Here is a 72,089-nt window from a genome sequence, read left to right on the forward strand (position 1 = left end):
TTAGAGTCAAGCTTCCGATTGCTCTACCAAGGTTCTTTTCGGGGTTACTATTACATTTAAATGCTGCTATATTGACCTCCTCGAATGCACCTGGCCCTGATCCTAAGACTTTGTCACTGGGCTATAGACTATTTCAGGGCAGTCATGTGCCTGACATAGATCATGATATGCTTCTGACTCGCGAGCCTCGAGTGTTTGATACGACGGAATAGGATGAAGCTACTGATGGGTTATTTATTAATAAGGAATTGGCTTCCAGAATTCTAAATTCTCTTACAGCTGAGTCTCGTTCACTAGCTACTGCCATTAGTCGGATGTCTGAACGACGTTTGGAAATTGACTCTCTTATTTGACATCTGAAGACTTTTGCTCCTTCTTCAAGCCGTGGGAACACTAGTACTGATTAGTATATTTTTTTCTGGTTCAAAGGGGGAGTGGTGGCTGTTGGTGGTGCTTGGTTTTTGTTGCTATTTTTTTTTTCTGTTTGGTTGAAGACTGTGTACTGAAGCCTGTCTATTTCTTTTTAAAAAGTTTTTTTTTTCGTTTGATGACTGAAGAAATGGAAAACATGTTGTTCGTTTTTGTTGAGAAATGAATTCATCAGTACTAAAATCTATGGTTTATGACACATTGTTATCAGCAAATCAGTTGAACCAGAAAAGAAATTCTCTTTTAGACAAAAAGGGGGAGTTTGTTGGAGTTTTTGTCTAAAAGATTTAATGGACTATCTTTGACTAATTATCCTTGATTAATGAATTAAAAAATGAGATATTTAAGAGATAAAAAGATTTCCCACTATTCTAGGAATCTTGTTAAGATAAGAAGATCTAACATATATTATATATGTGACGTTACGCAGTGAAGATTTGTGTGGCGGAAAAGCAGAAAATACAGATTGAAGACGGTCATTTTGCTTTAAGGTCTTCTGAGAACCGGTGGAGTTAAAAAGGTACGATGATCTTATGTCAATGAGATCGTCATGTTAATCATAGTGACTATTAATGATGAGTAACAGAGAAAACAAGTGATTGGTATGATCACGAGGACCTTTAGAGGGATCTAAAAACATCGCTAAAGATATTCACTCATGTGTTCAGGGGGAGCCTAAAGCCAGACATCGTGAAGATTAGTAACTCAGGGGGAGCCTGGAGTCTGATGTCAAGACGCATGTTATAAAGTTATATTATTGAGCAGAGTACTATATGTTGTATGAATATATATTAACTCAAGTGAATATTAATAAAGATTACTCATCAGGGCTGTACGCAGCTCCCTAGACGTAGGCAATATTAGTCGAACTGGGTAACAAAGTTTCATGTGTTATTCTTCTCTGCTGCCTCTCTAGCTATTACAACTGTTATTTGCTTTAGTATTAACTGGAGTCCTAATAGATTATCTCACTGTTTTTTCACAAGTTATGGTAGCTTCTTTTATAAAATAACAAGACCAAAATGTAGAAGAAGTGTATTAAAACGTCTTAATTATGTTAAAAAAGCATAAGTATTTATAAACACACTTTACATAAGCATCTATGCCTGTTTTACCGTGTTTCAGTGTCTTAACGCAGGAATTAAAGCAAAGAAGAGATTAGTGAATTGTAGATGATATCAAGCAAGAGCTACGTGAGAAGAGCCCGCCTGGCAAAAACAAGTGTTAGGCGAGGAGCTCCACCACTTTGTGAGGACGATTCACATGAAGACAAGAATGGTAATTGTGGATGATGTGACTTGATAACACCGACTTTCGACACTGACATGACCAGAAGATAAAGGTTTTCCGCTGAAAGTTGTCTATATAAAGTACCCATCACCATCAAGAAAGAAGAGGCTCAGATAGGCCAAGGGAGCCGGCTGTGTGAAAAGTCATATGTTAATATTTGGCCAAAACCTAGAGAGTGGAAGAAAGGAGTCTTTCCACCATCTATAAAGAGATTCCTTCTTCTTCTCCGACCAAGCAGTGAGTAAGAACCTAGAGTTTGAAGGAAAGGAAGTCCATTTCCCACTTCTCGTAACTTGTAAACATTTTTCACTCTCTTTTCTTTCCATTTTTGTATTTTTTGTAATATATGCGTTCATAATGTACATTGGTCGAAGGCCTATACTCTTTTGAATATATATTACATATTTATATCCCTTCAACCCGTTCATCTCTTTACTATTCACCTGTCAATGTGTTATTCGTAGTTTAATCTCTTGATAAGTTGCTTTGATTATAACTCTTATTGCGTTAGCTGAGCTATTTTCATCACTTGGCCAGTGTATATCGCCAACTACTCAAGAAGGAAAGTAGCAAGGATATGGTTAATGCGCGCAAGGAGGAGTTTAAACTCCTCCTTGGCGAGATAACTTCCATCATTTGTAACTCGAGAGGAGGACAAGTGTGGGCAATAGGCGCCGAGAGGTTGCTGTCCTTAATTGCAAAGTTCTATATGTTTTATAAGTGAATTCTTCTAGATATATCTCGTCTAACTAGGTTGAGTCATTTGTACCTCGACAGGAGGACAAGTGTGGCTTTTAAAGACTCCGAGAGGATCTCACTTAATCATAGACTAGTTATGAGGGCTATATCGCATCAAAACTTTCACGGTCTAATCGCCTAATCATGCATAGACATTCTTTAGCCCATTCTTAATACAAGTTAGTTTGCATGTACATTTCACATCCATCCAACTCCCTTTTACAGAATCTTTATAGTACATAAGTAGTTTTAGTTTCACTTACATTTATTTATTCATTACTCATTATTCTTTTATACTGCCTAATTGATAAGTAAATTCTAGAATTAAGCTTTGATATCAATTCCCTATGTTTGACTCTGGATCATTCAGATAAACCTATTGTTTTTCTTATACTTGGGCAAGTAATAGGAAAACTTGTACACAACAAGGACTTCGCTTTAATGTGATGAATAGAGACATTGGGAGCATTTTGCATGTAATGATCATGTCTGAACGCATAATGAAGAGATTCACAAGGAGAATTTTGCATGCAATGATCTCAAATCAATGACACATTATGAAGAATGAAATATAGTTTACCACACTAAGTTTCCAAGAACAAACAAGCAAGTTGTTGCCCACAAGCAAGTTTTTGGCATTATTGAAATTTGGAAATTTTTTATTTGGAAATTTTTTTAATGACACAAAAAGAATTTGTTAATTAATGACGCAAAAATTGTGTCAAGAAAAATTAAATTGTGTCAATAGAATTGTATCAGAAAATAATCCGTATTTTTATTTTCCACGACACAATTTACCTCACCCCACCCTTTTTTAATTTTCAACGACACAATGTCTTGATTAGTAGTGTCATTAAAAGCCATTTTTTGCCGTAGTGTCAGGGTAAAAGCAGCTTAAACATGATTGGATTTCACCTATTTATAAGTCTCTCCAATGAAGTTTTCCATGTTGAAATGATTACTTCTGCCCGACAGTGAGAGTGGTCCAATATCAAAGTGTCACATGTCATTACCACTTCCTTATCCTGAATTTAGATTGGGCAACAAGGCCAAATCAATCATCGACTTTATTACACGAGGATGACATCACTATCTCCTAGTGAAGTAAGCTAAAAAAATCATAACAGTTTCTCGCGTAACCTTTATCGCATAGATGTCTCATCGTATAGGTTACTCTTGCCACGTGAAATCTTATCGGATGGGGTAGAACGCGACAAAGGCCTCACAAACGCATTGTCTCCACTAATTTAACTCCAAGTCTAATTTTGAGAATCTCTCAATGCCAAAACTCCTAAAGAAAATACATCTGGAACAACTCGAACAATTTATCATCCAACATATAACTTACCTTTATGAAACATGACCTCAAATTAATAAATTTGGTCAAGTGAAATTTCAAACATATACAACACATAAGTTGGCAAATAATATTGATTTGCTCGAAAAATGAACACAGAGTAAATGAGGCGTGAGAATCTTGGTTGCGGAAAAAACTCGAAGCTAACATGTTAACCAAAACCATATAAATAAATATTATAAACTCACATAACTTGAATCTTTGACTATGTATAATCATTTTAACTTATTTTAAAAGAGTGTAAAAAATCACCTACAAAGACGTTTATGTGAGGCCCTGACCCGGAGAAAGGAAGTTCTGCTGAAAAAAATCATTGTTGGAAAGTTAACCCATATAAGTATGATGTTTTACGAGAAAGGATATGAAAAGAGAAAGGCGACGCATCAAGAAATGCTTAAGTCTAAGTTCTATCACGAAAAGGCAAGTGACACGATAAGAGTGGTTGGCAAAGAAGAAGCATGCGTTGAATGCCAAGAATTAGGCATTTAGCATAGTAATGCAAGAAGAAGTACCTACGCCTAAGGAAGTAAGGCAAAGAAATGTCTTGTCAAGATGACTTGACAACTCGCTGAGAGAAGTAATTTTCTGTTGTTTCCTGAGAACATAAGAGGGTCGGCCGATTAAAGAGTTTGGCTTCCTAAGAATATAAGGTGTACGTCTCGAAAGAATGTCAAATTGCCAATGATGGTTAGCATACGTGTTGAGTTTGGGTTGGCTGCATGGCGCGACGAAGTAGTAAAGTGACACGTGTAAAGCATGGAAGTGACCCTTGAGTATAGGAATAATGTATTCTATTGTCGATCATCTGAAAGTGCCCTCTTATTAATACTTATTATATGTAATTGTTTCAACTGTGATTAGATGTAAGAGAAGTAGGTTGGGAGGCTAATTCTTCAGTTTTCCCTAATAGCTTGTAATGAGATCTATTACACGATGTTGGTCTAAATCCTATGTAACTCGCATAACGTTGGTTGAATGTGAATCCCAAGTCTAGGCGAGAGAAGAATCCCAGGTCCGGACGAGTCGTAACATGCTCTCGATGCTGGATGCTGGTTAAAACCCTAAGTAACTCGTAAAACGTGGTTGAACTTGATCCCAAGTCTTGGCAAGGACAGAATCTCAGGTCTAGGCAATATAGTGATGAGAGGATTATTGAATGTGACTCTCAGGTCAAAGAAAGATTGAATGTGACAAGATGCTAGTAGAAATCCCAGGTAATTTACGTCATGCTGATTGAATGTGAATCCAAGGTTTAGGTGAGGGGAGAATTCCAATATTTGTGATGAATTTCCTTGTGAGATGGTTTAAGCACGAGGTGTTTGTAGCACTTGTTTGGCGATTAATTCTTTTATGGTTTAATGCGATAAAATTTATCTGATGCAGTTTAATCTTGTCAATTATATGTATTTCCCAAAAAGGTTTTTCTCAAACCAATCACTCACTAAGTCTGTTTGACTTCCATTTTAGGTTTTTCCCTCTCCAAGTTGTTAAGCGTTGAAGCCAAGCGAAGGATGGCCCTCAACCGTTGTAACTTAGTTAATGAGGAAAGACAGAGTTACTCTATAGTCTTACATGGCATGCTAGCCATGGCTTCTCGCCATACGTCTAAGGAGCTCGTTGGTAAGCAGATTACTCCTTAGCATGGATGCCCTGGCTCTTAAGGCAGGTAAGTACACGACCGAGGTTGGTGAAGTCTAATTCAAGGAGCCAGAGAGCCAAGAACTACGTTAGGGAAGGTATAACCCTAAACAAGGTCCGCTAAGAGAGGTGGTTCGGTGACCAAGGCAAAGGGCGAAGTTGCACCTTTACACCTCTTGGTACCTGCCACAATAAGCAACATTTAGCAGTGAAGAAAGGAAAGCCTTAAAAGCTTGAGTTGGATTGTAGATGACAAAAAGGAAAAAGGACTAAGATCGGAGTCTTACACTCATGAACACCTTGGCGCAAAGAGAAGCACCTTGGTGGGAAGAGGAAGAACAATCAAATTAGGTTTTATTTTATGTAAAGTAAAGTTTAAGGGTTGTAATTTGTAAAGTACAAACTTTGTAAGTGTTAAGTTTATAAATAGAATGAGTTAAATTATTATGTTGTTTTTTCTATTGTCTCTTAGAGCTTGTTGCTTAGGAGTTAAAGTTAAGTTGTGTTATGTAAAAGTATTAGGCGACGGAGTAAAGTCAAAAGTTGTAAATTATTTTCTGGCGTGTTCATCCTTGTGCTTACTACCTATAAGTTGTTGAGTTAAGTAAAAAGAGCTAGCCAATTGAAGCTAAGTTGAAGAGTTATTTTTCACTGTAGATTCAGTGGAGGTTTCTAAGGCTCAATAGAAGAGCTTTGCAAAAAGAGACAAGGGAAGAAGTTGTTCCACTTACTAGGTGTCCAGCAGTTGTCTCACAGAGAGATACACGACAAATGTTTAGGCGACACCCCTTCATCTGGTCACATAGAGTGACATTTATGGTTGGACGTGACAAGTGGTATCAGAGCATAAGTTCATAGAAAAAATAACCAGAAGGTTAAGTAGTCTTATATCAGGTGATTTGGTATTTAGGCCTAAGTCCTTGAGGAAGGAAGAAGAGCAAGAGTTGGAATCAAGGTTAAGTTGTCTGGTGGAAGGTGAAAGTCAGTCTTGTTTGGTTCGTATAAAAGCGAAAGAGTTCTTAGAAGTTTAACCCAACTAGTATGGGAACGTGACTCAATGTTCAAGCTCTTCTACTAGGTTTAGTATTGGATACAAATGGCCACTACGACGAAGGCAGGATACGCAAGAGCTAAAACTTCTCACTTGACTCCTCAATGATGCAGGAACTGATTTTGGCCACATGCATTATCACTTGAGAGCTAACTTCGGTCATATGAATTCTCGTGCGATAGCTGACTTCGGTTGCATGGATGAACGTGCAAAAGCTGATTTCAGCTGGGTGACTCTAATGTGCGAGAGGTGATTTCGACCACCTGATTCTAACGTGCGAGAGTTAACTTTGGATGCATCATTCCCTGTGCATGGATAACCTAAATTCCGCCGCATAAATTAAATGCTTTATTATGATTAACTATGTTTTATGTACTACTAATCTCTTGGAGTAAAAGTCTTGTTAGTTCTTATGTGTTGGATTTGCAAGTGTTTTTTGGAAGAGTTGAACTAAATTCTTAAGTTGTCTTGTAGGAAGCAAGATATGCCATGCCGAGGGCAGGGAGAGGATAGGCTAGGTCGCATACTACTGCTGAGTGTCACATACATGCTTGTCCAGGGCGTGTTTGCCTATGGTCGCATGTCCAAATAACCCCGATTTAGCTTGTCTTTTGTTTTCTTTATTGCTTAGTCTATTACTTTCCTTTTAGTGTCATCGAGCTATAGTGTGACATTTCGACATTTTCATATTGAAGCATGCCAAGGCCAAAAATCTCAATATGTACTATAGGGGGTAGCATACTACTTGAACCTCCGCCCAAGCCTTGTCGCACTCTTTGCAATCTAAGCTATTTTCTTTGTAATTAACAATCTTCAATGTTGTCTTTTATGTTGTTTTCAACAATTTATTTTCTCTCTCATGTTTTATAAAACAATTTTCTCAAGAACGTGAAGGGAGGCTACATCATACCACGAGTTTGTCCGTGGATTTCGAATATTGAACGGTTGACTTGTTGACCGAGCAGAACAAGTGTTGCACAATCATGTTTGAAGGGTTACGATTGTGATAAGTGGTATTAGAGTTAAGATAGAAACAACTGGCTTATCGACAGTTGAGACAGAAACATGTCGATGACAAACCAAGCGGGCAAGGCCCAGAGAGACCAACTAGTAGAGCTAGAAGAGCAGATGCTCTACCTAGTCGAAGTTCCCGACTCCATTCGCTACTTGGAGTCCCGTCTCGAAGAAATTTCTGAGAAAGCTGATACAATCGATGCGATAGCTGGCCATGTCGAAGGATTACTGATACAAGAGTTATTGGCAAGAGTCGACACTCTAAAAGCGAGTGTTGGAAGAACTAGTAACTACGAATATGGGGACAATTCGTCGAGCTTTGTTGCCCACATGGAGGAACGTGTCAATGAGCTAGATAGCTCCCAGAAGACACTCTTAGAGATGATAAACGACATGTTGGAGGATTTTTTAGCTACCCTCGATGTCGTTAGGAATGAAATCACAGATGTGAATGCAAGACTGAATCTCACAATGCGAGCAACAGCAAACAAAGCTCCAGTTTGACGGGCAATTTTCGTTAGTAAGGTAAAGGTTTTTGAACCCAAGCCCTTTTGTGGGGTAAGGGATGCAAAGGCCTTAGAGAACTTCATATTTGATCTCGAGCAATACTTCAAGGCCATAAACACGGTCACTGAGAAAGCTAAAGTGACATTGGCAACGATGCATCTTTATGAGGATGCCAAATTGTGGTGGAGGTCTTGATATATTGACATACAGGAAGGGCGTTGCACAATAAATACTTGGGATGCTTTGAAGAAAGAACTTCGCTCGCAGTTCTTCCTCAAGAATGTGGAAATCCTGGCTTGGTAAATATTGTGTGAATTGAAACACATTGGCAACATTCGGGAGTACGTGAAACAGTTTGCGGGGTTGATGTTAGACATTCGCGATATGTCAGAGAAAGACAAAGTTTTCTGTTTTGTCGAAGGGCTAAAATCGTGGGCAAAGACCAAGTTTCAAGACCTCACGTCGGCATATGCAGCAGCCGAACGATTGTTTGCTCTGACTAGTGATTCTCAAGATGTGATGCGTCACCAAAGTTCCTCACCTGGAAGGAACAGGGATAGTCGCTCGATTTCTCCCAAAGATGCCGGGGAGGGAAACGTTTCAGTAGAGACCACAGGCCTTACCAATGAAACGCAAAGAACACATGACGAAGGACGAATAATTGAAGCTCACCCAAGCACCCTCTCAGTTGTTTCATATGTGAGGGGCCATATTTGGCAAGAGAATGCCCAAATAAAGCTGACTTCCATGCATTTCAGACCTCTTTAACCCTGGATTCAGATGATAATGTGAATTAAGCCGAGGGTGAAGTTGATCAGATAGAAGGAGGCGAGAAGACTGGAATAGGGGCCTTAAAATACTTGTCATCTCTCTAGAAAAAGTCAGGGGAGAGAAACGTACCAACAAAAAGGTGCTTATTGTATGTTGACACATGGATCAACCAAAACCAAACTAAGAGCACTATGGTTGATTTCAGTGTAACCCACAACTTTATAACAGAGGCAGAAGCCAGGCGTCTAAGATTCCGAAGGGAGAAGGATTCAGAAAGAATGAAGGCCGAAAATTCTGTTGTCCTACCTATCGTCGAACTAGTGAAACGGACGAAGATAAAGTTGGGAGGATGGAAAGGCCCTGTAGACTTTGTGGTTATAAAGATGGACAACTTCGATGTAGTACTGGGAATGGAGTTCCTCCTTAAACATCAAGTCATACCAATGCCTTCAGCCAAATGTCTAGTGATCACTGGATCTTTCCCCACAGTAGTGCAAGCAGATATTCGTCAGCCTAACGAATTTAAAATGATATCGGACATGCAACTAAATAAGAATCCCACCCAAGAGGAACCACCATCTGTGGCAACCCTGCTTGGGGCGTTGGGAAAATTGGGGGAGACAGTCCCTAAAGACACTATGTGTGTTCTAGAGAAGTGCCATGGTGTGATGCCTAAAAGTTGGCCCAAGTCCTTGTTGATACGAAGGATGACTGCCTTGGGATAGAATCGCCGCCAGAGGCAAACGCGCCTACGGAGAATGCTTATCGCACGACGCCACTGGAGTTAACTGAACTTCGAAAATAGTCGAAGAAATTGTTGGGTACAGGATTTAGTAGACCTGTACAATCTCCGTGGGGAGCCTCAGTCCTTTCCCTAAAGAAGACCGACAGAAGCCTACGATAGTGTATTGACCGCCGTATTCAGAATAAGCTCACAGTTCATCGCAAAATTCCACTCCTCGTACTCACCAGGCTGTTTTACTGCCCACGTGGGGTAAAGTATTTCCCAAAGTCAAACATCCGACCAAGGTACTATCAAGTAAGAGCAAGGGAGGCAGAGGGACTCAAGACAACTTGTGTCACAGGACTTAGAGCGTACGAGTTCTCTGTGGTTCCATTTAGTCTTACCGATTCCAAGGAAGGAAAGTGTTGTTTTGTTCAAAGATAGATAAACGTGCTGGGTCATGTGGTAGAGTTTCACCAAATTGAGGTGGGAAAGAGGAAGATTGCCACAACATGTGATGGGAGAATACCAAAATCAGTCGCGGAGTTACGCTTATGCTTCGGACTGGCCAATAGTAACGAGCAGTTCATGGAAGGATTCTTAAAAAGAGCAAGCTCACGGACTGAGTTGTTGAAATAAGAACTTATATGTTATGATGTATATAACCTCCCCCATGTATATAATAACCAAACTTTATCCATTTACTCACTAAAATGTCATTTTTATGTAGAATATGAAACTTCACCCCGATACAAGTCCAACGCCACTGAAATCACTTAAATCGGAGTTATAACGAAGAAGAACGATAAAAAACAAGTTCAAGGGCAAAACCGGAAAATTTGACGAACCAGATCGCGCCACGTGGCTGGCACTTTTTAAAACTAATTCCACTTTTTTGTCCCATTTTCCCTTCTATAAAATCCCACATATTTTTTGGGAGGGAGATAAGAAATTCCAATGTAAAAAAACCCTTTTTCTCATTCAATTCTTGTAGCAAATTCTTGAAACTCTATCAATAAAGATTACTTTTGTTAAAAAAAATGGATTCTTTCTTCAACATTTTTTCAAGAATTTCGTCAATCTTCATGGGCTAAGGTAATCTTTTGAGACTTTTTCTTGGGTTAAATTACCATGTTTTCTTTGAGAATTAAATTCCTTTCTACATCTTTTCAATTTTTTATTTGATTGTTTGTTTCCCTTTGCAATTTCTTTTGAAATTTCAATGAAAGAAATAAGTTTTCCCCATCAATTTTTCATTGAAATTTCTTTACAATCTCTTAAAGTGCTAAACTTAAATTTTGATTTGCAATGGTTTGTTATGTTGAATTAATTGTTGAGATTGTCTTTAATTTTCTACTAATTGATTCTTGCATAACAAGTTTGAAATGGGCATTAATTTTGCTAAGGATAGTGGCTATCCCCTCCTTAGCAAATCTTGAATAGGATAAATTTTGCCTCGGTTTGAACATGCTTTGGTCGCTGAGATTAATCATGTTTTAATAGAGATTTGGTTACTTTCTTTTTGTAAAAATTCTATTCTTGTAAATTCAAAAAAAGATTAATTAATCTTCTTTCTTTTTCAATGATAAGAAACATGGTAATTACCCAAGAAAAAGTCCATCTACTAAACTTGAAAAAAAAACTTTACTTGAATTACTTGTTGTCACTAATCATTCCTTAATGCTTGTTCTTTACTATAGCTCAAAAATTACTTCCACAAACCCCTCTTTTTTTGTGTTTCTAATTTTCTTTTAGATCTTGAAGCTACTAATCGACCTTGTTTGTGAATCTTGAAGTTTTGAATCTTAAGTGCTCTCTAGGGTTCGACACCCTTCTTCCCCATACTACTCTCTATTTCCAAAAGGTAAGAAGGGTTAAAAAGATAACTTTGAAAGGTAATTGAGGTAATCCTTAACCCTCATATTTCATCTAGTCTTTCTCTATTCTTGTATTTTTTTATTTTAGACTAGGAATAAATTCTTGTTTTGCACACTTACATCTATAACAACCTATCATTTTGATAACGACTTACCTCGAATAATATCCTTCCAGTCATGATGCTTAAACAGATTCGCTGATCAGGAGAAGTCAGTTTGAGATTGATGATAATAGGCATTTTGTATTGTCGTCGTTCACTAAGGGCCCTTACATAGGGGACAACCCTCAAGTTCACAGAGTTGAAAAGGAATGGAGACAGATGGCTGACATCGCTCGAGCATGCCAAGAAGAAGCTTCAAGGTCGATGAAGAAGAGGGTGGATCAAAATCGATGCCTCCTTGAGTTTCGAGCAGATGATCGGGTTTCCAATCAACAATGCAATCATGCCTTTCATCTATCTGCCGACCTAAAACAGGAAGAGGACAGAGAAGTCGGAGAAGCCCTTGCCAATAGAGTAAGGAAAAGTAGAAGACCCATGGGGGAGATCCATAAGTTCCTAATGAAGTGGAAGAACCTCCCCATGGAGGTAACGACCCAAGAATATATCAAAGACGTTGAAGCGTGGATGCAGAAGATCGCAGAGTTCCAGCTTCTCCAATAGACAAGGACGTCAACCGTTTAGGTGGGAGAATGTCACAGACATGCTTGTCCAAGGCGTATTTTCCTATGGCCGCATGTTCGAATAACCCCAATTTAGCTTGTCTTTATATTTTCTTTATTGCTTAGTCTATTATTTTCCTTTTAGTGTCATTGAGCTACAGTGTGACATTTCGGCATTTTCATATGTAAGCCTGCCAAGGCCAAAAATCTCAATATGTACTATAGGGAGTAGCATACTACTTGAACCCCCGCCCAAGCCTTGTCGCACTCTTTGCAATCTAAGCTATTTTCTTTGCAATTGACAGTTTTCAATGCTTTCTTTTATGATGTTATCAACAATTTATTTTCTCTTTCTCATTTTATAAAACAATTTTCTCAAGAACGTGGAGGGAGGCTACATCATACCGCGAGTTTGTCTGCGAATTTCGAATATTGAACGGTTGACTTGTTGACCGAGTAGAATACACGCACAATCCTTTGAAGGGTTACGATTGTGACACGGCATACCATGAGCACGAAAGCCCACTCGATCAATTAGGGTGCAAGGAAAGAAAGGGGAGAAGTGCTACTTGAGAAAATTGCGCAGACGTTAATCAAGTCAGGAAAACAGTTTAGTATTGAAAGGTTGAAGGTGTTAGGAGCTACATCCTTTGAAGGAACTACAAATCCAACAGATGCGGAAAAGTTGTAAAGTTGGGTTGGTAAATGTTTTAGAGTAATGGACTGTCTTGAAGAAAGAAAAGTGAAGTTGGCAACATTCTTGTTGCAAGGAGGCGCTGAGGATTAATGGATCCTATATGCTGCAAGAGTAGGAGGTGTAGACTTTGTCACATGGGAAGGATTTCAAAAAGGCTTCAAAGAAAAGTTCTACCCTTGTTCGTTTAATGATACGAAGAGAAAGGAATTCTTAAGTTTAAAATAAGGTGATATGCAATCGCGAAGTACGAGAGAAAATTCATGAAACTCGCAAAGTACACAATGTCCTTTATAATGGATGAAGAGAAGTGTAAGCTTTTCAAGGTAGATTTGAGGACAGTCATCCGAATGCCAGTGACGACAAGCATGGTTTGGTTGGACTTCTCTAAGTTAGTGGAAGCAGCCATGCGTGTCGAGAGTGCATTAGCTGAGGAAAAGAAGAGTTCCAAATAAAAGAGATTAACCACGAAAATGAGCGTAGACAAGAGAAGTAATGAAGGTTTTAGTAAGTAAGCTAAATTTGGTTTTAGTCATGGATCACATTGAAGTAGCGATAAAAACCCAAAGTGCTTCTGAGTGTCACAAGTGACACTTAGGAGTTTGCCATTATGGCAAAATTTGCATTAAGTCTGGATAAGCTTGATATATTCAAAAGAATTATCGAGAAAAGGCCAAAGTTGGCATGGAATCTATGCGAACAAGGGTAGCTTCTCACTCTGTTCACCAAGTTTCATGAGGTAGTCTTACGTTGGCTAAAGAAAAGAAAATGATAGAGTAGAACTTCGAGGACAAAATTCTAAAAAAAGAGGGACTAGTTATGAGGCCCTAATCTTGAGAAATGAAGTTCTGTTGGAAAAGATCCTTGCTGGAAAGTTAACCTAGATAAGTATGACTTTCTGCGAAAAAGGATGTGGAAAGAGAAAGGCGACGAGAAAAGAAATGCTTAAATCTACATTGTATCGCGAAAAGGAAAGTGATATGATAAGAGTGGTTGGCAAAGAAGAAGCATGCATTGAATGCCAAGAGTTAGGTGTTTAGCATAGTAATGCATAAGAAGTACCTACGCCTAAAGAAGTGAGGCGAGGAAGTGTCTTGTCAAGTTGACTTGACAACTCACTGAGAGAAGTAATTTTCTATTGTTTCCCTTGAATAAAAGATGATCAAGCGATTAAAGAGTTTGGCTTCCAAGAAGATAAGATATCCATCTTGAAGCAAAGTCAAATCGTCGCCGATGGTTAGCATGCGTGTCGAGTTTCGGTTAGCTGCATGATGCGATGAAATATTAAGGTCCACATGTAAAGCGTGGAAGTGACCCTTGAGTATAGAAATAATGTGTTCTATTCTTAATCATCTGAAAGTGCCCTGTTATTAATGCTTATTATATGATATTGTTGTTGATCGGATTGTATGTAAAGGAAGTAGGTTGGGAGGCTAACCCTTCTGTTTGCCCTAATAGCTTATAATGAGATCTATCACACGATGTTGGTCAAAATCCCAAGTAACTCACGTGACACTGGTTGAATGTGAATTTCAAGTCTAGGCGAGGGGAGAATCTGAGGTCGGGCCAAGTCATGACTAGCTCTTGATGCTGGACACTGGTTGAAATCCTAGGTAACTCATAAGACGCTGGTTGAATGTGAATCCCAGGATTTGGCGAGGGAAGAATTCCAGGTCTAGGCGATATAGTGATGAGACACTAGTCGCATGCGAATCTCAAGTCTGAGAAAGATTGAATTTGACGAGGTGCTGGTAGAAATTTCAGGTAACTTACATGACGCTGGTTCAATGTAAATAGCAAGTCTAGAAGAGGGGAGAATCCTAGGGCTCGGTGTTTAATTTCCTTGTGATGGTTTAAGCATGGGGGGCTTGAGCACTTGTTTGGCGATTAAGCTGTTTATGATTTAATGCGATGAAATTTATCTGATACAGTTTAATTTTATCAATTCTATGTGTTTTCCTAAAAAGGTTTATCTCAAACCTATCACTCACTAAGTCCATTACTTCTATTTTAAGTTTTTTCCTCTTAGGTTCTCAGGCATTAAAGCCAAGCGAAGGATGGTCCTCAGGCGTTGTAGCATAGTTAAAGAGGGAAAGCAGAGTTACTCTGTAGTCTTATATGGCATGCTAGCCATGGCTTCTCGCCATACCTTTAAGGAGCCCGTTAGTCTTACATGGCAGAGTTACTCTGTAGTCTTATATGGAGGATTGGTTAGCACGGATGCCCCTGCTCTGAAGGTAGGCAAATGCACTACCTAGAGTGGTGAAGCCTAACCCGAGGAGCCAGAAAGCCAAGGAGCTGAGTCAGGGAAGGGATAGCCCTAAACGCGGTCCTCTAAGAGAGGTGGTTGGCGAACGAGGTGAAGGACGAAGTTTCACCTTTACACCTCTAGGTACCCGCCCACAAAGAAAGCGTTTAGCAGGAAAGAAAAGAAAAGAGACCTCGAAGGATATCCTTGAGTTGGACTGTAGATGACATAAAGGAAAAAGGACTTGGATTGGAATCTTATACTCATGAACACCTTGGCGCAAAGAGAAGCACCTTGGTGGAAAGAGGAAGGACGACGAAAAGATCATATTAGGTTTTATTTTATGTAATTGTTAAGTTAATAAAGAGGAGTTAAGTTATTCTGTTGTTTTGTTATTATCTCTTTGCGCTTATTGCCTAGGAGTTAAAGTTAAGTGGTGCTATGTAAAAGTATTAGGGGACAGAGTATAAACAAAAGTTGTAAATCATTTTCCACTATGTTCATCCTTATGCTTATCGCCTATAAGCTATTGAGTTTAGTAATAAGAGTTAGGCAATTGAAGCTAAGTTGAAGGATTGTTTTCTGCTATAGAGTTAATGAAGATCTCTAAGGCTAATTGGAAGAGCTTTGTGAAAAGAAACAAGGGAAGAAGTTGTTCCACTTACTAGGTGTTTAGTGCTTCGTCTTGCGGAAAGATACACGATGGATGTCTCGGTGGTACACCCTAATCTAATCGTATCGAGTGACATTTGAGGCGGGGCATGACAAGTGGTATCAAAGCATAAGTTCCTTAGGAAGAAGAGCAAGAGTTGGAATCAAGGTTAAGTAGTCTAGTGACAGGTGAAAGTCAGTCTTGTTTGGTTCGTACAAAAGGGAAAGAGTTCTTAGAAGTTTAACCCAAGTGGTCTGGCCGCATGACCCAATGTACAAGCTCTTCTACTGGGTGTAGTATTGTGTACAAGTTGCCACTACGATGAAGGCAGGATACGCAAGAGCTGAAACTTATCATATAACTCCTCAATTATGCAAGAACTAACTTCGGTCGCATGATTTGTCAAGGGATATGTTATGCTAAGATTAAGGAGAGGACGGACTAGGTCGCAGACTACTACCAAGCCCATAATAAATGTGGAAAGCTCACCTCATCAATCGAGATGTGAGAAGGGGAAGAGATGAGGTACCATTTGAGATAGTCACACAAACAATAAGTAAGGTAGGAAATACACGATCCCCAAGTTAGTCAAATTTCTTAAGTTTTCTTTGTTTTCTTCTATCCTTATACAATAAGAGTTTATCATTTTACATAAAAAGAGCCACAATAACTTGTACTTCTACAAGTTATCAGTGGGTAAGTGGTTTAGCGTGGAAAGCTTGAAGGCGTTGGGACCTAGGTAACTATGATTATGGGTGGTTTCTATTACAAGCTATTTCTAAATTTCAAAGGTCTCTAAAATGCAATGTTAGAATTTACTGTACGCTAGGATGATGTGTTTGAAGAAGGTATGAGAACTTAATAAGTGGCTAATTGAATATAATCTCTAAACCTTGTGGAATAAAATGCCTTATTCATGTTGTGTGATCTTAAATGGGATTTCTCCTTCTTGCTGTGTGATCTGGGATGAGATGCTCAATTCATGTTGTGTGATCTTGAATAGGATACCCCGTACTTGTTGTGTGACCTAGTATGGGATGCCCTTTGCCTGCTGTGTGATCTGGCATTGGAAGAGTTGTTATGCAGAGTGAAATTGATGGAACTCGCCAAATACATTGAGACTACTCCGCATGGCTACAATTCAGTAAAAGAGTGGTAAATGCTTGAGCCAAGGGAGAGGAATACAAAGACATAATATAACATGGGAAATGGCCTTGCAAGTTGATAATGCAAATTACTAGGGGCATACAACGCCATAAGGCCTATAGTGAGGAAAGAAGAGAATTTCCTTTATGTTGCACTAATTGTCGAGAAAAAACCAAATTTGCAACGACTCCATGAAAATAGGAGTATCTTCTCGCTATGTTCACCAAGTTTCGCGAGGAGGGCGTCAAACAAAGGAAAGAAAACGATCAAGTAGAATTTCGAGGACGAAATTCAAAAAAGGCGAGACTAGTTGTGAGGCACTGATCTAGAGGAAGGAAGTTCCGCCAAATTAAAAGGATCCATGCTAGTAAGTTATCCTGGATAAGTGAGACATCCCACGAGGAAAAGATGTGAAAAGAGAAATACAACTTGAAAAGAAATGCTTAAATTTAAGTTCTATCGTGAGAAGGCAAGTGACGCGATAAAAGTGATCGGTGAAGAAGAAGCACGCGTTGAATGCCAAGAGTTAGGCATTTAGCATAGTAATGCGAGAAGTAACTACACCTAAGGGAGTAAGGCAATAAAGTAAATATTTGTTGCTTCTCGAGAAGATAGAAGAGTTAGTTGATTAAAGTGTTTGGCTTCTCAAGGAGATAAGGTGTGTGTCTCAAGGAAATGCCCAATCGCTGTTGACGATCAATTAACGTGTCGAGCTTGGGTTAACTGCATGACGCGTCGAATTAATTAAGATGACATGTGTAAAGCATGGAAGTGACCCTTGGAAGTCGAAGATCACTATAAATAGGACCCAAGTCCAAAAGAAAATGATTATTCGAAAGTGTTAGATTTCTTAAACAAAAGATGTCAAGGAGAAACCCCAAATGATGAACATCCAATCGAAAGAATTGCTTGGTGAAAAGAGAAATCCAATAGCAGAGAAGAAGTGAAGACCAAGTAATTTTGTGGGCGATCCCTTATGAATGCATGAATGTGGTGAGTGACAAATAAGTTTTCAATCTATATATGTTTGAGATTTCTACGTGATTTCAAAGTTGTTATTTATGGTTAAATGTTCTCTATGCTTGAATACGAATTATGAATAAATGTTCTATAAGTGATTTTTCATAAATAGTTATTAATAAATGTTCTATGAGTGATCCTTCATAAATAGTTGTTGTTGTGTCTGTAAGCTTGATATGTGAATGATGTATTCTATTGTTGATTGACATGAAGGTGTTCTATCATTGATGATTATTACATGTTAATGTTGCTACTGTGTTTTGGTGTAAGGAAAGTAAGCTGGGAAGTTAATCCTTCGATTTGTAAGAAGGTGAGATCTATAGGAAGACACTGGTGGGAATCCCATGTAAACTCGCATGATATAGGTTTATTGTGAATCTCAGGTCTTGGCAAGGGGAGAATCTCAAGTTTGAGAAAGATTGAGTGTGACGAGATACTGGTGAAAATCCCAGGTAATTCGCGTGACGCTGGTTACATGTGAATCCTAGGGTAAGGCAAGGGGAGAATCTCAAGTCTCAATGATGAACATGAATTTCAAAAGAACCTCGCAAGGTGCTTATAGCATTAGTTGTACTGATGATTGACTTGTTTGTGGCCTAATGCAATGAGCTTTATACAATGTGGTTTGACCTTATTATTATTGTTGTTTATATATGTTGTTCTTTCTCTAGAAAGATTTTCTCAAACTCATCATTCACTAAGTCTGTTTGACTTACATTTTAAGTTTGCCCTCCCTAAGTTGTTAAGTATTGAAGCCAAGCGAAGGATTGACCTCAGGTGTTGTAATCTAGTTAAGGAGGAAAGACAGAGTTACTTTGTAGTCTTACATCACGTGCTAGCCATAGCATCTCCTCATGTGTTTAAGAAGCCATTTGGTAAGAGCATCACTCCTTAACGCCCAAAACTCAGTTCAACGAGAAGGCGAGTGCACATCTAGGTTGGTGAGGCCAAGCCAGAGAGCAAAACAATCGAAGAACTGAGGTAGGGAGAGAAAGCCTTGAAGGTTGTCTTCTAAGTTGGGGTTGCTGGTTGACTAAGGTAAAGAAGGGAAGGAGGACTTCACACCTCTAGGTGCCCCGACCCAAGGAAGCAATTGAAGCAGCGAAGAAAGGAAAGGAGACAATGAAGGATGTCCTTGAGTTGAATTGTAGATGAAAAAAAGGAAAAAGGACTGAGATTAGAGTCTTATACTCATGAACACCTTAGCGTGAAGAGAAGTACCTTTGTGAAAAGAAGAAGGATGATGAGAAGATCATATTAGGTTCTATTTTATGTAAAGTAATGTTTAAGGGTTGTAATTTGTAAAGTATAAACTTTGTAGGTGTTAAGTTAATAAAGAGAATGAGTTAAGTTATTCCGTTGTTTTGTTGTTTTCTCTTTGAGCTTGTCGCCTAGGAGTTAAAGTTAAGTTGTGTTATGTAAAAGTATTATGCAACGGAGTCAAATCAAAAGTTGTAAATTATTTTATGTTGTGTTCATCCTTGTGCTTATTGCCTATAAGCTGTTGAGTTAAGTAAAAATGAGTTAGGCGATTGAAGCTAAGTTGAAGAGTTGTTTTCCATTGTAGAGTCAGTGAAGCTCTCTAAGGCTCAATGGAAGAGCTTTGCGAAAAGAGACAAGGGAAGAAGTTGTTCCGCTTACTAGGTGTTCAACGTATCGTCTCGAGAAGGTATGCGCGATGGATGTCTAGGCAACACATCCTCATCTGGTTGCATGGAGTGACATTTGAGGCAGGGCGTGACAAGTGAGGAGTGCAAGTGTTATGTTAAGTGGTGTTAAATTTTGTTAAGTGGTTTCGTAATCAGAACCGTGTAATGTATTGAATGTACTCTATGCTCAAATTATTAATGAATCTCCCGTTTTTCAATCGCCCATTTTCTATGTTAAATTTTTCTTGAGTTGTCCTTAATGCCGCTTACTAGGCGTTCAACTTGTTATCTCGCAGAGAGATACGCATTAGGTGACTAGGTGGCACACCTCTTCCTAGTCATGCGAAGTGACTGGCATGGCATGACAATATAAGTCAATAGTAGTAAAATAACAAGTTAAAAAAAACATCACTTGGTATAAAGTAGACCAAGTTAAAAAAAAACATCAAAAACCTGAGATTCAAATCAATGGAAGCATGAAAAATAATTACTTGAAATGCTACACTAGTCATGTCTTTGGAGCTTCTTAACTTGTAGGAGACAAATGACTTTGAAGCTAGCTTTGTCTCTAGAAACATTTTTCTCTATATAAGCAAGAAACCTTCCATCACTGAGTTCAAATTTACTAAAGTATCTCTATGAAACGAATTTACTAAAGTAAGGAATACAATTTACTAAATTATAACATGAACAAATCATCGAATTTACAAGACAAATCAAGAGAATGCATGCAACCAACATCATTGATTCACTACAACAAAGAACATTAAAAAGCCATGACCCATGGGGAAATAAGAGAAAAGGAACTAATAATCTTTCAAGAACCAAGTTGAAGGAGGTTATGTCTAGCTTTAGTAAAAACAATGGTCTGATCCAAACAAATGGGGTTAGGGTAATTATAAAATGTAGCAATTTTTAGAATAATTATTAAGTATGTAGCAATATTTTTTTAAAAAAATTGAAATATAACAAAGTCTATCAGTGATAGACTTCTATCGTTGATAGACCCTTATGGTTTATCAGTGATAGACCAATATTTGTTACATGGTCTATCAGTATGGTTTATCAGTGATAGACCAATATTTGTTACATGGTCTATCAGTATGGTTTATCAGTGATAGACCAATATTTGTTACATGGTCTATCAGTGATAGACTCATATCATTGATAGGTTTTGACAAATTTTGTTATATTTGCAATTTTTTTAAAATGTTGCTATATACTTAATTATTTTGAATATAATTGCTACATTTGCAACTCCATTTATAAATAAATGAGCAAAAATAGAAAGTAAGAACAAATAAAACACCATCAAGATCGGTTAAAAACTCATCTGAATTCCTAAATCAAACGTATCAGTCCACTCGGGAGGAAGCTGCAAGTTAGCAATCAAACAAAAACAATTACTTGCATCTAAATCCCTGCTTTTTTTTTTTTTTTTTTTACTACTTTATAGCACATGTCTCTCTGCTTCTGTTCTCCAATTTCCACATTCTCAAGCACATCTAACTCTAAAGCATAAAAATATATGAGTATTTAAGAACTTTGAGCAAGGAATTAAAAAAAAGAACCAACGTATTTACCTTCATTAACAATTGCCATCAGCTAAGATACTCTGATCCTTGAGGGTTAAGACAATTGCACCACCTTTTAGTGCTTTGTCTACGCCATAGAGTACTTTAACTCCAGCTAGATCATGATTATCTAATAATTACATACAGAATTAGGTAAGCCAGTATTATAGAAACTTCAAATAACCTCCGTTGCCTTTTTGAAGCATAAACATCTTTTTAGAAGCTTTGTCCTTTGAAACACCTCTCTCTGTATAAGAAAGATATCTTCCATCAACAAGTTTGATTCTCTAAAAAGAAAATGGAAGGTTATGTGAAGATAAAGAAGATCCATTAATTTGTGAAGGAGGAGGAAGTTGTTTGGCCTCATAAAACATTCCAAAAAACCAATCAGCAACACAACAAAAATTCCTAAAACCATTCCTAAGGAAGAAAACAAGCAAACAAAAAGAATGAAAAAAATATAGATCTAACCAACAAAAACCCCCCACAGTAAAAAGACTCCAGTTCAGAAATTATAAAACAAATTACAGAAATGGAAGTTTAAGAATCACTTGATTGAAGTTCAATAAAAAGAAAGAAGGTGAGATCGATAAAATGGGAACAAATTACAAATCTTCACATGGATTTTAGGGCAAAATTTAAATCTAGCTTTAAATAAATTACTTACCAGAAGAGATAAGGGCGCGACGTGATGGCACCGGAAGAGATGAGACAAGCAACGAGGACAGTGGTGGCGTGGTGGCTAGAGAGACGTTGGTGGGTAACTTCGTCTATTCTCTTCGGATCCCTTCTTTGCAGATCTGTAAAATACAGATCAACATAAAGATTTTAAAGGCCAACTTCCGACGCAGCCCGATAATCATTGGCAGTTCTTCAACTCCCAATGCATCAATAGCATTGTTGGGAGTTCTCCACTATCTCCCAACAGCTACACAATACGGCGTCGAAAGATGCTGACTTACGATCAATGCTCCAATTGTTGCATCAACAGATGTCCTATCTCCCGATGTCTTTTCCCCCAATGGTGAAAAGTTGCATCGGAAGATACAAAGTTTCTTGTAGTGAAGTTACCTAGGGCATCCTATTGAAATAAAAACCTAAAAAGTCAACGTAGTTACATCTAGTGGTTACTATATCATGGTCTAGTCTTATGCAAACTCATTGCATAAGATACCCTTACTCGCATGTCACCTACATGAACGCATTGGATCATTGTGTTTGTATCAAATACAAAGTGGATTGTATTCATAGTGTTACCAGAATAAGGTACCCAACTTTATCCCTATATTATTAACCTTTTAAGCTGTATCTCAAACATTGATCCCTATATGTCTCCACTCACAGTTCACGACTCATAAAGTAGCTAAGGGTATTATTTTATTGAGTTTAGGTTATTAAGACAAAAGTAATAAAATAAGCAATAACATTTTATTGACATTATGATAATAACACTTTATTAATAACGATCAATGGATTATATTTATTATCTATGATTTTAGGACATAAAACCCAACAATATTGAAAGAGTTGCATGTTTTATCCTCTGAATTATATTATATTCATATACGAGTATTTGAAACATATGCAACATCGAACCTAAAGTTCGCGAATCCAAATATATTTGCTATTTGACATGACATATTATGTCATTCGAGGTCTATAATGATGAGAAGAATTATTGAAATTTCACAAAGACATCCATTGAAGAGCCAAAAGACTCTTGAATCTAATGAATTATCATGTGATGCTTGCTCCAGGCGAATGAATAATTAGACCATTACTAGCTAAAGTGGGAACCATCAACTACATTTTTAGGACAAGTTCAAGGTGATATATGTGGACCTATTAGTTTATCAAGTGGACCATTTAAGTACTTCATGGTAGATGTATTCAGCAGATTGACACACATTTGTTTATTATCAAGTCGAGACTTTGCATTTGTAAAGTTACTTACTCAAATAATTAAGTTAAGAGCACAAACTTTCTGATTATACAATTAATTCAACCCATCTTGATAATGTTGGGGAATTTACATCTCAAGCTTTTGATAATTATTGTATGTCAATTGAACATTTTGTAGCTATGTCAATACAGAAAATAGTTTAGCATAATCATTTATAAAACATCTACAATTAATTGCTACATCATTGCTTATAAGAGCTAAGCTTCCTACATTTGTATGGGGACATGCTATTTTGCATGTTGCATCACTTGTGCATTACGCAAACAACTTATTTCTAGTACTTGTCATTACAATTAGCATATGACATGAGTTAAACATTTCTCATTTGAGAACTTTTGGATGTGTAATCTATGTTTCATTTAGTCCACCACAACGTACTAAGATGCATTCTTAAAGGAGGCTAGGAATACATGTTAGATTTGATTCCCCATAAATTATTAAATATCTTGAACCACTAAAGAGTGATGTACTTACTACATGATTTGCTAATTGTCATTTTAATGAGACAAATTTTTTAACATTAAAGGAAGGAATATAGGAGTTGAAAAAAGAAATTACATGAAATGCATTATTATTGTCTCATTTAGATCCCCATATAAATCAATGTGAAAATTGAAGTTTAGAAAATAATTTATTTGCAAGATATTGCAAATCAGTTATTAAATGCAATTGTAGATGCAAAGAAAGTAACTAAGTCATATATACTAGCTAAAAATATCTCGTCAAAAATTGATATCCCAACACAACAAACTTTCAATAATGGATCTGAAACACGCTAACATTGTAGACCAGTGGATTCCAAAGATAAATATCCTCGAAAAAGAAAGGGAGTCAATAACTCGATTCAATATATGGATATTCTAGAAGAAATCCAAAATGTTACTCCCCACTAGAATATCAAAGAAGATAAAACAATTGAAGATAATAATGAGATTTCGATAAACTTTATCATGACATGAAAAAAATGAAATCTTACTAATGTAGTCGTTGAAAACATTTTTGCATATAATGTTGCTCTTGATATTATATTTAAAAATGAAAATCCTAAATTGAAATCTATTGAAAAGTGCTGAAAGAGAATAGATTGATCTTTATATGAAGAAAATAATTGAGGCAAAATTAACGTTAAGTTTTTAGACCAGTAGTCCAAACACCAGAACGTGTCAAATTTGTAGGATATAAATGAAAAAATGTAAAGCAAGACAAGTTACACAAGGTTTTTCACAAAGCTTGGTTAGACTAACGAGAGACACATTTTCTCATGGTGGATGCAATCGCATTAAGATTTTTAATTGACTTGACTGCTATGAAAACCAGGACATGCATCTTATGGATGTAGTTACAATATATTTATATGGATCTATTGATAATTAAATTTATATGAAAATCCCATATAGATTTAAAATACCTAAAACATATAAATCAAGTTTCTGGGAACTATATTCAATAAAGTTACAAACATCATGATAAAGATTGAAACAATCAAGATGAATGTGGTACAATCACTTGGTTGGAGATTTGTTAGAAAAAGAATATCAAAATAATCCAATATATCCATGTGTTTTTATAAAGAAATTACGGTCATAATTTGTTATTATAACTGTGTATGTTGATTATTTAAATATAATTGGAACTTCAAAAGAGCTTTCAAAGCCTAGAATATCTTAAGAAAGAATTTGAGATGAAAGATCTCAAAAAAAAAATTGTCTTGGCTTGCAAATTGAACATTTAGTAGATGAGATATTTGTTCATCAGTCAACTTATATAGGAAAAAAATTGAAAATATTTTATATGGATAAAGCACATCCATTAAACATTCCAATGGAAGTTTGTTCACTAGATGTGAAGAAAGATAAATTCTGATCTCGAGATGATAATGGAGAACTTCTTGATCCAGAAATACCATATCTTAGTGTAATTGGTGCACTTGTATATCTTGTTAATAATGTAAATCTAGATATTGTATTTTTAGTAAATTTATTAGTTAGATACAATTTCTCTCCAACAAAAAGACATTGAAATGAGTCAAGCATAACAATCGATACGAGTTTGTTTTATTCAAATAAATCAAATCTTGATTTAGTTAGTTTTGCAGATTATAGATATTTATACGGATCCACATAAAGTTAAATCTCAAACAGGTTATCTATTCACATATTTCACCAAATATACTTTTCTACACTTATGATCTTGAATAAAATGGCGACATAACAGTATAATAAATTTGTTCGAAGGACAACCTGGCAAACTTATTTACAAACTAAGTATCTACCACAAAATTTGAAAAATTAATGCACAACATTAGAATGCGGACCGAAAGATCTCAAATGGTGTTTCCATTAGAGAAGTAACTTGTACTTTTGCAAGTATATAAATTATATGAAATATGTCCCTAAAATTTTTTTGTCATTGGGTTTTTTCTGAATAAGGTTTTAGAAAGACATATTTCATACACGTAATGGACATTTAAGGGAAAATGTGATAAATATATTATTAAATAGGTGTCCATTATGTTTAACGTTAACATGTTATGTGTCACTCTTTCTAGATCCATCAACCAATCCATGTGTCTTGAAAATATTAATCTTTAGTTCACCTCGTGCTTGTGAAATTGCTTATAAATATTCTATTTATTTTAATATTATATTTACTCCCTGTTTTGGTCGTGCAATAAAGAGTTTATTAATTCTCTGTTTGAGGCAAAAATATTAATGAGTTATTCTAAAATGACTTTGGCCAAGCAGAGAAGTATTGGCAAATAGCTTCACTCCAATCTTACTTTCTTTGAACACCTTATAATACATCTTTGTGTGTGTCCTTTTTACTAGATTATGCTCCCATTTCATATGATACAAATAAGCACTTGTATAAAAACATGCCTTTAATGTCGTACATTCGATTACGTACGAATGGTTCGTGTCAACGACCGGCATAGAAAACCGACAGGAACCAAAACTCTAATTCTTACAATAAAAAGGATAAAGAGAAACATGGTGCTGTAGGAAGAAAATCCTAGAAACATAAAACAAAATTCTATCCTCACATCAAACGTGGCAAATGAATATAAACTCCACCTGTCAAGTGTCAACAAAGAGTAATAAAACCTGCCACTGAGTTGCTTAGTCATCTCCCTCAGTCCTCTACTTCAATTCCACCTGGCCATCCACTCCCACATGTCCACCTCCATTTCTCCTACAAAACCGCCTCTCTCTCGTATTTAACACCAATATCCATCCATTTCTATTTCCCCACATCAAAATCTTTTTCCAATACAAACCCAACGAACATGGCATCTGAGCAACTAAGCCGTAGAGACAACACTACAAATGAAAGAGAGATTCAAGTGGAGAAAGAAAGAGTTCCACAGTTGACAAGCCATTTTGAAGCTATAGCGGGGCAGGGGAAAGCTACAATTCCAGAGAAAACAGAGGAGAAACAGAGAAGTGGTGCAAGTGGAGGGAGGAAAGAGGTCCATGGTATCAGCATTGCTAAGGGGGAACTTCCTGGAAGAGAGGAGGAAAGAAAAAGAGTTGAAGGTGAAGGTGGAAAGCCAAATGAGACTCATGAACTGGCTTCTCAATTCGAGTCACTTGCTCAAAAAGTAAGAGACAACAGAGAGACTGATACTGAAAATGAAAGGCAGAGACAAGATCGTGAGAATGAGCAGAGAGTTTCAAAACAGAGGGATTCAGAACAAGCAAAAGAGAAAGAAGGTGAGATAGGAACCCGTCAAAATCAACCATCTCTTGACGAAATTTCAAATTACAGAGCTATAGCACAGGAGAGATCTAACGAGGCAATACGAGCGGCGAAGGAACGCTATGAAAAAGCGAACAAAGAATCACTCCACCAAGGAGTTGAAGGCAAAACGGAGGAATCAGAACAGCGAGAGACAGAAGAAGGTGAAGAGAATACAGTTGAAGTAGGAGGTGAACGGACAGGTTTAGAGACAGTTAAAGAGACATTAACAAGTGCTGCGAAGACAGCAAAAGATTACACCGTACCAATAGCAGAGAAGGCCAAAGATTACACAGTTCAAAAGGCAATAGAAGCCAAAGATATTACAGTCTCCGCAGGACAAACAACAGCTCATTACCTTGGAGAGAAGGCAGTAGCAGCGAAAGATGTTGCAGTAGAAAGCGGGAAAGTAGCAGCTGAATATGCAGGAAAAGCAGCAGAGGATTTGAAGGATAAGGCAGTGGTTGCAGGGTGGAGCACAGCTCATTACTCATGTGACACAGCGATGGAAGGGACGAAAGCGGCGGCAAGGCTCGTGAAGGGAGCTGCAGAGTATGCTGGAGCCATAGCAGGGAAGCCACTGTCTGCCGCAAAGAATGTGGCTCAATCAACAGGGGAGAGTGTGAAGGAGTACACAGCAAGGAAGAAAGAAGTAGCAGAGAGAGAAGCCACGTACAAGACAGGTGAAAAAGAAACCATGTATGAAAAAACCAAAGGAACTTTTGAAGGAGGGAAAGAAGAACTGAAGGGAAGAGGAAATGAGAAGAGAGTGGATGATGATGGAGGGATATTGGGGGCAATTGGGGAGACCATATATGAGATTGCACAAACCACTAAGGAGATAGTAATTGGGGACGGTGATGAAAGTGGAAAACAGAGTAAATTAGGCTTTGAGATTGGGGAGGAAGAGCAATATGAAACTGATACAAGGAAGGAACAGAGAGGCTTATAGAAAGTTAAGAACAGTTTTTATTTCTTTTGAAGCTTATCATGTGTTTTGATGTTTCTGTTTATGTGAGGTGAATAAATATTTGAGTTTGTGTGCGTGTTGTTTTCCTTTTTGTGTTTTCGAGTTGGATAAATTTTGTTGTTGTGTATAGTTGGTGTAGAGATGAAAGTCATATATGAAGTAAGGAGGAATTATTACTATTCGTATACTCTGCTGTTCTAAAATTTGTTTAAAATTTGTAGTTTTACCATTTATGAACATACATATATATTGTCGGTTCGAAAGAAGAAGAGTTGATTTCAACTTTTATTATTAAGATTTTAAGTTTTTGGTTTAGCTAGGGATTAACAATAAAACCAGCAAAAAAAAAAAAAAAAAAAAAACTGGGATTGCCAAATTATTGAGTGACTTTTCTCCTGGACTCGACAAATGTCAACCAACGCAATTAACAATCTGATTGAGTTTGAAAATCACAGGTGTAAGCAGCCTCGATCTAATCAAATTGCAATACGACTAAATAAATGACAAAACAACCTACAACTTGACCCCAATTTTCATTCACCAATTAGTAAATATCCTACAATGGTGATCCAACTCCGTGCTCTTGCACATTATTAGTGTTTTTACCATAAAACCATTCAAATTTTAAACGTCGATACAATTCGACGAGACTTTTAACTTGAAAAATTTCAATACAAGAGCCCAACACAACTCAAATTAAATTTAAAATCAACCAACTTACACTCGGTACAAGAAGAGATGAACAGAAGCTCAGATTAAATATGAAGACAGACAAATCTGAAATTTCAACAAATTTCTGTATTTATCATATGCTGCAAGGCTAAGCTACAAATAAAATATACTGACAGAGATTGAGGGTTCGAAACTCTCGAGGCAAACTACAGAATTGTTGGGAAAGGAGAAAAAGTAGGTCAAATGCTGTTGAATTGCATGAGTGATGGAAGTAACCAATATGCATATTCTGTACGACAAACCTACATCCGTCTAATTTCTAATCAAAATTCTATCCAATATATTACAAAAATTATTACAATTACAGAGACCTGACTCTCAACATCTTCTACAGTCTAATCGCCCACCACCTTTGTGAAATAGTTCGCCATTCAAAACAACTACTCCATGCTCCGGAACATTTTCATCGTACACCAATCACAGAATCCACAAATATCTTGAGCAAGCGTTATTCAACCTGAAGATACAAAGACTTTTGGATATCATCGCTGTAAAGTCTATCGCTTAAGGGGCCAAAAATATTTAGGTAAGATGCACAACCCAATCACAGTGCAACTAGAGGGCGCATCATTCGGGAAAAAAAAAAGAGGAAAGATGTACTGAGCAGAATTTTATTTTAATCTTATTCTTATCACGAGCTTTTGAAGCGTATATTTTAGCCTTTTGAAGTTTCAAATCTGTTCCATTTTAGTACCCAAAATTCTAAACTAGACTAACTCAGAACCAAACTGTTTTAGTCCAAAACTTGGGGCAAAAAGCTAAAAATCAAACGGACCTAAACAATTCTCACATAAGGCTTTAAAGGACTAAAAGCAGGTATGTTAAAAGTTTAGGATCAAGTTAAAACAAACTAAAATCGTCAAGAGCTAAATGAGATTTAAACCTACAAAAACAGTATATAAACAAAGAGTTAACATGGAAAGAAAGTCCATCAAGAAACATTTTCCTCCAGAAACACAATGGAAGCAGCCAGACAAGTTAAAATAATAATAATAAATAAAAACCTTGCAATCTCAAGTGAAAATTGTATCGGGCATAAACACCCATAACAATACCCTCACCTTCAGAATATACAGTATATAAATGAAGCTATGATCTGAATCCTCAACAGTTGAATATTATTCATTAACATAAACGCAGGGACTTTGAACGTAATGAAAATTGCACCTAACAAAGTACACAAGCTGAGCAAATCTACATGAGATTCAATGGAGACTGGATTCAAAAGTCAAGTGGGAGTATGAATGAGCACAAATTACACCACATAACAATATTCGGTGTTCTTGCTAAGTAACTTTGACACATTAAAACAAAAGGAAAAATAAAAAAGAGGATCTTCCTCCCCTCAAATGGTTTGATTCTTGCTTAAATAGGGATGTTATAGGCCAAGCTTTCTTCCCAGTGGAAGTTTGTCCCTAGGGTTGACACGCTCTATAATGATGAGATTTTTTCTTTCTTTTTTTTTTTTTTTTTGAAAGTCCTCCTTTGGAAGTTATTTCTTTGCAGTAAAACGAGATGGCAACATCAGTATTATAGCAGTTCTGAATTTGATGGATGGGAAAATATAACTGAGGAAGGAGGATTATCTTGACAAAGGATTTAGCTCATTTTTAGTGAGGATGAGGATCGTTTACCTTTTCTTGATAAAGGAGGTACTGCCCAGGGGTTTTCTAGAGGAAGATCAAATAACTTTCACCCCTTCCACTTTGATGATATGGACTTGTCAAATTATTTAGCTCAAATCAGCATCTCTTATGCTCCTACAATGCCTGACGACCAAACTGCTCCTGGCTATTTGGGAGCAGTTCTTTGGTTAGCCTCTTCACTGCTTGATTTCTGTATTACGTTGGGAGTCTTTGGCTTTTGGTTTGTTTTGGCTGGTTAGTAACTAACTTAGTATGCTGTTATGGTACATTTTTACTGGGTCTTTTTCTTTTGAGTCGGATGTTTTCCCTTTTTTTGTTGGTTATTCTTATGTCCCTTGTGCTGAGCTGTTCCTTCTATTAAGTAAATTCATATCTTGATTAGAAAAAGCAAACAGAAAAGACAGTTACATGCAAATACATAAATCTAATTAGAATTATCGATAGCTCACATATAAAGATTCAACGGAAGTAGTCGAGTGCTGGTATAGGCACAATATAAAATACACCACAGAACAATATCATATATCCCAAAGCACAAGTCTTGTACCTTACAATACAAATACACACATATAACCACCATACCAAACATAAACGATAGTTAATTAATTTTAAAGTTACTTTACAAATTTGATAAACTTGATTCTGTACAGTTTGGATATTAGTCTCAGACTTCAATTTAAAACTTGTGTAGCTCTTAAAATTCCAATTACTCCTATATAGTCTAAGCTTTATTTTCAGTTCTGTCTCTATAGTTCAAATAAAATCTCATAAAATCGTCCATGTGTTAACATATTGACAGTTTTCTACACTACAACATACTAATGACATAAATTAAAATTACGCAAAAGAATCTTAATAATAAATAGGTTAAGTTAAAAGGCACTCTAAACTTTGAAAAGTTCAATTTTATCCTTGAACTTGAAATTTGTTTTTAAAGAAACACTAGAATTTTTTCGTTAAAATAAGACAGAAATTGAAGCGGAGGCTAATTTGTAAAAATTAGTACACATACATGACATCATTTACAACATCATCCACCTAAATTGACACAACTAATTGATAGAATTTTATTACGTAAGTGCTTTTAACAATATCTTTAGGGATGAAACACCGGTCTTAATCTTCCATATAGTTGTAATAATACAGCATATGGTGTAATTTTTATGAATAAATTGAAAGTGCCATGGTACTTTTTGTAACAAATTTTAATTTTAGAGAAAAAAATAAAAAAGATTCTAGTCTAGGAAGATAATCGAAACCTCACCTCAGGATATTTTACATAATTCAGACTAATAAACAAAGGGACCGATCTTAGATAATGTTTATGTCTACATAGTTATTCACAATCATCAACTAAAGTGAAATTCTTCAAATAAAGAAAACTTGGAAAAATAACATGGTTGTCTGTCAAAAAAAAAAAGGAAGGAAAGAAAATCATTGCATGTATAAACTTAGTTCCATGAATTATTACCTGAATAGAAAATATATGCATTGGTGATCAAGCATCAGATCCTGATGCTGAGGAGCTGTCGCTATCAGAATCTGCAACACGAAAATGAAAAAGAACCGTAAAACAAGTTCTCAACAGAATGAACGGAAAACCATTTTTATAAGCACATCTAGCTACTTACCACTAGAAGAAGATCCAGAATCGCTGCTAGAGCTACTAGAGCTGCTGGATTTGCTTGAATGATCCCCTCGGGTGGGTGATGAAGAGGAAACAGTATTTTCATCTGCATAAGATTATACTATAATCTTTAGTTACACGTCACCAGACAACTAAGAAAGTAACACCAACCAAATTTTGTTGACAGACTTACCTGCTCGTGTTTCTCTGAGTAACTTTAAACCATTTGGGACACAAGAGGATGCACAGATGAAGAGCGTTAGTTCGCATAGAAAAGATGAATTCAAGAGTAACTAAATTGAAAAATTATATGCAGGGCTTACATTCACTTGGTCATTACGCTCAGCTTCTGCTTGAGCCTTCAAAATGGCAAGTTCAGCCTTCCTCTTATTCTTGCTCAAACTCTTCCTGTAATTCGTAACAAGTCTATCAAGCTCCCACAGAGTCTCAGTGTCAACCCTATCTATGTCTACTTCTATTTCATCATCTTGTTGGAGAAGTTCAAAGTTTCTCTTTTTTATTATCTGTAGAATAGCATCTAGCTTCTCAGAGGGCAAATTCTGAAGGTTCGTACTGAGTTTTTTCTTTTCATTGTAAGTCATGTCCCTTTTGAAGACATCTTTTGCCTTGGGTTTCTTCAGTGAAGGTGTCCGTGCTGATGGAGTCACACTCATCGGTTGTGTCCTGGAATCAGCTGGGTTTATCGACGACTCTGACCTTCGTAGAATCTTTCTCATGTCAAGAGGAACTGGTCTGGGATGACCTCTAACTGAATTAGAAGATGGAAGAGTAGCTCCATATTTCATTCCTAGCCTCATCTCCTGATAATAATTTGATTCTATTACAACCCACCTGTCCTCAAAGATTTTCAGCAACTGTTCTGCCATTATGTGAACATCTTGCCCTTTTGGATTATAAGTCATAGCATTATGAAAGGTAAGTCTCACGTCCTCTGCAAATTCTTTTGGAGACTTGTACCAGTTTTTGTTTAGCCTCGTTTTCACAGTACCCAGGTCCATTGGATGTCTGATAATGCTATAATAATCGTGCAAACAAAGCCCCTCTACGTCGACTGGAGTATTAAACACCCATCCATGCTTGTGCTTCATCAGTTTCTCAAGTAGAGAAACAGAAGCATTGAAGGTCTTAGTACCCATGCCAAAACCGTGATTAAATTTTTGCCTACTACGCTTTTTGCCATTCAATTTCGTCTTCTTATTGCTGTCAGCAGGAGGAATCCTATCCTTTGCAAGTAAGAATTCAGAATTTCTATAGAACTGGTTCGCTTTTGGTGTCCTCTTCTCCCTTTCCATGAAATCATGGACCCCTTTACCATTCTCCAGAACCGATAAGCTTAACTGACGCAGTGCCCTGGAATTTTCTGTAGGAACACCAACAGAACCGACTTCTGAATGTACAGGATACGCTCCACGACCATTATCAGAGATTTCCATTGTTGAAACGTGAGAATGGGTATGCCCGCTATTTAACTGCCCTTGTATGGCTTCAATCCTCTTAACCAAATTTCTCACAATCTGAAGCTCGCTCTCGAATTTCCGCCGAAGCTCTTGCATTTCCTGCTTAGGCTTTGATGCACTATCCACCCGATGCTGATCATCGAAACCCGACTTAACAACACCACCATTAACAGAAGGCAGGTCCTGATTAGCCTCCACCGCCGGCCCAACAGATATCTGTCCATCAAGCCTCGTCAGATCGTCACCTTCAGAAGCAGCGTCCAGTAAAGGCTGCTGCTGAGATAGATTTGCATCTTCTGACGCTTCTGATGAACGCGGCACTGCCTGGTCTGAATTGTTATTGAAGTCTTTAACGTTGTTGAATGTGGCGGTGGTGGCATTCTCATTCCTGATGTTCGGATCCTTGTCGGCGGTGGTGGTGGTAGACACAGTGATGCTGGGGGTAACACTGGGTGTATTCTGGTTCTTCACACCTCTGAACGTTTTCCTTCTGTAAACCTTATACTCTGAGCACGTCTGCTTAATTCTACCTTCATCTTCTCCTCCAGCTATAGGCGCTGAAGCCATACAAACAATCAAAACACCCAAAACCCTAAAACCCTCTATCTACCCTAAAAAAAGTCGAATTATCCGTACCTAGGGTTTCTCTTCACCCAAACAAATAATAAGAAGAAGAACGAAACAAAACAGACCGAAACAAAACACCGCAAGAAACTCAAATCTCCAAGAAATTAAACGCCGACGCCGACGCCGTTCAACAAATTAAACGAAACAAAATTTATATATAAATCAAACAAACCGATTTCAAGGGTTCACAAAAGATCCACTAACAGAGCATAAAAGAAGAAAAAAGACGTTAGGGTTTGTAGGTCGGAGAAACCGAACTTCCGGCCAGATCTGGCTCCGTCGTTGTTGAGAAAGGGGGGAAAAACAGCAGCCGGTGTCTAAAATTCACCGCCTTCACGACGTCGTGAGGTTACAGGTGTACGGCTGAAACGATGATCGTGGCCCGCAGCGTATTATATGACGCGTAAGGACGGTATCGAAAGGGGCGGTGGGAAGTTTACGCGTTAGTGTAGAAAGTGTAACTCACGGGCGAATGGTGGAAGAAATATTCCGGCGCGTAAAATGAAGGGCGTAGAGAATTAATGGAGGTGGATCAATGGCGGGGACTCTGGTTTATGAATTTTCAAAGAAATTTTGATAAGTAGTGCGCGTCGAGTATTTTTGAAAAAAGAAAAAAGAAAAAAAAGGAAGAAGATTAATTGTCGAAGCTACGGAACCAAATAAATTTGCCGTTTAAATGCTTCCGTCGGTTACGGCGAGAATTTTAGGGCATAATTAACTCAACCCAAGCCCAAAACTCCGGCCCAAGCCCACTCATTTCACAAATTAAAAATTAATTATTTTCATATTTGATACTTTTTTTTTTTGTGTGAGTTTTGAACTCCTACTTTTTCTTCTCTCTCTTTGTCTCATTTGTTTCCTTACGGACCAAAACACACTTTCTCCATAATTTTTATTTAATGGTTAATGTTTAAAAAAGAATTATTTATTCCCTCAAGTTTGGAAAATACTTCTAAATAATCACTCATTTATTTTTTAAACAAATTTTAATTCAAGTTGCAATTATATATTATTAATTTTATTAGGTATCTTTTTATATTTCTTCTCTTTTTTCTTCTTTTTATGTTTCCTTTCCTTTTCCCTTTCCTTTTTCCCAGCTTTTATTGTATCTTACCGTTGGGTATCCTTCCAGACTCCAACTATTTCTTTATCTCAAATGTCTCAGTCTGAAGTTTTTCCTTTTCCATTTCCTTTTTTGAAATTTTCAACAACCTTGATCTTTACTCTACAAATTTTATTAATTTACCCTTGTAACAAAAGAAGATTAGGGTCTTTTTCTAGAAAAAAAAAAAAAAAGATCATAATTTAAAGTGTAACAGCAAAATGAGATGATATAAACTTGAAATCATCTCATACTCTTGTGTTATATAGTTATCATTGTAGACCACTATTGCAAAAACTAAGTTAACCTCTGTTTTGAAGTATGTAGCGGCATTTGCAAAACCATCGTTACAATAAGTGAGGAGGAGAGGGTTTAATGAAATGAAGTTGAAGTGGAATGAAAAAATGGAGAAACTGAGAATTGAAGGACATGGATGACATATTGATATTTAAAGGTGGTGAAATCTTACCAATTATTAAATTCTAATTTCAAAGTGGGTTGCAAGGATGAAGAAAGGGAGAGGGAGAAGGAAATGGGGAAAAAAAAAAGAATGAAGAAGAAATATACAGAAACCATCTAATCAAGAAAAAACTTCTAAAATTTAATAATACTCGTCACCTATTAATATTTGTCCATTCATTTTTTCATTAATTAATTAATGGTAAAATGGATGGAAGGACTATTCAGATATTTTACAAATTTAAGGTGCTAAAATGTTCATTTTTAAATTTTGATAACCAAATAGACACTAATCTTAAACTTTAGAGATTAAAAGAGCATTTTATTCTTTCTCAACTGTGTAACATATATTCACTCAAACATATATCTTAGCTCATCAATACTTACTCAACTACGTGAATATGATTAATATCAATTGTTCAAGACTTTGTTAAATTTTGACAAAATATTAAGAAGATTAGTCATCTCAAGTCAAAAACTTTAAAGAAATTATGAGCTTTAAGCATTTTAAAAGAAGTTTCTATCTTTAATTTTATTGAATCGTTTTGAAAACGCTTTAAACTTGAGTATATTAATTTTAATTAAATTTCTATTTTTCTATTCTAATTTGGGAGTAGATTAAAAGTGTGAGTTAGGATTTGGGGAGAGAATTATTACTATTCGTGTACAGTGAAAATATTATAAATTTCTTTTATTAAGTGGGAATACAATGGTTCGTAGTCATTTTTTCTTAGAAGTTTTTCGCATTGTTGTATTCTTAAATTTATTGCTGTTTTTTTCTACTTATTCCTACAAAAACAACGAATATATAAGGTGGAAAATTGAGTATGTTATGTAGAATTTACTATATGATAAATAAATGACCTTCAAGAAAGACTTGTAAGATGAAACATTTACTATTTCTCTTTGAGTTTCAAGTTCTTAATTCATCACCACTATGTTTTCTAAATTGGAAAAAGAACGACTAAAATATATAACTATCTTTTGAAAATAGCATAACAAAAAAAAATGTAGCTGAAAAGACACTCTACTAAATAAAAAAAAAAAGGACATTTAAGAGTTAATTACAAAATCGAATAAACCTTAGAAAAATCACTAACAAATTGGATATTTAAACTTCTTTTAAGGTTTAATTAATAGGAGTGAGATTAGAATTTTGAGTTATTCAAAATAACCCCTAAAGTAGTTAAAAAATAATCAAATTCAAATGGAACAGAAACTAAGAGGACTCCAAAACTTTTAATAATTTTTTTTCAGAAAAAGGAAATGTCATCTTCAACTAATTAACTTACTCCTTTTTTGTGTCTTAATAATACTTTAACTACAAACATTTTATACATTTTTTTTTTATCTTGTAAAAGTGCGAAAAATATTTACTAAGTATGAAAAATTTGATAATCTATTATAACAATATTTATGAATGGCATTTTATTATAAAGAGACAAAGAAATATTATGTGTGTTATATACACACATTGAAAAAGTCATAAAAAGCCAAATAAGATTGTTTATGGACATATATGGCCAAAAGTGTGGATTGTATAGGAAATAAAATAAGATTAGATGTGCACAAAATTAGAATATTGTTGGTCAAATTTAGAATTAAGCACTGAGACAGATTCTTTTGCACCAATGAATGATAATTAAAAAGAAAAGAAAAGAAAGAAAAAGGAATCCTGGATTTGGGGATTAAATTAAATAGTTATATTGATTATTAATTTAATTTTGATTAAAATAATGAATGAAGTTTTTATAGGTGCAATGGTGTATGTGCAAATTACAAGTGATGTTGGTGTGTATTAATTTATTGTATCGGAGGGTGTGGAAGCCACTAATTATAATTATAATTATATTTAATTAATCTTAGGAAGTGATGGGTGGAATATAGGTTTTTAGATAGATTACGTAGGTTTGTTTTTATTTATTTTCCAACCCATTTAGAAGTTGGATATTCTTGTTTAATTAAAGGATTTTGGATTTTTCTTATTTAAATTATTTGTATATCGAAATTAGATAGTTTGGTTCTTGCCTTAATTAGCATAATAAGAAATTAAAAAGAGTGAGGGACGGAAGTGAAGTGGTTCCTTTACATCTATCAATCGTCTTACTTTATTACTATTATTTTTTTAAAAAAATTATTATTATTTTAAGAAGATAAACATATAATATAGCCTTCTATACCATTTCTTTTTCCATTATATTTAAAATAAGCTTTTAACACTTCTAACCTAAAAATAGCATCTCTTACAACAGAATATGAATCTATTTTTAAAGAGAATACGAAGAAATTTATAAGAATAAATAAATAAATTGTGTACATATTTTTGTGTTTTGTTATATTTATAAAAATTAATCATTATAAAATTATATTTTTACTTTCTAAATTTTAAGTTTGATTTTGAAAACATTCCACAAAAGAAATGATTAGAGGAGTGAAGGTTAATAGACTTAAATTTAAGAAATAAAAACCAAATTGTCATTAATCACATTCATAACCTAAGTTCTTTAATTTAAAGAAAAAACAGAAAATAAAAGTTATAAACAAGACTTCTGCTGTAAGAAAAAAAAAATCTGCTTATGATGTATTAATTTACAAGTTTGGTCTTTGCAAACTAGAAAAAATAGTTTTTTTTTTTTTTTTTTTTTCTTTTTAGGAATTTGGCTATTAGTTCAAATATTTCCTTATAAAAGTCATGTGAAAATGGAAACTATAAACTAGTATAGAAACTTGTGAGAAAAGAAATTAACACATTTCTTGTACCTATAGAGCTAAGTAGATGGTAGCTTAATGTATATTACATGCTCTTCAAGCTTGTTACAACAGCTAAACAAAAGTAAATTGTCAGAGAAAACTATAAAAAAAAAATAATAATAATTAATATTCTTCCTATCCAGCCAATATGAGATTTTTATCTCATTTTGATTATAATATAATGAATACAAGTTTTTCTTTTAGAAAAAAGAACAATGAAATATGGAGTAAAATTTAATTTTAGATTTCCTGAAGTAAATGTTTATATTTTTCTCTTATTTAATCAATAATGTTGGACTTCAGTTGTTTTTTTAATAATGGTAGCCTAATGAACCAAAAAGATATTAAAAGAAAATTAGAAAATAAAACTAAAGATAATGGAATTTGTGGTAGAATTTAATTTTAGAAGTTGATAAAAAGTTTGCATAGGAACAAACTTAAGAAAGTCCCTCCATTTTATTATGATCATCAGGGAACTAGAGAGACATTGATTTGAAAGTTTCAAAAAAAACCATGTTTGTTCCAAATTCAAGCATGGTGTTCGGGGTCAGGTCCACCCGGGACAATCCTCTCAGAACCGACGAGAGATCGTTGGGTACGGTGAGGGTGGATGTTGTGGAGGTGAAAGGCCAACAATTCATGAAGAAGAAGTTGGTTTGTTTGTGGTGGAATTATTTGTGCTGCAATGAGATGGTTTTTTTGCAGAACTCTGGCCTGAGTGGAGTTAAGGCTGAGGAAGAAGAAAGCACAGAAGAAAAGCAGGGACAACATGGTTGAAAAGCCAGGAGCTTTAGCCATTTATGCACAAATTACACGTTGAAGAAGATGAAAGTGCAAGATGAAAAAGTAGAAGAAAAAGTAGAAGAAAAGAAGGTGGTGGTGAAATGTTTTGGTGACTGGTACATCCTGTATTATTCCTAGATATTTATAGGAATCTTCAAGGTTCATATATCATTATAACTATATTTTATCCATCCAGAAAGTGGTTTTAACTTTTCCTTTCTTTAAAGTTAATGTCAAATTGGGGAAGAAAATATTCATTTAAATATATTTTAATAAAATCCATACAATATACACTCCAGGAAAAAGCTCTTTTGTCGATGCCAAAAAAGTGTCGGCATAGCCCTTAGGGTTGTCCAAGAGCCTAACCCAATGGTTTTTTCTGTGTTGGCATCAGCAGATGCCAAATTCCACCTGAAAAATTGATGGTTTTGTCGATGTCTACGAGGAGACGTCGGCGAACCCTCTCTATGCTGGTGCTTGTTAAGTGGCGTCGACAACGAGCCTTCTCAACGAGCGAATGTGTATGTATCGAGATATGTTATTTGATTTGGTGTGCACTAAAATTATTCTGGCGCTTTTACACAAAATTTATTTTTAAAAGCAATGTATTTCTCTTGTCTTCAATTCTGCTAAACATCCTGATAAAATATTTAAATAGTCTATATAAAGAAAATATTTTAAAGGATAGAACAACAAGATTTCATTAAATAGTCATATGAGTATCTTTACAAAAGTCTCACACAAAATATAATTAACTCAAACTTCTCGACTCACATTCAAAACAATAGCAACAATACAAAAATCATAAACTAATTAACATTATTTCTTTAACACCCATTCCAGAGAACAACATCATAAACATACGAGTCTATTGAAAGACTAAGCACCTGATCTTTGTATTTAGATAGCCATTTTGACAATTGAAATGACTTTGAAGTTGAGGGAATTTTCCTTTCGAGTGTGTGGTAAATTCACGCACTTAGTTGCATTTAATTTATAAATGTGTATACTTCCTAATAACAAACACTAATAACAAAAACGTGATATATTAATTCAAAATACTTTTACTTTTAATAATAGTTGGAGATTCCAAGAATTAACTTTATATTTTTCTAAGGTAGTGTTTTTTAGATTTTTCTGTAAAATATTTTTCTTACTTGGGAATTATGCAAATGTAATATATTATACAATATTTCTCCTTTATTGAAGCACAACTTTTTCTTTCCAAATGGGTTATTCCCTTCTTGGATTTAAATATCAATAATAGTGGATTATCTTTCTTGAGTCCACTGCCCAGATGTAGGTGGTATATTTTCGAATTGCGTTACCAACTTTTATATGTCTCTTTCTCTTTTACTCGTTGATTTTATTTGGTATAGTTGTTGTATGCTTTCTATTTGACATTCGCGATTGAGTGACGAGTCACACCGATGCTTTTTTAATTGGCATCATAGCATGTCACCTTGACTCTAGGTGTATCGATCATGAATGAGATCAAAGAAGGTGACTCCATTACTCGTTCTCCAGTTCTTGACGAAACATATCGAAAAGCTCGAATGACTACCTTGCTGAAATCCATTGACAGGCAATGATTAGTAGATGGTTTCATCCTATTACAAAAACCGAAGATGAAAAAGAGATGTTAAAACCTAAATTTTAATTGTTCGAGGGTGAAGATGAAGCCATGAAGTTCTTCAAATGCTTATGGGTCTCATGCAGTTGAAAGTCTTAGAGTATAGGCTAGAAAATGATATGTCTTAGTGGTTGTAGATGATTTCTCCAAATACACTTGTGTGAGATTTCTTTGAGAAAAATCAAATGCTTTTCGAGTCTTTCAAGTTTTGTGTCTCCAAGTGTAATATGAAAAAGATTTGAATGTTATATGGGTGAAGCAATCATGGAAGAGGATTTGAGAATTGGCAAATTGCAAAATTATGAAATAAGGCTTGAATTCACCAAGATTTTTTCACTCCCATCACCCTTCGGCAGAATGGGGTTGTTGAAGGAAGAAGAGAACATTTCAGAAGATGGATTATGCTATATTGCACGCTAATCAGTTTCATTTCACTTTTTGGGCAAAAGCTCTTTATACAACATGTCATATCCAAAACCAAGTTGTTTTTGGATCAGAAACCTCAAGCCCTATTTCTGGAGACACTATGGATGCAACCCAGTTTATACTTGATTTACAATGCAATTATGAATCTTTCATGTGAAGATGTGTAAGTGTAGTAATGACCTAGGTAACTCGATCTTAATCTTGAGATAACTACGAACTTCTGTTTATTCAAGATTAACCTTAGTTATGCATGGGTTAGAGTAGCTCAATAGTGTTGGCTCAATAGGCTTCCCATTTTAGGAAGTAAGATCGGGTAAATAGTTGGAGATATAGGGTGTAAGATGGAATTCACTCCTACCTGCTTCTATGATTAGTAGAGAGGTTTTTCCCTTAAGTGTTGACTCCAAGTCTAGAACAAGAGGTCTCACCTTCTCATTAGTTCTGATGTCTGGATATTATAAATGTCTGTGTTTGGGGTGCATGTGATTTGGGAATCTGGATTTTTTTTTTTTTTTTTTTTTTATATTTTGCACTTTGAGTTTAATTTCTTAACCCTATTGTTTTTTCATGACAATAATGTAAAAAATTTTAATATTCAATAACAATAATTTTGATTACAGTTGCATTAACATGAAAGGTATAATTATGAATATTACAAACTATTCATAAAATATAATAAGTCATGTAATCGAATGATGTTTACGACCTTTAGCCATAGTTCTGGTTACGTTCTCTTACTATGATGCACATACAACATATTTTAAACCATTTTTATTAAAAGAGTGTAAATAAAAATGAGTTTTTTTTATACATTTTTCTCTTAAGTCAATCCAATAAGTTCTAAGTTTTCTAACTAAATTGACCAATGAAAAAAATGAAAAATGTTATTAAACTAAAAATAAATGATGGTATATGTGATATATATTTAAAATTTCTACCATGTTACCAATATAATATTTAATTTACATGTACTTGAGATCACAATAGATAGTTCATCAATTTTCACATAGGAAAAATATAACAAAATAAATAAAATCTCCTAAAAGGAAGGAAATATTAGTTTTAAACAAAGAAGAGAAAATAAATAATTAAAAAAGATAATCCAATAATAATAATAAAAAAAACTCTAGAAGAAAAGAAAACAGAAGAATGAAAAATACGTATTTATAAAATCAAAGGCGTATTTGAAAAATGACTCAAAGAATTTTTTTTCAAAAATTCATTTTTATTAATTTTTCAAGGTTTGCATCGGTTGTTGGAGTTGGTGTCGGAAGTTCGCCGACGGAGTTGTCAGAAATGACATCCAATAGTCGCCGACAATGGTCACCAAGGGTGGTATTCGGAGATGGCCGACGAATTTTCTAAATTGAATTAGAAAAAAAGGGTAATCCATGGGCTTGAATAATGTTTACTATTCAAACCCATAGGAAAGAGTGTAAGAAGCTTTGGTGAACACGATCGTTAATCAATAGTGAAGATGGTCAACGGTCGCCAATGTCTAATTGAGACAATTGGTTGATCGTCGATCATCTGACAATCGGTCGCCAAGGATCATTATGACATTTAATATTAAAAAACATATTACAAACCCATGAGTTTGGTTTCTTAATCCCGGGAATTTTATTCCAATGGTCCAAACATTGGTTTGGCTTTAAATGCCAAACCCCTCCTAATTCCAAATCCATGGGCCAAACACCCTCTTAAGGATTATTAAACTTTCATTGAAGTTATTTTGAATATTTTAAGCTTGAATTTAGAAAGTGATTAATTTATGATGGCTAACCATGTATCTACTCACTTGTCTTACTTAATTCTTTTACACGATGGTGAGTAATTTTGTTCATTTCACTCTTGACTTTTTATTAAATTGTCCTATTTTGTTTTATGCAGATAATATGTCAACCCCTAATAGGCAACTCGAGGTAGAGTAAGAGTTTCAATACATGGAGATATCCCCTCACACGGGATTTCAATTAGGTGACACCTCATGTTAGTATTTGAACACATCTTCTCTATTTAGTAAAATATAGTCGCCACTCATTTTGCTTTTTAATCCTTAGATGGTATCCACTCGGCGTAAATGCAAGCACTTGCGCAACCTCGAGTTAGAAAAATATGTTAGCAAATATGGGAAAATTTCAAACGCCATCTAAGAAGGGGACAACAAGCCGACTTGTGAACATTATGTTCAGTTTAGTAATACGATTGGGAACACCGTCAGAGATGGATTCCCAATACGATCCCCTTTGTACGCAGATGTTCAATTAGAATATGTGGAAGTGGCTAAGAGTGATTTATTAGTACGTTTAAAAGTTTGTTCTTTGTAAACATTGTATGCAAACCAAATAAACAGTGTTCTTTTGTAGCTTTTTACTGTTCGATCTATTATATGCACAACTTAATAAATTCGTCGAATGTACAATAAAAAAGTTGTTCAAATAATCTAGAGTGAATTTACATAAATACTTCAAGAAATGTGGCAACCATGAGGAAGCATGTGCCAAACCACCCACCCGACTAAAGATCAATAGATTAGAAGGATTGTCACTTTTTGTATGACCGTTTTATGAATAAAGAATTTCAAGTCATATTAACTACCTTGTACTTTATGATGAGATTTAAAGTTCTTTTTTGATTGAAAGTAGGAGCAATCGAAGACCAATAGGAAGAATAAGAGAAACTATAGTTCAATCACGTAGGTGTCAAAGTCGTTCCTATGAAATCAATTTGAGCTTAGTGAAAAACGAGGCAAAGAAGTGGGATGTGTCGAACTATTCACTGAAACACACTCTAAAGGTGGTCAGTTCGTGAATCGAGCAGCTGAGGATGAGTATTTAAGCAATGTGGTCTATTTTCATGTTGTTTTTAAATCTATAACCTAATCATATGCGTGCAAATCAGATGGTGTGAGGGATGGTTGAATTTTTTGTTTTTTTTGCATTAAACTTTAGTTGAAGTTATGAGGGGTGGATTGAGCTTAGTGTTCTTTGTTTTATAGGCTTGAATGAAGTTATTGTTCATTTGGTTGAACCGTATGATGTTTGAATGTTGTAATAAGATGTTTTATTTAATGTGATTGTAGGTAAACTATTGTTTGCAGATGAAGCTTGAAGATGACGTTTGAACAAAGTTTTTTGGAGATTACATTTTCGTCTATGTATTCAAGACAAAAACATTTTATAGACCATTTTAATTTGCAAATTTTCTATGATTTTTGATAACAAATAATACTATATGTATACATTCTTAATGAATTTCACTATTTGTATGATGTCTGGGTTGATTCATTAATATTGTTATTAATCTAAGGTTGTTGAGGTGAAAGTAAAGAAAATAATAAAATAATTCAAAACAATTTAAATATATAATTTTCTCCTCACCATGGCATTAGAAGTTCGACAATCTCCTTAGCGTTACTCTATTGTTGAAATATTTGTTGCGAAAATGTGAAAACTTATAGAAATACAAGTTATTATAGCCTTTTAGGTTTTTCTCCTTTTATCGCAACATCCTATGCTAGTTGTTTAATAGGTCGCTCACTTAGAGCTTAAACATGCTATATCCACAAACAACTACATGCACATAACAAAAAAAGAAAACACAAACCAAGCAAAATGGTGTGGAAGTACAATCTCTCAATGTCGTATATATGTAGTCGAAAGCTGTAACAATTGCTCGATATGTCATCAATATAGGCATCGAGATAAACTCTTTCCCGACCAACCTTCTGACGACGACCTTGTGGTTGAAAAATGATCTCCTGACGATTTGAGGTGTTAGGAGATTCTCTTTTGTGATCAAAGAATATGTAATGCTCCGAGTTTAGGAGGGGGACATGAATGAATCGGTATTACATTTGAATGAGAGTGATCTTGAGGACATGAAATGAACACACGAAAGTAATATTAAGAAAGACTTAAAGGAATTAAAAGTTACTACCTATTTTAACAAAGTGCATCTTCCTTTTCGGTTGCTTGATCATATAAACTCTAAAGTTAAGTGTGCTTAACTTAAAGCAATTCTATGTTGGATGACCTCCTAAGCATGTTGATGTTGTCAGGTCCAATTTGGATTGAATTGAGTTGTCGATTTATTTATTTATTTATTTTTTAAATATATTTTTATATACTTGAAATACTTAAATTCGTGTACAACACATATTAATAACTAAATTTTCATAAAACTCAAATGTTAAATATCAAAATCAAACATATATGTTACAAACTTCAAACAAACATCATGATAATATGTATGCATTATAATATTTATAAGTTATACTATATATATTTTAATTATATTAAAAATTGAGATTGAGTTGGGTCAACCCGAATGTAATTAGAACCAAAGATAACCTGAAAAAACATAAAGAAAAAAAAGAAAAAAATCAATAAAATTCAATTGAATGGGATGCTCATAATTTGGGTTGATTAGTTTGAATGGGTGGGATATTTCTGATTGATTTGAGATGTGTAAGCGAGAGAGAATTAGATAATGAGGGATGAAGAGGAAAACTGGGTGGATTGAGAGTGAGGTGAATAATAATAATAATAATACTACTAAGTTTGAACTTACTCCAACACCAAAATGGGAATGCTAAGTACGCGTAGTACTACTAGAAATTAGAAAATACATTTGAATCAAAATTTAAAATTTGAAATTTAAAATTATTTAAGTAAAGTTTTAATGAGAACTGGAGTGGAATCAAATGGATCCAACAGGCAACGGCAAGAATTGTCGTTTTCTCCATGCAATCAGAATTCGTGCTTTTTACTCGGTGTGTCACTTCTATTACTTTCTCTATAAATTCTTATTTCCCTTTCCTTTTCTTTTTCTTTTTCTTTTTCTTTTTCTTTTTCCTTTTCTTTTTCAATAAATAAAGAAACAAACAATTTGTCTTTAATCAAAGATTAAAAGTAGTCCCATTTTCTACATTTTTAAGCTCCACAAGTTGACCCTGCTAATCATTGGATAATATCTTTACAATGCCTTTAATTAATTCAAGCCATACAACTCCAAAAATAACAATAATAATTGTTACTAATTATAATTATAGCCACTCAGCAATTAGTTCCACCACAGCTGCAACCTAATCTCTTCTTTGAAATTCTCCTTCTTTTATTTAACTCATCAATCTGATTTTCAAAATCATGCTTAAATATAGTTTTAGTTCTCATTAATAGAATGGGCCGATTATATTATATCATGCCATTGCATTCATTGAAAATAATAATAATAATTAGTTTAAACAAAATGATATATGATCCACCCCTAATAATAATAATAATAATAATAAAATTATTTATTTATTTATATATATTCTAAATTTTGGAGTTGAGGTTGAAATCTGAACATTCTATAATAATTAGTTTCAAAATTGAAAGTAAATATTCCTAAAATCTTGGAGCCATATAATTTCTTTACTAAGGCATCAAACTCATTCATCAAACAATACAATTAAACTTATCTTTTTACCTAACCTTTTCCCGTTTCTCATTCTTTTATACGATGGAATTAAAAGCTAGCATACCCAAATATATATAAAATTATATAATTTTCTTTTTTTATTGACTACGATTTTAGGACCACATGAAATTAAATTACCATATATTTGGGGAAAGTCTTTAATTTGAAGCATAATGGAAAACAAATGATAAGCAACAGCAAACATACTTTATACGAAAGAGAAATGTACCTAATGGAAATCCTATGCCATTGCCAACACATTCACACCATGCATGAGGACGTTTGAAGAAATACCATGATTAAACTTATTTAACTACAAAAACCTTTCAATCCATCAAGAGCTATCTTTCTATTTTCAATTTATGTCTAATAAGTATATAAATTTAAATGAATATCGTCAATTTTGGTAATGTTAAACTTCGAATAATTGAAAAAAATGAACTTAGTCTTCATCGTATCAACAACCAATATTTATTTGTAGGGAAAAAAAAACATGACATATAAAAAGATAAAAACAATAAATATCAAAATCTTTGAATTAAATATTTTGACAATAGCATTAGTTAGAATATCATACCTTGATTCATGATAATGGTCTTCTAAGTCATTGTATTTCTCTATCTTGACCTCTCTTTAGAAATTAATTAGGTTTATTAATAAGGAGATATAACTACTTAACGAGACCGAGAAAGGACAAATATGTAAGATGTAAGGTTTTATATTTAATTTAGGAATTATCTTTTATTTGATTAGCTCAACAAAATAATAGGTTTAAAAGATAAAATAATAGATAATGTATATGATCACATTAATAATAATATTAAGTCTAAAATAATTCTAACGTGCTCTTTGTTGTACTTATCAGTACATATACTTCAATACTTAATTAATTAAAGGGTGAAATGTGTGGAAGCTAGAAATTTTGAGAAGAGATTCAAGGTACCTTTTTGGAAGTTATAATAATATGATTATAGTTAATTCACATTGGTCCTAAATTTCTTCCTCTTTCTTTAGGAATCAAGTTAGCCATGTAAGTCAACTTTGGATAACCCAAGATTTATCGAAGCTGGCAGGCTTTATGGATGAGATTAGATTTTTAGGTGTTACTAGGTAGGGGTGATTATCATTTGAGTTTGATCGGGTTTGTACAAAAACTGAGGTCGAAAATCAACCTAGTCGGTTTATAATAAAGGAAACCGATAACGGTATTCAATAGATTGGTTTTGATCGGTTTAGGTCCATTCTCCGAAACCTTTTAACTAAACCAACCACTCACCGTGTTTTAATAAAACCGACCATGGTCATTGGGTGTCGATTCATTCGATTTCGATCGTTCAAATCGGTTTTTCTGGTGGCAATGCTGACCACCCTCTATCACCAATTGTGTTGTCTTTTTTGACTGGTGTGGATAATCAACGAATGAGATGGTTCACTACAGGATCGTTGCATCTTTTGGTGATTGGAGACATTTTTATTGGTTTCTAGTGTTAGATTTATTCTTAAATCTAATATTATTTTTAATGTGGCCCAATTGCATTATATATTATTTATCTCTTTTGAACTTATGATTTTATTAGGCTCATTAGGTTAAAAGATAATGCGCTAATTCAACACAATTAAGTTTTAAAGGAAGGTAAGTGAGAGAAACACAATTCCTCAACAAGATTATTATGGATCAAAGTATGTTGTTCCTTAACTAATTTTAATTTGTAAATTATCTAGTTTAAATATCTTGACACTTATCCTTATATACAATGTTAGGATTTTATTGCATAGCCATGAAATTTAAGTTTACATGTAGTATCAGAGCCTTGATCGAGAATTTGTAATTTTACATGGATGATTAATAATTTGTTTTTATGTTTCCGCTACATTTATTCTTTTAAAATTTAAATCAAGATTCTTTAATTATCAATTATCCTTTGAATTAAAGATTCTTTGATTAAAGGTTATGAATTTGGGAATTTGATTTTATTGAAAGTCGGAAGAAGGAAAGAAAATTTTAGAAGTTTAAATCAATTATCACCGCCGGCCACCCTTTCTTTCTTCAGTGTTAATTAAACCACCGTCCGCCACCCTTCCTTTTCTTGATTGTTAATTGAGTCGACCACGTAGGTTTTCTTGAATGTTATTAATAATTAAAGTTTCTCACTAATGAAAAATTAATAATTTAAAGAATTAAAATATTGATTTTGATATAAATTTCAATTATCTAACTGAAAGGTCACGAATTAAATTAATATTCTAATCCATAATTAAAGGAATTAAAATCTAATGAAGGTTAGGATATTGTCGAAAATCTAATTCATCCTAAATCTAATTAAATTTTAGAGTTTGATGATTTTCGAAAATTGCTATGCATATGTTTAGTTTATGTTGAAATTGATGATCATGTGTTAATTATGTTTTATGTGTTATGTTTAAAGTACCCACTTATCTTTAAAATTTAAATTAAACAATTAAATTTTGGAGGATAATGTATGAATGTATGAAGTTTTCATGAAATTATTTTATCTAACTGCAAATTATGAGGTAAATTACTTGGAATAATGTTATTCAATATCTATATGTTAGGAATAATTTGTTAGTCACCAAAGTGACCAAATTAGTAAGTTTTATAGATATTCCATTGATAGTGTTTTGCAAATTAAGGAAATAATTATTTCTGATTATTTTAATATGATATCTATATTAAGAATAATTTGTTAGTCACCAAAGTGGCCAAATTAGTAAGTTCAATAGATATCAAATTAAGGTTAAACTCAATTACTCATATTTATGTGACGATGATGAATTGTATTATATTATGAAACATAAAGATGTTATTATGAGTATATTGATTTTCATTCTTATAAAACATTTAAATTGCCCAAAGGTAATTAGTAGTTTTATAATTTTGAAACTCATTATGGTTAATTGGAATTGTTTTATCATGATGCCTATGTTATGAACAATTTATTAGTTACCAAAGTGGCCAAATTGGTAGATCTTTAGACATCTAATTAAGATTGATTCAATTACTCATCTCCATTTGATGTTAATGAATGCGATGATATTATGAAACATTAATAATTTGTCGTAAGTGTATTGTTTTTCATTATTATAAAACATTTAATTTGCTCAAAGGTAATTAATAGTTTTATAATTTTGAATCTTATTGTGGTTAATTGAAGTGTTTGGTTAGATATTATTAGTATATCCAAAGATAACTAATGTATCTAATTTGAGCATTTAAATTACCAATTATATGAAACTAAATCTAGCATCAGTTGAGAATAAATGTTGTATATTGTTGTGTCTTCCAAAGAAGAACTTCAATGTATAAATTAATGATTATTTAATATTATCTAAATCAGTATTGTATCTTTATGTTTATTTCTCAAAGCAATGATGTATAAGCATATTTATTTTGTAATTGCAGCATCGGCTCCTGTTTCTCTCTATTCGCATGTTACATCTATAATAAAGTTTAATGGACTCAATTTCTTTGATTGGTACAAACAAATCCGATTCCATCTTGGAGTTTTGGATCTTGATTTAGCACTTTTAAGTGAGAAACCTACTTCAACTACTTCTGCTAGTAGTGATGAGGATAGATCTTTCTATAAAGCTTGGGAAAGATCAAATAGATTGAGCTTAATGTTTATGCGAATGATTGTAGTAAACAATATTAAGTCCACAATTAAGAAAACTAAAGATGCTAAGGAATTTATGAAATCTGTGGAAAAATGTTCTCAATTAGAGTCGGCTGATAAGTCACTTGCTGGAACACTTATGAGTATTTTAACCAACATCAAGTTTGATGGTTCTCGTACTATACATGAGCATATCCTTGAAATAATGAACTTGGCAGTAAGATTAAAGACCATGGAAATGGAAGTTAATGAGAAGTTTTTGGTAACGTTTATCCTTAATTCCTTACCTTCAGAGTATGGTCCATTTCACATGAACTATAACACTCTGAAAGATAAATGGAATGTGCATGAATTACAAAGTATGCTCATTCAAGAGGAAACATTAAAAGATTGATCCTAGAAGAAATATGACCTTTAATGACGACATTAAAGGGCTTTAATGTCACTTGGCAACCGCATCTTTGCGAGCGTTATTAAAGGTCTTTAATGTCGGTTTAAAAACGACATTAAAGGCCTCTTTAATGTCGGTTTAAAAATGACATTAAAGGTCTTTAATGTCAGTTTTCAACCAACATCTTTGATAGTGTTATTGAAGCCCTTTAATGTCAGTTGGGCTTTAGTGTCGGTTTTAAAACGACATTAAAGGCCTCTTTAATGTCAGTTTAAAAACGACATTGAAGGCCTTTAATGTTAGTTTTCAACCGACATATTTGATAGTGTTATTGAAGCCCTTTATGTCGGTTGAACTCTGATGTCGGTTTAAAACCGATATTAAAGCCTAGTTTTTGGGTTCATTTTTACAAATTTATTTTTATTTAATTGTTGCATTATTGTCCATTTTTTATAGACCGACATTGGGTCCATGTAGATAAATATTTTTTTCACACGCCAACAAATCAATGAATTCATATTATTTTAGAAACTATAATATTTGTCTTTTACATTTGAATACACAAAATAAAATCTTAAAATTGTGTTTATATATACATTCTACAACAGTACATGAAAAAAGATCCTAATACAAGAATTAAATAAATAGAAATCCTAAACGCCTTCTCAGTCTTCAATTTTCAACGGTCGCCTTCCTATCTGCACACTCGCTTAGTTTTCAACCCGACATGACTTCAATTATCTACAAACAATATCCAAATAAACCATTTATTTAGAATAGCAAAGCTGTTTGAAGCACTAAAATTACAGAGAAGGATAAAAAGTTCTCAAGATTTTATATTCACACGCCAATCCACAAAATTCTCTTCAATCTACCCCATCCATCAGGCTTTCCTAAATCTCTTTATATTAGAAATATTCCATAGATGCAATCATATACAATCCTTTTTCCAAATAAAAAAAACATTTTATGTGGCAACCTATGAATTCTTGTAATTGATTAGCTTATAATATTGCCAGCCAAATGAATAATCAACATTTTTTTGCATAACATTATGAAAACCAATATCAATCTATAAAGAAATAAGCAATATGAACACAATAAGCTGAAAAGTAAACCAATCATATTTATATACCTAGGGTGTGGAGAACCCTTCATTGGCTTTTGGCCATATTTCCTCCATGAATAATCATCATATCTGCTAGCCTGTTACTAATTGCGGGTACCTTAATCAATCGCTTCACTCTATGCTTCACTCTAGTGTTATTAAAGGTCTTCCCCTTTCCTACCATTGCATTTCTTAACAAAAATATCGACACAATATACACAATCAACAACCAACAATCCATTTAAAGCATCATTTAATCTTTAGAATTACAGAAACAAATATGCATTTCAACCTTTTGAACCTATTTATTAAACAGGGTTCCTAGTAAGTCAGTTCTAAAGACACCTTTTAAACTGTAGACAGGAAGGAAACTTAGTTTAAGACACCTACATGTTTGGAAATGTCAAGCGGAAGTACGAATTTATAATCCACACAAAAAAGAAACTAGATTGAAGAACAACCAGTGGTTTCTTCATTGGTTATCCAGAAAATTAAAAGGGTATAGATTTTATTGTCCTAACCACAGTACGAGAATAGTTGAAACTGGAAATGTAAGATTCATTGAGAATGATATAATTAGTGGGAGTTTGGAACCACGAAAAGTGGAAATTCAAGAAGTTATGGTGGAAATTCCTTCATCTATAACTTCTTCTCAAGTTGTTGTTCTTGTAGTTGTTGACTCTGTTAACAATCCACGAGAACAACAAATTAATGGTCAAACACCACATGATGATGTTATAACCAATGAACTTGTAACTGAGGGACCACAAGAAATAAAGTTAAGAAGATTAGCTATTTTTGATGACTATGTGGTTTATTTGCATGAGTCAGAATTTGACTTAAGCATTGACAATGATCCAGTTTCGTTTTCACAAGCCATTAAAGGAGATAATTTTGCCAAATGGTTAGATGCCATGAAAGAAGAGTTAAAATCTATGAATGATAATGAAGTTTGGGATCTTGTAGAATTGCTTAAAGAAAGTAAAAGAGTTGGGTGTAAATGGGTCTTTAAGACCAAATGTGACTCAAATGGCAATATCGAACGATACAAGGCTAGACTTGTTGCCAAGGTTATACTCAGAAAGATGGCCTTGACTACAAAGAGACCTTTTCTCTTGTCTCGAAAAAGGACTCATTAAGAATTATTATGACTTTGGTAGCTCATTCTAATTTAGAGCTTCATCAAATGGATGTGAAAACTGCCTTTCTAAATGGAAATTTAGATGAAGTGTTCATGGATCAATCAAAAGATTTTATGGTTGAAGGAAAGGAACATATGGTGTGTAAATTAAAGAGGTCAATATATTGGACTTAAACAAGCTTCTAGACAGTGGTATCTTAAGTTTAATGGTACCATCACATCTTTTGGTTTTAAAGAAAACATCGTTGATCGATGTATATACCTAAAGATCAGTGGGAGTAAGTTTATAATTCTTGTTCTATATGTTGATGACATCTTGCTTGCTACAAATGACTTCGGTTTGTTATGTCAAACCAAAGAATTTCTTTTTAAAAACTTTGAAATGAAAGATATGGATGAGGCATCCTACGTGATTGGAATTGAAATATCCCATGACCGAACACATGGATTGTTAGGATTGTCTCAAAAGGCCTATATTAATAAAGTTTTAGAGAAATTTAAGATGGATAAATGCTCTTCAAGTGTAGTTCCAATTCAGAAGGGAGATAAATTTAGTCTCATGCAATGTCCAAAAAATGAATTGGAATGAATTCAAATGGAAACTATTCCTTATGCATCCATTGTTGGAAGCTTATTGTATGCACAAACTTGCACTAGACCAGACATCAGTTTTGCTGTGAGTATGCTAGGCAGGTATCAAAGTAATCTAGGAATGGATCATTGGAAAGCTGCAAAGAAAGTTTTAAGGTATCTACAAGGAACAAAGGATTATATGCTTACTTACAAGAGATCTGATCATCTTGAGGTGGTTGGATATTCAGATTTAGATTTTGTCGGATGTGTGGATTCAAGAAAGTCCACTTTTGGCTATTTGTTCCTATTAGCTGAAGGAGCAATTTCATGGAAAAGTGCAAAGCAGTCTATTATAGCTTCATCTACTATGGAAGTTGAATTTGTAGCATGCTTTGAGGCTACAGTTCATGGTTTATGGCTGCGAAACTTTATCTTAGGACTTGAATTGTCAACAATATTGCCAAGCCGCTGAGAATTTATTGTGATAATTCTGCAGCAGTTTTCTTCTAAAAAATGACAAGTATTCTAGAGGTGTAAACATATGAAATTAAAATACTTTGTCATTAAAGAAGAAGTTTAGAAACAAAGGGTGTCAATCGAACACATTAGCACTAAACTTATGATCGCAGATCCACTGACTAAAGGATTGCCACCAAAGTCATTCAGTGACCAAAAGATCGTTTAATTTATATTCATACAATATAATTGAAAAAAGTAGACAACAAAAGTCTTACCAATTCAATAATTATAAGTGTTTTTAAGCGTAATATATCTATTTCCCTACTAGGATAAATAGTCGTATGATACAATTCACTCATGCATCTACTATAACACTACGTGTGTAACGATCATGATATTTGATAATATGAGGTTCCATCTCAAAGTTAATAGGAAATGAGAGGAACGACTCATCTATTTTATAAAGAGTATGATTCCTCTTTGTTTTTCCAATGCAAGATTCTCAATACATGACATGCAAACCACAATACAAATAAGTTATATGACCAGAATTGTGAGTTTTTTTTTAATGGAATACTCCGCCTTTTGTTATATATAAAAAATTTTAATTAATTAATTGTAATTTTGACCGTGAGTCATCACATCAAGAACATATTTACTTTCACAAGCATTTATAATTTTATTTTGCTTTTCAGAACAATACAAAAACTTTGTTAGGGCTTATTAAAAGAAAGAAAAGAAAAGGGTCAATCCTATGCCAAAAGATGATTAGTTTTCTTTATAATTTTGTTTGGCCTAATAAATTATATTAGTGACTTTCTTTTTTGACAAGGAAAAAGCAAATACCCTTTTGTTTTCAAATAATAATTTGACAGTACACAGATTCTCTTCTCCAAGTGTGTGTGCATGAGTTTGCTTCTCAAAAGTATTTATGTATATAGTGGAATCTGTAGCCAACCAATAAGCCCATTGTTGGCTCAATTAACATATAATTAATTAAGGATCTTTTTTCCTTTCATTAAATAAGATCTTAAACAATATTACTTATGCTTTATAATTTGATTGGCCATTTTTGGATTCTTTTTGAAGAGTTGAATCTTATCTTTAAGATTCTTTATTTGGTTTTTGTCAAAGTTTAATTTCATTGGAATACATGAGTCACTCCATCAATGGAACTACCATCAATCAAAATGTAAGTGCTAGGATCACAATAACTGTTTTTTTATACATAAAAAAAAAAATTGTTTTTAAAATATGCTTAGTTAATTTAATATCACGCATTTTTTTAAAAAATATCTATAATTTGGTTAAAATTTTCTTTTATTTTTTATAAATTAATAAGAGAGATTCACACCTTAAATGGAAACCTTATCATCTCAATTAACATCAACTAGTTGAGTGGTTTTGTTGAGTTTAATATCCATCTCGTGCATTTAGTTTTGGATGAACAATAATGCTAGATTCGTCCATAATTTTGTAATGTTCCAATTAGATTCTAATTAATTATATGATAATGACCATTCTAGATCCCACTCAATTAAGATCTTATCTTCCTATCCTATACGACTTTATAGTTAATAGCTCTATTTTGATCATATTATTTAAGACTAGAGATATAATAAAAACTTCAAATGAACAAACATTATTTTTAGTAGTGGATCAAAATGTTTTATCTTTTGAGGTAGATATTATTGTCGTATTCTAATCACATGGATACCTAAACCGATTTAACGTTTTAGCATACCATTATCTAAAAGGTTATGTTGCACGACTAATTTGTTATTAGAAACTTTGAGAAAAATATTTAAACTAGGTTATGAGGTGCATTCTTACTCATTTTTTGTAAACAACTTACAATATTCATGATATATAATTTTCATCAATAATATATTTTCATGTTTTCAAAGGTTCAATATAACATGAATGATGGATCTATATTTCCATCCTATTGTATAAGAAAATTATGAAACATAGAAATGACCAACAAAATAATACTAATGTAAATATATAATAAAATTATTAGATATGTGTTAATTTGTTTAAAAATCACAAAAGGCTTTCTTTCCTATTTTATTTTACTTTTTGTTAATGTTTTGTCGCTATAATTGTTTTAGAAAAATCGATCCACATTGGCATTTTATTGATACTTTCATCAATATTTCTTTTTATAAAATAAAGATTTCAATACTTTTGTTGACTTTGACAACATTTTAGACGTTGTATATGATATTTCTAAACAGAAAGATAATTTTTTTTCTTTGTTTTAGTGTTTGTCTTTTACAACCAAACAAATAAAACATACGGTTGTATTAATTCTTACCAGGCATAAAGTTAAAAAATGATTTAACATGACCTAATAATAATTATGCTTTTTTAATCCATTTTTTCAAGAATCCTTATTCCTTACAATATATAGTTATGATATTCCACTTCAACATATGCCCTTATAGCTTTGCAAAGTTTCATAAAGAAAATCTCATACAAATAAAGATGTAGTCACCCAATTATATATCTATACACAAACAGACGTACATATACATGTATATATGTGTATAGATATAAGCTCATGATTATCTCGTTCCTCATCAATGCGAGACTATGATAGCTTTTCTTACGATCTTTCCATTGACCAAAGTACCATCCAATCTTTACAAATAATCAACTATTTGTCTAACTCTTTAAGCAGTTCAATTTTCATTGGAGCACGTTTTCCCATATAGCTTAATCACATATCACACTATGATTACATATCTTCTAAAGCTCATCTCCATTTCTTTATTTAACATGATTTAATTAAGGGACATGGTTTTGATACCACCTCTTAGGAGCAAAATAACATCTACATATCCTTTATATACGAAAACACTAAAAGAATTTTAAACCAATAAACTTAAATCCACCTTAGTTATTTTCATGTTGAATACAAAGAGAATTAAACTTAAAAAGTAGAAGATACTTGTATTCATTACGTAATGATCTTCTAAATCTATATGTGGTATCAAAATATGCATTTTTCACTTAATTGCATATGGTGGGTGTTTGTGTTTCAATTTATTAATAAATTGTGGTTGAACTAAAATGAAAATTGGAAGGTAGGACTTAGGTTTTAGATTTGGGAGAGAAATAATTTGGTATAAATTTTGCAAAATAAAAATTACCAAAATCTTAAAAAAAAAAAAACTTCAAATACTTGAACTAAGCCCTTTAAATAACTTAATTACATGCAAAAATTCATGTAATTAGTTCACAAAATCTCAACACTTAACAATCCACTAACCATTAGTGGAATTTATGGGATAAGTTGCTACATGAAGTAGTGGGGCTATCCAACAAAATGTTGCATTTTTCCACTAACTTTAGTCCAAGGGCAATATGGTCATTTGACCATTTAAGTAGTTTGACTTTTTCAAGTCAAAAATCAACATTTTGATTTTTTTCCATTCTGTTCGTCTTGACTAATTTTGACCTCTCGAGCATGAATTCACATTCATTTTTTAAAAATTTAAATCACATTTGAATATAAAGTCGATCAAAATTTGACTATTTCAAATTAAAAAATCAACATTTTGACTTTTTACAACTTTGACCATTTCCATCAATTTCGAGTTTCCAAATATGAATCTGCATTCATACTTTTAATATTTAAATTAATAATATTTAAACATAAAACTCTATATTAAACTAATAATCGATGACTATATCACATATATTTGTCGGTTTTTCTCTCTTTACCTAATTCAAAAAATTTGTATTATTCCAACATATTGTTCTAAGTTAATTACATATGAGCTAGTGGGGGAACCTAATGGATGTATAGATCATGGGCTCCAACGATCCAAGATAATTAACTAAACCTTTTTAGACCGAGCTAATCAACATTCGTTAACTAATGGGTTATTCCACTAAAGTCTCGTAGTTGCACTCCCCTCACTATAGATATATTTGTGTCCATTTGATATAACCATGATCAGTAAGTTAATCCTTCACAAGTTGTTTGTAACCTCAGCTTTGTTAAAATATCGTCTTACCCTTAAGACTACATCTTACTCCTTAAGACCCACCGATCCACTATTGTAGAATTAGTTTAAGGTCTAACCTATAAATCGAATTCTTCTCGGGCTAACAAGAGGGTGGGACCCCTTGTTCAAGATATGGATTCAATTCTTAAGGGAATAATATATCTACTATTCCTAAAGTGGGTAGGAGAGAATTTCATCTTGCACCCTATATCACTTGTCATCCACTCGGTCTTACCCTCGAAGTGGGAGGCTTATTGGGTCAGTGTTATTGAGCTGCCCTTACCTATGTAGATCTAAGGATAATTCTGTGTGAATAGAAGTTCATAGTTAACTTAGAATTAAGATTAAGTTACTTAGGTCATCAATAATGGACATAGTGAGTTTTATACAGTCAACGATATTATAACTTAAAAGTGACTATTTCATGGTTCCAGTACATAAGATGCCCCTACTTCCATGTCTCTACATGAACGATTTAGGATCACATCGTTTGTATTAACTACAAAGCGGACCATATCCATAGTGTCCTTAGAATAAGGCACCCAACCTTATTCATACACTATAGACTGTTTGGGCTATATACTCGTACTTGATCTATGTTTATGTCTCTACATAAAGTTCAAGTTTACCTTGATAACCTCAGGACATTAGTTTATTGGATTCAAGATTATATCATTTCATTTTCACTAATAGGTCCTCAATAACCGCTTTATTGAATAGAATATAATTTAAACTACAAACTATGAGTTTTAGGACATAAATTCCAACAATATAAACTCTCACTAAAACATGACATGCTCAAGCAAAAGAACCCTCATACAAGCTAAGCAGTATGCTCAAGAAAGACATTGGACGATAATCTATTTGTTAGTGGATTTGCTAGCATTGGGATTGTACGTCCAATATGTTATATGGATATGTAAATGCTCTAAAAACTTTTTAGTTACTTTTACCACTAGAAATTTAACGTCTATATATTTAGCCTTAGTCGAGCTCTATTTTTATTAGAATAAAATACTAACGGTCCACGTTGTCACAATAAAGTTGATTGGTCTTTTAACACCCTCTAAAATACACAATCCTATAACAAAATTTAGTAACCATATTCTATATAAGATTAAATGCCTCACAACATGCTATAAATGTTGTTGTCCTTGTGGAAGAATTACGAGTCTAGCTACTTAGCACTTCTCCAAGATGCTCCAATGATCTCCGATCTTTTATATACGAACATGTAATTTTTTTTGTCCTTTGCAAATACTTCATAACCCGTTTAGTTGCTTCCAATGCTCCATTCTGGGTTACTTACTTATCGACTTAACATGCAAACACTGAATACAATATGTAGATATATACATACTTGAGCATGCATTAGACTTTGGCCAATTGCAGATGAATAAGAAATCCTTTTCTTTTCTTTAACTTCTAGACGATATTTAAAGCATTGATTAAAACTAAATTTGTCTCATTTACTGATGGGGTTGTGACCACCAGGTTCACAATCTAGCACCCAAAACTTAACGATATTGATTTATTTGAATTTCTTATACAAAAGAAGTTTCACCAAGAACTAGTGTCGTATAATAAACTTGTAATATTTGTGGTAGACTATTTTAAGATTTGATTAGAGTGAAAATTAAGATTCAAACGAAGCCATACTATGGCAATTTAGCTGTCAATGTATTTGTTCAACTTCTTTCCTTTGGAAAAAGAAAAGCTTTCAAGGAAAAATGAATTTCAATTTCACATCCTAAAATCTTTTATCGAAAAAATAAGCTCGTGAACAACCAACGTAATATTAATGTGATTCCTTTTTAAACAACAAAATTACTATTGATTTGACTCATTTATCATTATGAAAATTTAGTTAAATACGATAATTAATAACAGTTTTAGGGATATTAATTAAGTGTATAAATATTTTCTAAAAAAATCAAATACGACAAAGTTAAGGCCCTGGCTGCGTACCACCACCAATACGGTAACAGTCCTACGATAGATATACTATAAAGGGATTACCGATAGTGGAACATGTTCTGCGAAAAGATTATGCAATGGAAGGGTCACTGTGTGAAGGAAGTACGTGGCAGACAAATAGCAAAATTAGGGGTACCTCACCTAAAATATTCTTTTGTTACACGATCGTTTAGATTTGTTTACACGATCATTTATTTTTTCAAGATTCTTTGGTACAAAATCGTTTAGATTTGGCTAAATGATTTTTTTTTTATAATTATTTTGGTACACGATCGTTTTTTTTTTTTTTTTTACAATCGTTTAGATTTGACTACTTCAATCTAAACGATTTTTTTCAAGATTCTTTATACACAATCTTTTAGATTTTGTTACCCTAATCTAAATGAACCAAATCTAAAAGTCGTAAAAAAAGAGGAAGAAAAGAAGAAAGAATATGGAAAGAAATTGCAGTGAAAAAAAAGGAAGAGAAAAAAAAAAAGAAAGATGATAGAAAGAAATCGATCAAATCTAAACGACGTAAAAAAAGAAGAGGAAAAGAAGAAAGACGATGAAAAGAAATCGCAACATAAAAAAAAAAGGAAAGAAAGAAAGACGATAGAAAAAATAGCAATAGAGGGGAGAAGAAAGCGACGGAAGGGTAAGCCTATAATATTTAAAAAATAGCTAATTTGATGGACTTTATTACACATGTAGTAAATATTTTAGTAGGCTGCTATATTTATGAAAATTTACCGAGATATTTCTCATATTACCATCACCATATAAATAGACAAAAAAAAAAAAAGAAAAAAAAACAAGGAAGAGAATTTAGACACAGTAGTCTATTCTCAATAAATTCCTTTTTTCTTTTATGATCATCAAAGGTGAATATATAAGAGAAGTTAATAATGGTGTTTTGGATCTGGTCCACCGGGTACAATTCTTTCAGAATTGATAAGAGATCTTCTTTTGATAATTCTGAAGGTATCAAATCTAAATTCTTTCAACACACGTTGATTTCTTATATCTTCTTGTTCTTCGAGAAGAGCACGTCCTTGTAATATCACACAATGACTAGAAAATATGAGAAAAAGAATGAACAATCGAGAGAATGTTGAGACGGCCATGAAAATAGATTTTGGATTTGGAAGCCTAGTTGAAATAGAAAGTTATGTAAATTAAATCTATGTGGATGTATGTATATATATATATGTATATATATGGAAAGAGATCGAAGAGTAAGGAAAGTGTGAAATAAATAAATTATTTTAATTTTTATGGTATGGGAATTGGTTAATTAAAATCAGTGGGAAGAATATGTGGAACGACATAATGCTTTAAAGGTTGATTTGGCCTTTAGTGTTTGTCCTTTATGTATTCTCATCATTTAAATCATACCATTCATCGTTATTTAGGACAAAATTTAAAAGGTCAGGGATATATTTAGTAATTATTTATGTTCCATTAAATAATCTATTAGATTTTTTAAAATTAAATCTTATAAATACAACTTTCATTTGAACTTCATTCCAATACTAAAAAATAAATTATTATCGAATAAGAATTTAGTTTTATTTTATTTTATTTTTTTAATGATTGTTTTCTACCATTTCTGCACGATAGTAATTTCCTTAATTTTATTAAGAAAATATTTCAAAATATTTATAAAGTAAAAAATAAAATATTATTATGTAGAAGTACAGTGTGTAAGCTTATTTTTCACAAACTTAAAACGAAAACCCTACAACCAAAATATTGGATATTACCATAAATGACTAAAAAGACAGTATATATAAACTCTTGCAAAATGTTAAACTTCAAAATTATTTGTCCTGTTATTAATTTTGGAACATTTTATATATATATATATATAATGAGAGATTTCCTTTGGTTTAATCATTTTAATAGAAAACTAATCCATTTTAAAATCTGAGTATCTTCAAAACTAAATACTAATTAACATAAAATATATTATTCATTGATATAAATAATTACAGGGTATAAAATAGATTTTTATGTGAAGTTTAAGAATAAAAACTACAAAAAAATATAAAATGTTTATGGATATAATATTAGAATTTAAGTTGATCCATTTGCTGAAGGAAAAAGATTTAGAAAATTAAAATGTGGATCACTGAATCACGATTCCAACTTGTTGGTAATGGATATTAGATAAAATGCAAAGGTTGCTTATGAATTCATGTTTTGAACTAACTTTGTATTTGGAATTACATGAAAATTAAATTTAAGAAAGTATTTAAAATTTAAAATTTAAAATTTAAATGATAACAATCATAAACCTTTGAATTTTAAAAGAAGTATGGTTCTATACTACATTGAAAGTTTAAAATTTAATTGGACTAAATAATTTTGAATTTTGAAATTGAAATTTTGTGGGAGAAAGTTGTAAATTTCTTTTTTCTTTTTTTTTTTTTTAGAAAAAAGAAAAGATTAAAGTTGTAAGTTAATGTTAATAAAATAAATAATTACGATGGGCAGTTGTCAATGTATCAGCCGCAAAAGCTCAAAAGGCAACAGAAGTAGACAAATTAACTTTTTATGGACGACTAAATTTATTTATTTATTTGTCTTTTTGATTGTTTCTATTTTTAATTTTTTTTTTTAAATATAGTATCTTAATGGTCAAAGTGATTAAAACGCCAAATGCATATAATATTTTGTTATTTTTTTTTTCAAAAGATAAAAAAGGAAAAGAAAAAAAAAAGAAAAAAGAAAAAAGGAAAGAAAAAGAGGGGGTGATGTGGGGCATTATGCAATGCCGTAATGGATTGGCGGCTACCAAGACATTAAAAATATTTCTTATTAGTTTTAATTTCTTTTGGAAAAATGATTATTATATAAATATGATTCAAAGAAAAAGCTTTAATGGAATGGGCGTGGCTCCACGTTTGCTTTTGATGATTGATCATTTTCTTTCCTTTGTTTTTCCTTTCTTACCTTTCTCATTATTTTAGGTCTCTCTAATTTTTTTAATGCACATTTGACATTTTCACATAAAACATCATCTTTGGCCATATATTTTCATAAATGTCTTTAAATTCCATTTTATTTTATTTTTTTTAAAAAAATCTTTTTGTGTTCTTTTTGAATAATTTTACCATTTTTCTTTTATTTACATATATATTTGTCTGTTTATATTTCCTATTTCTGAAGCTATCTTAATAATGAATAAAGAAAATGCATTTAATAGAAAATATTTTCATTATTTTAAATTGAAGAGAGAAAATGTATTTATTGTAATTTTTCCATTTTTCAAATTGAGGAAATAATGTATTTGTTGTATTTTTTTTTCATTTTTCAATCAGGAGAGAGAACACATAATTTTATTTTCCATTTCACAGTTTCCAAAGTTTGTTCATTTTTCATATTTGATTTTTAATATTATGTAATATATATTTTTGTTTATTTTGAATATTATTTGTCATAATGTAGTATAGACGTGCAAACATGTTGAGTTGAATTTTGTTGAAGGGTATTTTAAGATGGATTGGCTACGCGAATGTCCCCGAAAGGGATTTCCAATCCAACCCAACTCAATCAACACTAAAAATATGGGTTGGGCTATCACATAGTATAGTTTTTTTCTCATTCCTAACTTTTGTTTAATTTAATAACATTATAACATCATATCCATAAATCTTCACATCCAAAATCACAATAAAGTATAACATTAATACATAATACTTAACAAAGTTCTTAGGCATTTAGAATCACATGACAAGAGTCAAATATGAACTAAACTTCTAAAATAAAAAAACATTCCAAACATCATCCATAAACATCTATGAAATACAACATTAATAAAATACATAACATAACAACAACAAAATTCTTAAACTTCTAGAATGACATATCGAGAGTCACACACACACGATTTAAAATTATGTAATTTGCTTACTATGTGTTCAGATGTCTACAATACATTGATATTTGGATATTATGAGTTCATTATATTTTCATTGCAGGATTTAAGTAAGAAGGTGAACATTTAGGTAAAAATAATTATAACTTTCGATGTATACTCAAAAGGAATGTTGCGCAAAAACGATAAACAAAGAAACCACTCGGAGCACAATAAGAAGTCTAAAAGACGTTCAAAATACTTATTACTAATTATTCCCTCAAAGAACTAAGTGTTGAGAATCAAATGCGTTGCATGATTCGGTTGAAACCCACAAAGCGTAAATGTCATGTCCTACCCCAAGAACGCTACATGCTATCATGTGGAGGCATGACTGCTTAGACATTCAATCTGAATCTCTCTGCGAGATAGCACGCAGAGTGTCTAGTAAACGGAATAAACATAAACATCAAACTTAATGCGAGATGAGAACTCGTTTTGAAATAACAAAGACTTCATTGATATTTGATAACAAAGTACAACTTAAAACAAGTCAGGGAGTTTGTTGGAAATTATGTCCTAAAACTCGTAGTTTTTAGTTTAAATTATATTCTATTCAATAAAGTTGTTATTGAGAACTTATTAGTGAAAATTGAATACTATAATCTTGAATCTAATAAACCAAGTTTCTGAAAAAATATAGTGTAGATTTGAACTTTATGTACAGAGACATAAACGTGGATCAAGTTTGAGTATATAGGCTAAATTGTCTATAGTATATGAATAAGGTTGGACATCTTATTCTAGAGACACTATGGATGTGACCCGCTTTGTAGTGAGTACAAACGATGTGATCCTGAATCGTTAATGCAGAGACATAGATGTGGGGACATCATATGTAAACAGTTTACATAAGACTAGAACCATGAAATAGTCACTTTTAAAGTTATTACACCGTTGACTGTATAAAACAAACTATTTTAATTATTGATGACCTATGTAACTTAATCTTAATCCTAAGCTAATAACTTCTGTTCACACGGAATTATCCTTAGATAGCATAGGTGATCAAGGCAGCTTAGAAGTGTCGGCCCAATAAGCCTCCCATTTCACGGGTAATACTGGGTGGATGGCTAGGGACATAAAGGATGCAAGATGAAACTCCTACCCACTTTAGATTTAGTAGATAGGTTGTTCCCCTAAGGACATAATCCAAGTCTTGAACAAGGGCCCCACCCTATGATAGGAATCCAAGTCTTCACATCCTTTCTTCTTCATCCAAACCTGTAACCTCCATAGTCACTACTTCTCTTGGCCTTCATCTCTTCTTAAAAAAAAAAAAACAAAAAAAAAAATCTACAATATCCATTTTGTTTTTTCTTCGAACAAAATCCTAAATTTCGTCTTTCTCCAAAAAAGCTCCCTACAATACCATAAATCCATCACACAAGAAAAACTCCAACTTGGTTGGAATGTACGGTAAGGCTAATTATGTCCCAACGATCCACACTTTAAAGAACAAGAGAGTTTAGTGCTTTGGATTTCAACCTTTTTTTATTTTTTCTCTTGTTTTTAGTTATTTTTCTTCTTATTTTCCTATTTTCCTTTCTTTTACATTTATTTCTTTATTATCTTATGAGCTTCCCTTTTATATATAATTTTTTTTATTATATACGTATTTGTTTCACATTTTGTTGTTTATCTTTTATTTTATTATTATTCATTTCCTTTGTTAATTTATTCTTAAACTTTATTCTTTATATATTTATCTTTAACTTCTTTATAATTAGTGTGAGGCCCTAATCCAAAAGAAAGTTTCGTTGAAGAAGAACTTTTTCCAATCGATATATTTAATTTAGCAGTGCTCTTTGAAAATGGAAAAAGCCTACAGGCCCACATTAAAATACCAAAAATGCCTTATTAACAACATGCGTAATATATTTAGTAGACGATCGTTTAGATTTAGCTATTGTTTGGTACACGATCGTTTAGATTTAGGTAGCCAAATCTAAACGTTTTTTTCAAGATTCATTAGTACATGATCTTTTAGATTTGGCTAATGATTGTTTATTTCTTGTACATGATCGTTTAGATTTTGCTACCCAAATCTAAACGATTTTTTTAAAGATTCTTTGATATACGATTCTTTAGATTTGGGTATTTTTTGTACACGATCATTTAGATTTGGTTATCTAAACCTAAACGACGTTTTTCTAAGATCTTTTATATTTAGTACATGATTTTGAACAACCAAATAACATTTGTGAAAAAAATAAAAAATAGATCTTTTATATTTTTATATTTGACACACGATCTTAAACCAAATAACAGTTTGAAAAAAAATTGGAAAAAAAGAAGAAGAGGAAGAGAAGAAGGATAATGGAAAGAAAAAAATTACAGAAGAGGAAGAGAAGAAAGATGATGAAAAGGAAGGGCAAATCTGTAATATTTAAAATTTGGCCATCTTCATAGGTTTTTTCATTTTGTTACTCAACCCATAAATATTTTGTCGGTTTGTTATATTTATGAAAATTTTCCTTAATTTTATCCAGATATGACTCATATTCATGTATAAATTTTTCTCTTAACCTATAGTTTTAATGTGTATCATATATGCATTAAATTTCAATCTATAATTTTAATATGAATTTAATTCACATTAAATTAATACTTGGGCTCATTCAAATATTTTATTCTCTCATAAATTAATTTTGAATCATTTTCAAAATTAAATTTATATAATAAAGTTTGATTAAAAGATAAACTTATTATAAATAAATTATATTAACTCCCCAAGTAAATTTGAATATTTCAAATTATGTTTAATATATATACACTCACAGACCATTATCCTTTACGAGCTAGGAAGATGGCCTAATAAACCTACAGATCAAAAATTACAACGATATGAGATTAATTAACTAAACTCATTTGACCATAATAATCAATATTCGTTGATTGTGTGTACACTCCACTAAAGGCTCACAACTAAACTCTTATAACTAGAGATATCTTTCTGTTTCCACGAATATAGACTAATAACAGTAAATTAGTTCTTCACAAGTGTCTGGAACACTAGATGAGTCAAATTATCATTTTAAACCTAGGTTACTTTTATTCCTTAGTTTAAATATCAGTGCTCTTTTAATGAACAACATGTTTATGGTCCAACCAATAAACATAAACCCCTTTCGTGACATAAGAGGGTAGGACCATTTGCTCAAATTCTAGAGACACCATTTAAAAGAACACTCATCTACTTTCCTTAAAGTCGGAAAGGATTGAATTCCATATTGTGTAAATAATATGTTTCTAGCTACCAACTCGGTCTTGTCTTGAAAATGATAAGCATATTGAATTGGGAATCTAGCCACTCTTACCATGTCATGTCTTGCCCAAAATTCCATCTCCTGCGGTCAAAGGGGAGATGTGCTGCCTAGACGCTCGTCGTGTATCTTACTGCGAGATGATGCGATGAATGGCTAGTAAGCGGAACAACTTCTCCAACCTGTTTAATTGCAAGGCCTCCGCCTTGAATCTTAGAGACTTAACTCAAGGCACCGAAACAAGTTGCAATCTTTAGACTTACTCCATCGCTTAGCACTCTTGTCACAACAAAGAATTCATTACTAATTAGCGGTAAGTACAAACAATAAGCAGCGGAATACACACAACTTCTTTTTTTTATTAACTTGATACTTTACACAAGGTTCAAGCTTAATAGTTACGTACATTCCTTTTCTCGCAAGGCACAAAAATTAAAATTGAGTTCTCATCCACTTTTCATGCTCCACCGCCAAATGTTGCTCCTTGTGGTAGGGTATTTAGTGGTGTAAAGACCTTATTTTTCATCCTTCTCCTCGGTTGCCTAACGACCATTTCAAGGACAATCTTTAAGGCTTCCTTTCCCTGGCTCAGTTCCTCCACACTCATCGTCTTCGGCCTTTCCAACCTTAACACGTTGAATGACCTTCCTTCAATCCAAGCAGGATTCCCTAGCATTAAGGAGTGAAGTTCTTACCCACTGACTCCTTCAATGCGACGTAGGATGAATGGCTTGGACGAAACACAAGTTTGCATAACAACCCTTCTTTCCCTCCTTTACTTGACTTCAACGCCTGACAACCTGGGGAAGAAAAACTTAAAACAGAAGTCGAAGACTTAGTGAGTGATGGATTTAGGAAAATCTTTTTGGGAATTCAACAGATTCAATGACGACAATAACCACAATCACAACAACAACAATAACCATAATATTAAGCTTCATGAACACAAACTTTTTCCACATCAAACACTGCCACAACAATTACAACAATTCCTCACAATTCAAGCCATCAGAGCAATCACTACTCATCATCGGGACCTAGGATTCTCCTATTCACGTCTAATTGCCTAAACCTGGGATTTGCTTTCACTAGCGTCTTATTGTTTAGATCTGGGATTCACTTTCACCAACATCACACAATTGAATCAGGATTTCTATATGCATCTCGTGATAATCTCAATCTCATCTAAGACCTAGGATTCACTTTCACCAGCGTTTTCACATATCATTTCTCGTTTAGATCTGGGATACATACTCATCAGCATCTAGCATTTCAAGAACATAACTCATTCTCGCTCAGACCTAGGGTTCACTTTCACCAACGTTTACTCACCTATACCTGGGATTTACCTTCACTTTCAACACATAACACATATATGGTAAAACAAGCATGAACTAAAGGATTATAAAAGAATGCTATCGTACAACAATCATAAAATGCTTGCCTGTTTGTCAAGATCATAAATTACAACACTATGTGATAAATAACATGCTTTCATTTAGAAAGGATATTAAATTAGTTACAACAAACATTTGTTTCACAAAGATCACTCACAACAATACTTAGCCCCAACTCTTTCTTTCGACTTCCTCTTCTTGCCTCGTGGTTTCCTTTAACCGACTCTTCAATACTTCAAAATCCACTCTTAACAACTCAATAAAATATTTAGCAACATGTCTTTCCCTTTTTATTCGATCTTCAGTCCTACTTACAGTGACCTTCCACATCAAAGGGTCATTTTCCTACTTTACACGTGTCACCTTTTCATTTCGCCACGTTCTGCAGCCAAACCAAACTTGACATGTAAGCCAATCGTCAGTTATGAATAAATACTTTTCTTGAGACACCAACCTTTTCTCCTTGGAATACTAAGTTTCTTTAAGTCGTGTGACTTTCTGCTAAGGAAACATCAAACTTTTACTCTTCTCCAGAGGGTCATCTAGTCATTTCAACAAAACACCTACCTTATTGCCATATTCTTAGGCATAGGTACTTTTCCCACATTGCTACTCTAATCACCTAGCCCTTGGCGTTAAATGCAACCTCTTCACCAACAGTCTCAATGTATTTCCTAATTCCATGCGATGGTTCTTAGACAAATACTTCTTTTTGCATCACTCTTTCTCCAATTGCATCCTTCTTCGCAGAATGCTTCTCTTTACACTTGGTCAAAACAACTCATATTGTGGAGTTCTTCTTCAACAGGACTCCATTTTGGAATTAGGGACTCACACACCCATATAAATCAAAGGAAAATCTCTCGTGAACAAGAGTTCATAATCAACTAAGGATTAAAACTAAGTTACCTAGGTCATCCTAATGAAATATAAACCTAATTAGTTAACAAAGTTACATTTAGTGGTTACTATTCTGTGGTCTGATCTTATGCAAAACTCATTGCATAGGATACCCTCCCTCACTTATCACCTACGTGAACGCGTTGGATCATTGTGTCTGTATCAAATATATCATGAGATGTATACATAGTGTTACCAAGATAAGGTACCCAACCTTATTCCTATACTATAGACCCTTTAAGTTATATCTTTAAAATTAATCTCTGTATGTCTCTAAAGGGATAAAAGTCATTTGCAGCGAAAACAATTAACAGAACTATTAAACTAAAATTTAATTGGGATTTATAAAAATCAGTACATTGAAAAAAAATACACAAATTAAATTAGTGTAACCTAAATAAATGTAATGGTTAAGCATGCTTCATAAAGAAAAATTAGAATACAAAAACTAGAATATAGAGGAAAAAAATACTTACATATGTTGAAATCTCCGTACCTACTATAACGACAATATAAGGGTCACCACCACTTGCAAACCTCTCTAATCTTTGAGTAATTGAGATTTTAATTTGTGGAAGCTAAAAAATCATTTTAGGAAAAAAAGATTTTTTTTTTCTTTTTAAGTGATATTTTATAGAGAACTCAAAACTTCACTGTTTTTTTGCATTGCCTAATTTCCTCTTCTAGAAGAGGAAGTTAAGTCGAGAGATTGAGATACATGCGAAAGCATCCCACATAAGAGAGTTATTTATTTTATTTAATAATTAATTAAATCATATTTAACTAAATACAATATCTCTCACGCAACTTATAGTTTTAATTTAATTAAATAGAATTAACTTAAATTATTTTTTATTTTTACAATTACTTAATTGCTAAATTAAATATCTATATTTAATTTAATCAAATATGAATCATATTCATAAATAAATTTTTCTCATCACCTATAGTTTTAGTATGTATCATATACATATTAAATTTTATCCTAGATTTAATATAATTTTTTAATAATATTATTTTAAAAAAATAAGGGTAAGAGGGTGTCAAAAACAGAGTAGTAAATTTATGAACGAGATCCATGATTCTGGTGAGTTGTTCATCTACGTCGCAAACTTCTTTATTCATTCATTTATATATATATATATATATATATATATATATATATATATATATATATATATATATATATATATATATATATATATATATATTAAATATCTCAATCTCCAATTTAAAATTCTAAAAATACATTTCCTTGTTGAATTGACATCACATTTCCAATTTTAATTTGATTATTTACTTATTGACATTTAGTTTCCAATTTCAATTGTTGGATCTTCAAATTTCTTCTTAAAAATATTTGTTTATGATTTTAGTTACAATAACATATTTTATTATATACTTTTTAAAAAGATATATTTCTATCCTCAATATTAAAATTTAGTTTCTAATTTCATTTTCATCTTTTTCTTAAAAATATGTTTTTAACATTTTAAAATTTTCATATGTTTTAAAATAATGCTATCTAAATAGTTTGATAAATTTTGTTTGTGGTGATTGGTTTATTTGAGTAATGACATTGTCACTTTTTTTACTTTTAGCATTGTGTTTGGATGAATTTCATTGTTATTATGAAAATTCTGGTTAATTAACCAAACCCTCCCAAAAAACTTTGTATTTTAGTTTATTTATTATATATAAGATTTTATTTAGTAAATGAATTAGAAATTTTCTTTTTTGTTATTTTGATCGGTTCATAATTTCTTTGAATTTACCTTTTTTTTTTAAAAAAAAAAGTTCATAGAAGAAGAAGAAGAATTGGTTCTTTAATTAAGAAAAGTAAGAATTTCAATGGAGAGGGTTTGGTTGGTTGAACAAAGGTTTCAAAGAGTCAATAATTAATCCAAATTTATCGAATTTCGTGCAACCTATTTCTTTTTGGTTTTGGAAGAATCAAGAGTCAATACCGTATCAATATATTATCGATACTTGTAACATAAAATAAAGACGAACATATAATATTGGAAAATAAAAAAAATGAAGTCGTGTATTGGGTACACGACTTCAATCCCACCAATCTTCAGCCACGTAGGCTTTCACTGGGTTAGTACATGACTTCCTTCGCCACAATAGTTTTCCCTTTTCCCTAGTTTTAACCATTATTTTAAAAAAAATATTTTTGAAATTTGTCCATTTTAATATAATCTAATTCACATTAAACTAATATTTGAACTCATTAAAATATTTTATTCTTTTATAAATTAATTTTGAATGATATTCAAAAATTAAATTTATATTATAAATTAATATGAATTTATATGACCTTTGAACACTTTAGTCGTGAGAGTTTTCGTAAATGGATCAATAATGTTGTTCTTCGAAGCGATTTTGGTTATGATCACATTCTCTTGTTGCACAATCTTCCGTATCAAGTGATACTTCTTCTCTATGTATTTCCCTCGTTTGTTGATGTGAGGCTCTTTTGAATTGACTACTGCCTCACTGTTGTCACAATAGAGAGTGATGGACAAATTCATGTTTGAAACAACTACCAAATCATATAGGAACTTTTTTAGCCAAATTGCTTCTTTTGTTGCTTCGCAAGCAGCGACGTACTCAGCCTCCATAATAGAGTTTGCAGTTCATCCTTGCTTGATGCTATGTCATACCAAATCACTCCCGTTCATGGTGAACACTGATCCCGATGTAAATTTCCTAGAATCCTTATCGATTTGGAAATCTATGCATGCTGGAGAAACTTTGTTAGGAAAACCATGACCATTTGATAGAAAAGCTATTCATGATGGTTATCTTAACCGCTACAAATTCACTAAAGATGGTAGAAAAATTATTCTTCTTCCTTTGTCCACTAATGATGTGTATA

General features: G+C 33.2%; 3 protein-coding genes across 5 annotated transcripts; 2 read left to right on the forward strand and 1 right to left on the reverse strand.

Annotated features, from left to right (window-relative positions):
• Positions 1-26,234: 26,234 nt before the first annotated feature.
• On the forward strand, positions 26,235-27,896 carry LOC103496368 (seed biotin-containing protein SBP65). Its single transcript, XM_008458203.3, has one exon. It carries the CDS (start codon positions 26,290-26,292, stop codon positions 27,691-27,693), a length of 1,404 nt encoding a protein of 467 aa, XP_008456425.2. The 5' UTR covers positions 26,235-26,289; the 3' UTR covers positions 27,694-27,896.
• A 593-nt stretch (positions 27,897-28,489) lies between these two features.
• LOC103496367 (transcription factor GTE4-like) lies at positions 28,490-34,477 on the reverse strand. 3 transcript variants are annotated; one of them, XR_539136.3, is made up of 6 exons: positions 32,040-34,476; positions 31,910-31,931; positions 31,721-31,822; positions 31,561-31,631; positions 30,078-30,443; positions 28,490-28,900 (listed from the first exon to the last, which is right to left on the reverse strand). XR_539136.3 is itself a non-coding variant. In XM_008458201.3 (5 exons), the coding sequence occupies exons 1-4, from the start codon at positions 33,759-33,761 to the stop codon at positions 31,588-31,590; spliced, it is 1,890 nt and encodes a 629-aa protein (XP_008456423.1). In that variant the 5' UTR covers positions 33,762-34,476; the 3' UTR covers positions 28,490-28,900; positions 31,561-31,587. The 3 variants fall into 3 exon arrangements, 2 of the variants coding, with proteins under 2 accessions (XP_008456423.1, XP_050935275.1); XM_008458201.3 differs by lacking the exon at positions 30,078-30,443; XM_051079318.1 differs by lacking the exons at positions 30,078-30,443; positions 31,910-31,931 and having other exon boundaries at positions 31,721-31,837; positions 32,040-34,477.
• A 4,190-nt stretch (positions 34,478-38,667) lies between these two features.
• On the forward strand, positions 38,668-50,467 carry LOC127143943 (uncharacterized). Its single transcript, XM_051079248.1, has 3 exons — positions 38,668-38,787; positions 38,839-38,905; positions 49,860-50,467. Exons 1-3 carry the CDS (start codon positions 38,668-38,670, stop codon positions 50,465-50,467), a joined length of 795 nt encoding a protein of 264 aa, XP_050935205.1.
• The last annotated feature ends 21,622 nt before the right edge of the window (positions 50,468-72,089 follow it).

Source organism: Cucumis melo, chromosome 11 (assembly GCF_025177605.1).
Source record: "Cucumis melo cultivar AY chromosome 11, USDA_Cmelo_AY_1.0, whole genome shotgun sequence".
Classification (NCBI taxonomy): domain Eukaryota; kingdom Viridiplantae; phylum Streptophyta; class Magnoliopsida; order Cucurbitales; family Cucurbitaceae; genus Cucumis; species Cucumis melo.

Excerpts from the sequence above, each read along its gene's own strand:
- LOC103496368 (XM_008458203.3), top strand. The coding sequence starts at position 26,290 with ATGGCATCTGAGCAACTAAGCCGTAGAGACAACACTACAAATGAAAGA.
- LOC127143943 (XM_051079248.1), top strand. The coding sequence starts at position 38,668 with ATGGTGTTCGGGGTCAGGTCCACCCGGGACAATCCTCTCAGAACCGAC. Across the intron at positions 38,788-38,838 it reads AATTCATGAAGAAGAAGTTG|AACTCTGGCCTGAGTGGAGT; the intron begins GTTTGTTTGTGG and ends GTTTTTTTGCAG. Across the intron at positions 38,906-49,859 it reads AGAAAAGCAGGGACAACATG|CATCGGCTCCTGTTTCTCTC; the intron begins GTTGAAAAGCCA and ends TTGTAATTGCAG.
- LOC103496367 (XM_051079318.1), bottom strand. The coding sequence starts at position 33,761 with ATGGCTTCAGCGCCTATAGCTGGAGGAGAAGATGAAGGTAGAATTAAG. Across the intron at positions 31,838-32,039 it reads AGCGTAATGACCAAGTGAAT|TATAATCTTATGCAGATGAA; the intron begins GTAAGCCCTGCA and ends TAAAGATTATAG. Across the intron at positions 28,901-31,560 it reads TGCATATATTTTCTATTCAG|GTTGAATAACGCTTGCTCAA; the intron begins GTAATAATTCAT and ends TTGTATCTTCAG.